The following is a 72,089-nucleotide window of genomic DNA, read 5'->3' as shown; positions in this document are numbered from 1 at the left end:
ATTTCTATTTCTTTCTGGTTTTACTGAACGATCCCTTGTAAGGAATCATATCACCAATGCAAGCTAGTAGACCACAGTTACTCTTCCAACTATCATCTTACACGATATGATTATGGTTGTGAATAGTAATCTTAAAGCTCCTGTTACAGCTCAGTGGAAAGTGCTAAACAAGATAATAAACCTTCTGGCCACTCAGAAGTTTAAATTAGTGCAGTGGATGCAGATAGCAATGTTTTGTGAGGGGCAGATTAGTTAGAATCTTTAACGCCTTTGCACTGCAGCAGCTAGCTCACCTTCATGTTAAGTTTCAGCCACCTTTAAGACATAAATCTCCCAAGTCTCATCAGTGGCTGCTTGTGTTTCTTCCTCACCATTCATTCATTCACGGACATTGATTTGTCTATTTTTCCTAAAAATTGAAGGTCAGGGGAGCCAGGGACAGGCCATGCTTTAGCTATGAATCTTAGAGTGGGAAAAGCAATTCAGTTTGCCCACATTTATAACTTGTATGATACACTATTTATTTATTTATTGTGGGCCTCCCTATAACTGCAAGCTCTGAAAATCTTCACAATTGTCCTTATAGTGTAGATTCCCTCCCTCCCTCCCTCCTTCCTTCCTTCCTTCCTTCCTTCCTCCCTCCCTCCCTCCCTCCCTCCCTCCCTCCCTTCCTTCCTTCCTTCCTTCCTTCCTTCCTTCCTTCCTTCCTTCCTTCCTTCCTTCCTTCCTTCCTTCCTTCCTTCGTACTTTTGTATTCTTTATGTACTACATTCTTAAAGTTACTTCATAGATACCTGATTTATTATTGGTTTTAAATAATAAACTTTATAGCTTGTGACGGTCTGATGATCTGAATCTCACTGGGTCAGTCTACACCACACTCTGGATATAGGTTCTATAGGGTGAAGATTGTGCTGCATCCCAGACCTGTCCCCTGTCTGTTCAGTGCACACACAGATCTCTGCTCTGTACTGAGCTGTCTTTCACCACTCTTTCATCACTGACTAGAAGTGAAGCTAATGGCAAATAAACTACTAATTTAGTACTTTTGTTAAGTGTCTGTAGTTAAGTATTTTTTTATTTTTTTTTTTATGGTAACAGGTTTATAGGAGTTTTTCTTGATTTGAGGCAACATAGTGCAAGATTTCACTTATTTTTGTACAATATTTTGAACTTTGCTTAGCCTGGCTGTTTTATGTTTACTCTCAGTTAGACAATGTATAGAACCAGGCTGAGAATGGGCTAACAATCCAGGATCCACCTGCAGGGTGCTCTTATCACAGTTACAGAGTCACATCCCAGATTATTTCTTTCTCATGCTGGCCCTGAATACCTCAGCTGTTGTGCTACACATAGTGCTCTCAGCCAGCAGCCCTCTAGTCCTCTGCTCAAGGACTATGATGGGAGAGATAAGTACTAAAAAAAAAGAATTTCAGTCTTAGAATATTTTGATGTCAGGTGCCTAATCTTAAAATATACAAATTATAATACTTCATGGAGATATTTCGGTGTCCCAGAGGGTGCCCCAGAACATCTGTCTACTGGGCTGTCTAGAGTGTGGGGGACTTTGGAACATTCTATGATTCTATGGTAAAGAGGCTGAAGGAGCCTCTTTAGGTATAACTTAAAACAATGTTAATGACTTTAAAGGCTATGTTTTTTTTTTGTTTGTTTGTTTGTTTTTTGTTTTTTGTTTTTTTTTTTGGTGTGTTTCCAAATAAATGTTAGTGAGATTTGAGCTGATCTCATTGATGACTTACTCAAGTAAGATCCTTTTCTTTGTTTATGCTGTCTACTTTTGTGCACTTAATCTACCCTTAGTGCAAATGTATACTCTCTAATTGTAAACTGTCCTCAGGGACAGAGTTCATTGTTGGCTCTCAAATTTAGCTATTTGGAAACTCGTAAGATTAATACAGATCAAAACCCAAGCAACCAAACAAAACTCACACACACAAAGAACTGGCCTCACAAAAAGTGAGAAAACTCTGAGATAAGACTACAAAACTATTCAAAGATCAGTTCCAACTAGGAACCAAACAATCATTACATCAGTGCTTTGAGAGAACGTCTCTATGGTTGAAGGACTTAACATTCATGTGGCAGCAAAGACAATTTCCCTATTACTTTATGAAAGAGTTTACAGTTATCTGGATACTTTACACAAGAAGTTATCTATGGGACATGTAAAGCTAAGATGTTATAATTGCTCTTTAAAGCTTGAAACTATTGCGTACTAACTTGATAGGATGAGTGTTAATGTCTGACAAGAACTGTAAGTTTTCTTACATCTCAGGAATCCATCCATGGGCAGTTATGATGAGAAGCCCAGAGATATTTTGGCAGCTAATATACAATCATTCTAGTCCTACCATTTAAGGAGAAAGAAAGGCTGGGTAAGTTTGTTTTGCACTTTAATTTTCCTTGGAGTGGAAAAATAAATAAATAAATAAATCAAAGCAGAAGCACATGGTTTGCTACAGAATAATTGAAAACATCTGCAAGTAATTCTGTTTTACTAGTTCTTCCAAGGGCATGTATCTGGTTAATTTAGTATGGCAGCCTCAATTAAACAATTCCTGGTAGCATGTTGTGGCTAATTGCTTACTGTTTACCAGAGCCTTTTTTTTTTCCTTTGAAAAAGGATCCTTCCTTTCTACAAAGCAAGCCTGTTTTAGATTGAGGCTAGTGTGTTGAATCTGATTATTTAAATTTAAGATGCCCAAAGCAATAAAAAAAAAAAGAAGTCAAATAAATGAATTTACACTGCTTGCCATCTGTTTAGCAGGTGACAGGGAACATATGCTATTTTCTTACTTTTATTAGAGAATTATAGTGTGTTAGTGATTTAAAGTGTGCTATAACGAAGTTAGCAATCATTATCAATAGCTAAGAGAGCTTCTATGCAGGATGGCAAAGAGAAATTTATCCACCTGGAGTGTTCATGGTAGACTTTGGGTTTGGTGTGCTTTATTGCTTTATGAAAAAAATTCATATTTTTTCTCTTGTTTTCTGCTGCCTTGAAAAAGCCAGATTATGTTGCATCCCTAATATATTTAATTCAACAACAAATGCCTCATATACATTTTTTTCCCTCCAAATTAGTTGGAGGATTAATGTAAAATACAAAATATTTTTGGAAAAAAAATGTTGTGAGAAACAAGAAACTGTACACTTACCTTATTTTTAAATACTTCTGGTATGCCTTCAAGGTATTTTTGAGAAGAGTAATGGAACCTAATAGGCCTATGGACTATCCTACAGCCTACTACATTTAGTGGAATCATTTTAAATCTTTCTTGCAATATTGAAATCTAAATTTGAAGTTTAACACACACAAACTTTGCCAACACTTCCAAGATCTATTCCACATCTGTAGAGAAAACCTCCCCTTTCAACATTTCCAGTCCATCGGGGACGCTGAAAACTAGTTGAATGGTTTGAGTTTGGGCACGCTTGAATTCTCTTCTTCACTGAAATGCCTTAAAGATTGCATGATAGTCTAAACCCTATTAATTTTCACAGATTAAAGAACATGAGAAAGTTGCAGCCCCATCTAACACTCCTTCCCACTACCATCAGCACATTCCTACTCTCTGCTTTGCAGCCTCCTCCATGCTGCTCAGTGTCTGGTTCCAATCTGCATACAACCCTCACGGCCAGCATTTCTAAATACCTGTTTTCTGCTGCTCTCCATGTTTGAGACCAGTCAGGCCTTATGCAGTTCCTGAACTGAGCTTTCATAGCTACTCTGAGCACAATAAATTTTTAGAAACTTCAGATCTGAGAAGAGTGGAAGCTGTGCCCAAAGGATGTGTGCAAAGAGATGATTCTGTGGTTCACAGCCCATGATCCTCACAAATCACACACACACACAAGTCTGTCTTGTGTTTACAGGGTTGTCAGATTTCTTTCTTTTTAAATAAATTTAAAAATTAATCACTATTTGAAACAAAGTTTCAATGTTTCCTTCTGAAAATACCCCAAATCAGGCTGTAGAACTGTGGACATTTTCACTATTTTTTCCTCTTTTTAAGATGATTTGAAGAATGTCAGAGAGGTTTACAGATTGTTTCTTACAAGTTGAAAATCTGTTTTTTTGAAAAGAAAAATTTTGCTTGTGAAAGTTTGCTAATCCTTCATGTAGAGAGAATAAAAATGAACTGAAAAAAAATCTCTCCAGCACAGTTGTAAGTTATTCTGTTCATTGTAAAGAAGCATTTATCCAGTGTCAAACTGATTGCCACTAGATTACCTCTAGGCATAGGTAAAGTTGGCAGCTACTTAGAGCAGCAAATCTCTAGCAAACCTTTATAGGAAATTGTCCATATGTCTAGTTCCTGTTCTGGGGATGCCAGAACATTAAACAAGCCAGGAGTGCTGCTGTGGCATGGCAATATGTGAGAGTAGCTATTACTAGGAGCATAGGTATTCCCAAAACCAGCAATCACTGTTCCTATTCTTCCTGAAGAGTCATCAAAGCTGATTTTCCAGGATTTCCCCCCAACTCCTCTATCTTGGCACCCTTTCCTATTTCCTCAGTGGGTTCTAACCCAGTGTCACTGAGCAGCAAAAATCATTTTGCTTACACTGCTGAAAACCTCGGAACTGGTCCAGCATTATTCTTTTGAAATCACTGGAGATTTGTTTTCATCATGTAAATACGGCAGAGCAGAGGTCCACAAGACTCATAGCAGTGCAGGTGTATGTGTAAGGTGCTGTGTCCCTTTTGACTAGCTTGCACTGGACTATGATGAAGTGTCAGGCTGGATCTATGCTAGGTCCACACCAACCATCATTGCACAACATGGTCAAACACTGCTGACTTTGCTGTTGCCCTCCGGTAAATTGGTGAGGAACTGCAGTGGTGAAATGTATTCCTGTGACTTGAGAACAACAACAACAACAACAACAACAACAAAAGGATGATGTATATGCCATATTTGTAATTTGTTGTAATTTGTCTTAAAAGCAAGCAAACAAGCAAACTTATATTCAGTATTCACATGGAAATATTCTCTTAGGTTAGTTCTAGACTGTAATGTGCTTGTACACTTAAAGACTCATAATTTTCCAACCCTTAGGCATTGACTTTCCCCAGCTGTACCAGACAGCACAGGGAGGCACCTGTGACCTCAACATCCAATCAAGTCCTGGTGTCCTACTCTCACTAAGGACCACTGTCATATCTCTGGAGGAAGGAAAAGCCTTTATATTGGATTTCCAGTGTCTGGCTCTTTCCAAAAGATGGTTTTGTCTTAGCAATAGGCTTCCAGTCCAGAGTTTAGACCTCAGCTGGGAGTGTTTTAGAGTTTTGCTAAATCACAGAATCACAGAATCACAGAATTTCTGGGTTGGAAGAGACCTCAAGATCACTGAGTCCAACCTCTGACCTAACACTAACAAGTCCTCCACTAAACCATATCCCTAAGCTCTACATCTAAACGTCTTTTAAAGACCTCCAGGGATGGTGACTCCACCACTTCCCTGGGCAGCCCGTTCCAATGCCTAACAACCCTTTCGGTAAAGAAGTTCTTCCTAACATCCAACCTAAAACTCCCCTGGTGCAACTTTAGCCCATTCCCCCTCATCCTGTCATGAGGCATGTGGGAGAACAGACCAACCCCCACCTCACTACAGCCTCATTTAAGGTACCTGTAGAGAGCAATAAGGTCGCCCCTGAGCCTCCTCTTCTCCAGGCTGAACGCAATGGCTGAAGACCATTAAGAGAATGAAATGAATACAGATGTTTGTGTAATACTGTATGGCAAGCCTTGCCCCTTTAAAATTTATGTGTCGGTGTTATTTATGCAATTTTATGTTATTTATGTTACTTATATGAACACACAAAGAAAGCAAGTGAATACCTTTACCATTTGCTACAGATTCAGGCTCCTTCTTGTATGGAGAGAGCCACATTTCCAGCAGAGGAAGCACCAGGACCTGAGTCCTGATGAATGACTCAGGAATACACAGAGCTGCAGTAGATCCTAGTATTGATATCAAATAATGTGAAGGCTTCATTCCATACCTACCTATTCTAGCAGGACAAAATATGAGTTTCTTTAGGCAGCTCAGGCACTCACCAAAGACAGTCACAACTCCAAGGTTGCCAAGCATTCTCTGAATATGAGTCTTGTTAACTCCTGGGCAAGATGCATTCATGTTTTCTTTCCTATCTGTAACCTGACTTGTGTTTTGGAAAGCAATTCAGAATAAAACACAAATAAGTTTAAGAAAGCTATATGACACCAGAAGGATGATGTTGGGAAAGAACATTGAGATGTGCTTACAAAAGCATTCCTCACTACCTATCTGATTGTGACCATGGAAACACACTGATGCAAAGCCCTGTGATTTTGCAGCATTCTCTTTCAAGCCATTCTTATTTGATCTACTTGTAGTGGAATCTGAAAGACTCTTCAGTTTATTTAAAACCCAAGGCCCCTGTCTAATCAATGATAGCAATGACAGAGAAACTGAGTGAATACTCTGCCATTATTATGAACAGAACCAAAGTTTCAAAGACCTATTATTTTTCCCAATTAAATCTTAGTAATAAAATACCACATACACTGTTCCACAGTGTTTCTCCTCCGTGTTGATCTAATGGATCTTTTTTTTTCTCCTTTCTACATCAGCTCTTGACAAAAGAAATCAAGCTGTACTTTGTCATACATTACAGGCTTTGAAATCATCATACAATTAAGGTGTTTTAGAGGTGGAGAATGAGTATATTCTGAGAAAAGCATATGCCAAAAATACTGCTACCTTCTATTTACCCTGTGAAGAACTGGGGATGGTAAGGGATGACATTTATCACATGTCCACAATGAAAGGAATCCATAAGCAAATCTGGCTTTATTAGCTCACCAGCTGTGCTTGCTGCCAAGCCAACCTCAGGTACTGCTTCACTGGCTCTATCACTCATGACTTCCTTCCTCTTTCTCAGGACAGAGCTTTCATTATCCTTCAAAGATTAAAAGCATACTTGAGAGATATAACAGAGGAAAAGGGCAGCAAATGCTGAGCAGTCACTGCTATAAACATTTCACAAACTACAAGCATTTCTGCCAAAACAGAGTAATTGACATATCTGATAAATTAAGAAACCAGTGATTCTTTACATTTGAGCTATAATAATGATAATAAAAAATACCCCATAGATATTTTTCAGACACCGACCCTCCTATTTCCTGATGGATTTGTTCTCTCTTAAAACTGGGTGACTGCACAAGTCACCTTGGCTTTCTGCCTTGCCACAGGTGCCCAGGTTTCTGGTGACTGTTTTCCCTATTTAATTTACACTGCTGCCAAATTGCAGTTATAGAGCCAGAGTCACGATCCTGCCAAAGCAGCTATTCCAGAACTTTCAGCAGCAGGAATGAACCAATCCCCTTGGTCTGCTGGTGTTAAGAAGCCCAACAGAAAGGGTGTTAAGAAGTCCTATAGAAAGGCTGATGCACTTTCTATCAAAAACACTTCTTGCTTTTGTGTCAAGTCATGCTGTAGAAAGATGAACATATTTCAAGTACGCTTTATCAGTATTTCTTTTTTCTTGCTTTTCCAGACCCATTTCTTCCTTTTTTTTTTTTTTTTTTTTTTTTTTTTTTTTTGAGGGAGGCTTGAAGTTAAGTTTTTAATTTAATTTAATTGGTTAAATTTTGCTTCTGTAGTTGATAATAAATAAGTTCTTTATAGCAAGACCCGACTGGACATCTGCCTTCTGTTTTGCCAAGAGAATTGTACTGAAAAGTTTCTATGTTATTTCACTCTGAATCTCATTGTGTTCCCAGGGAAGGATTCATATTTCACAATAAGTATTGTCAGCTTGAATTAGCCTTGGGATGAAAAGAAAATATAACAGAATGGAAGTATAGATAAACCGGAAGAATGACATGGAAAAATGAAAGAGAAAACTAGATATTATAACAGAGCTGAAAAAGTCTCTTACTTTCAACCCCGGCTTCTTTAGGGTCAAACAATGTGATTATTCCACTCTGCTCAGTGCTTTCTAGGCCTCACCTCTAATAGCATCTCTAGTTTTGGTCCTGTCAGTTCAGTTGGAGGGTCAAACAAGGGGCCACAAAGATTATTAGGGAGTTGGAGAAATCAGCATATGAAGAAAGGTTAAACAAATTGGAGTTGTTCAGCTTGGAGAAATGAGAGATTGGGGAGACTTAAACATAGTCTTGCAAAACCAAAATGTTAGTTACAGAGAAGATAGAATTCTGTACTCTCCCTACAGAGATGCATGGTGGCAGGACAAAGGGCAATGGGAGGAAGTTGTTTCAGGGGAAATTACATCTGGTGTCAAGAAAATATTTCACCAAGAAAACAAAAAACTTTGGAATAGGTTGTCCAGAGAACATAATAACTCTCAAGACCTGGTTAAACAGAGGCCTGGACAACCTAATGTAAGGCACTGTTTTTAACAGAAGGTTGGACTGGAAACTCCAGGGCCTGCTTCCAACCTAATTCTATTTCATACATTAGAAAATAGAGAAAGATAAAAACTCTGCACCTTGATTTCTAGGAAGAAAAAGACCAGAGATTTTTTTTTCATTTTTTTTTTTCCTGTGTTGGTTTCCGAAGCATTCTCTTAAACAACATTGGCAGGTTTACTCTAGCAGCAGTCATCAAAATCTGTTTCAATTCTTTAATATCTCTGTGTCTCCTTTCCCTGCTTTTGCATGTTATCAACAAGTGTTGATGCTTGTTTAGATGTCTGCTAGCCCAGACAAAGCTACAGCTTTGACTAGGCTGTGGGAAATCATGAAAACCCTAACAAATTACCTTAGGGCATGTACAGATCAGCTCTATGGCATGTGCATGACAGAACTATTCTGCGTACACAATGAAGCTCAGTCTAGTGTCAAGATACCAAAGCAAGCTCTTGTTAACCTAACATGGATGCTGGAAGCTATGCCCACGTATGCCTTCTCAGCTCAGCAGATGAGTGTAGGCAAAGACCCATTTTATATCAGTTAAGTTTCTGGTACCTGACCTTAGGTCACTCAAGGTGTACCTTGTTCAGGGTGGGAAGCAGAAACAGATTCAGACACTGTAAACATGTTGATTTCATTTTGACCAATATTTCAGTGGAGCAAAGCTAGAACTAGAGCCAAACATCACTGACACAGTCCTGTGACCTTTAGGACAAAATTAGTTTCTATCTGTTGTATAAAAATTTACCTGTCTACCAACCTATTAGGGCCACCGCAATATTTTAGTTTCAGAAATATCAATTCTCCTACCTCCAGTATAAACCCTATACCAAAATACTACTGCTGCCTCTGAGATGGAAGACAGAAACTGAAATCCACCTACTAAAAACACACACATACATAAGCTACACATCCTACTGCATGACTACCTACTACAAATATAATTTGAAACTGAGACAATTTGTTGCAGATGTATTTAGTTTTGCGAGTCCCAGTTTCATGTTCATTCAAGATATGACAGGTGAACTCTATTTTATACATTATAAGAAGCTCGGGGCTGTACAAGTTGTTCCAAAAAAAAAAAAAAAAAAGAGTAATTAAATATTAAATGTTTCATATCTGTAAGGTAGTCTCCCTTTTCTCGCTTCAAAATTTCTATGTTTAGATAGAGGTGAGAAATATTTCTGAGCCACCAATAGATATTCTTTTGCTGTTTTTGATGTGATATCATATACCTTCAAAGACAAGCTTTTTGCTGGAGTGCTCTCTCCTTGATGGTTTACCACTCTGGTGCCACTGAGAGGGAGTCATTAGACAAATATTATTATTGCTCCTGGTACTCTGACTGTTTCTTGTGATAAGTTGTTGAGGGGGGAAAGAAAGTGGTCTGACATTCAGGCAAGAGCAGAAATGAGAGGGTTTTCTAACCTAGATCAGATGTTGATATAAAACCTAGCAAAGTAAGAAATGAGTTGGCTGCTTTGTGAAAATGAAGGGGAAAACCCCAGGGGAAGTTAGTTAGGTCTAGGTCTCCAGTGACCCTGGTTACATACCCAGATGTGCATAGTCAGTACTCAAATCTGCCCTGTGAAGTTTTCATGTGGTTGTTAACAAAACAAGAATATGTTATTAAATCTTCAAAATACATTTAAAAGGGAGGAGGACTTATTTTTGTTGAATGGCAGCAATCTGTGAAAGATAAAAATGAGAATATCAATTTTTTTAATAATAAATTGACAAATATATTACAAAATTCAGTTCAAAGTGCACACCAAATTGGCAGTATTAAAGCAGATTTTTTGTGTCTTTTTTTTTTTTTTTTTTTTTTTTTTTTCTGGAATCAGAGCTCTTGGCAAGGAGAACAGAAGGAAATGCAAGACATTCATGCCTGGATGATGAATACTTGCGAGGATATAGCTACACAACAGTAGCTATGTCACCATTAGCAAGTGATTTGTATTAAGAGGATTGGTTTACTATAAAGAAACAGGTGACACTGAGACCTTTTACACCTTGTGTTATGTGGCTCAGGGGTTTACTTGGGGCTGGATTTTTTTCTTGTCTCTGGATCATGCACCTCCAGGACATGTGGCTCAAAACTGTATAAGAAATGGGTTTTGGCTTTGACCCTTTTTCCTTATTTAGGGCTTGAAGCAAATGGAAGGGCATGAATTTCACCTTCCCCAGGAAGACCATGGACAAGGTACACCAAAACCACTCTGGATCCAAACCACTGTGTGGTAAGTGTAGACATTCATGGAATTGTTTTCAACACTGTTCTAACACCCCAAAGTCAAAGAACCAGAATAGGCACAGAAATGTGTGTTAGTACAAGCCTAGCCTTGCCTTGGTACAGCATTCTAAACCTGAGGTGAAGCAACACCATGGCCCCTACACAAATCCAAAGAAACTGTCTTGTGCTCTCCTGTCCCCTGCAGACAAAGAGGAGAGAGATCTCTGCACACCTTTGAGGGTTTCATGGCCATTTCTTGGTTTCATGTGCTGCCACCACTTCTGCACTGACTTGGCAAAAAGGCAAGTTTGCAGGAAGACAGGATGTAGGTGAAGGAAGGGAGATGAGCCAAGGAGTGGATGTCTCACCAAAGCATCATCTAGAGGGAAGGAGGAAATTCTGCTGATAAGCCTATCCCTGCTGATTTTACTTCCCACTTTCCACCCCAGGGGACTGCAGGACCTGGAGAGGCTCTGTTCCTGTCATAGGAGAGGAAGAGAGTAAAAAATATTGAAGATGCTGAAGATGCCTCACGTTCCTAAGGATTTCCATTAGATCTAAATACCTCCTTTGCTGCTATTTCAGCCTCCGAAAGTCCTTTGCTCCTGCCACTGCCATGTGGAAGTGCTTCTAGATACTGTTTCACCTCCTGGGTCTTCAAAGCCGCAGGCGGCTGAGAGACAACAGCTGAGGGGAAGCGAGAAAAGAAATCGCTTTTCTAAAACCCTGTTAGGAACATTTCCGACCAGTGGATTCTGTAGCTGTGGGAAATGACTTGTCAAGGCAGCAAAACTTGCCTCTTTCTCTTGAAAGGATAACATTTTTTCTCAAAAGGATAATTACTGGTAGCTCTTAAATAAAAAAGAAAAAAAAAAAAAAAAAAAAGAAAAGGAAGTTTTGCAAGAGACATATGAAAGACATATCGACTACTGCCTGGAAGCTCAGAGAGAAAAAGTGCATTTTAGATTTAGGTGTCCTGAGCAGAGAGAGGCAAAATCTCAGTAAATCTCTCTCTCTCTCTCTCTCTCTCTCTAGATATATATATTTTGTGCAAACACATTTGATTTCTGGAGATTTTTTGAGTCTACAGCAAGATACATCTATGCTTAAAAGAACCAAAAGAACCAGAATTTTTATTTTATGAGTAAATACTACAACTTAAAAAAAATAATTTTGTACTGGTTGAAACACTTTTTTTTTTCTCTTACTACACATACTTACTGCTATTACTGTAACTCTTAGTGTTTTTTTTTTTTTTTTTTTTTGTTTGTTTGTTTGTTTGTTTTAATCACCATACAAAATCTAACATGTTCTAAAAACCTACTGTACCAAATGTCAGACAAAAATACAGTCTGTGCCTTAAAGCTGATGTTAAACATGCCCAGGCCAGATGCTGCTCTGACTGTGATGGAGTGTAGCGTTTCACTTGTTTTAAATTTTTCCCTGGATGGGGGTATGGGATATGGTGGGTTGAACAGCAGCAGTTCCCTTCATTTATGAAAACATGCCAAGGCAAGAAGGACAGAAACAGAGACAAAGTGGTACAAGGAAGCAATGAATGGATACATCTTTGCATAAAAAGAGTATGGTGAGGGGCTTGGTACCATGGCTTTATGGCCTGTTAAAGCCAACAGAAAACAGCAGCAATGCAAAGCGTCAGTCCTGCCCTGTCGTCTCCTCCTGCTGGTTATTCTTATTCCTTCATTCCTTGTGCCACGTCCCCGTACTGGCTACTCTAGCCCAGAACAAGTGTTGATGCAGAAAACAGCTAACCGAGCAAAATATTTTTACCCATGTCAGTTTCCTGACTCCTCACTGTGCTGCCACACAACTGCTTCTGCTGGCACAAGTCGGGGACTGAAAAGGGGCAAACGGAGTGATCTGTATGGGCGAGAGGGAAGCGCCCTTTTTACTGTCAGTGCTCTTTATTGCAGGCTCAAGATGGTGGTGAAATGGCACAAGTGTTGTAACATTTTTTTATAGGCAGAAAAGGGAAGTTTGAGGGTGGACAATGAATTTGCTTGGAAAAAGGATCCTTTAAAGGAGCTCCACCCTGTGGAACACAGTGGACAGAGGAAAAGTCATAAGTAGTTATTCAAAAATATTGCATGATATGTCCTGGTATTATGGTTTGACTATAGTAAGTAAAATGAAATAGGGATAAGAGCCATACAGGGCCAAAGAAGTGAAACAGAATGATTTTAGATGATAAAGAAAGAGGAGAACATGGAGGAATGTACCAAGAGGAATGACACAGATAAAGTGCTTCACTGCACTTAAAGTGGGGCACTGAATCTCATCCTTCCTCAAAGCTGAAAGTGTTCCTCTCTTTCTCAGTACAGGGGACAGCAAGACTAAAGTAATCTGCAGACATCCTATAAGATGAAGGTATACTCTGTGACTATTATCACTAGTTGAAGGAAATATAGGAGTGATCAGTAAAACCCTACAAACCCTTGTTTGTAGGCTTCACTTGTCAGTAGGACCATACTGCACAAAGTTGCACCTAACCACCAGTTTCTGCATATTGGGTAAAAATTTGTATAAAATGTTTGCCCGTTTGCCTAAACATTTGTATTTTCATCTAGGAGAATACAACTAAAATTTTTCTCCCTCTTGTGTTCCCCATGCCTTGAACACTGAAATACTCACTGGTTCTGCTAGAGATCTTTACAGTCACAGCAGAAAGAGAGGCTTTTCCTGAAACAAGGATTCAGGCTTCTTGAAACAAGGGTCCCTGGCATAAGGAAAGGGCTGCATTGCTGACAAAAACAAAAGAAGAAAGTTATACTGCAACATAAACCTTTTGGTAACTCAATGTCATTCATGCCCAGCATTTGCTTTTAATGCTAACCACTCCTCAGACAGAGACTTCCCATTACCATTCTCTAAGGTACATCCTAAGGCAGGTACACTTTAAAGGTTTTACAAGTTGCAGTAACAGGATTTTGTAGCATTAAGAAGCATTGTTCTGAGAAAGTTGTTCTCTTGCAGTACTAGCCAGGGATCTGATGCACAGATAGGAGAGCTAAATACACTGGAGTCAGCCAGGAACAGAATCCAGGTCTTCTGGATCCTGGTCTTATGCCTTATCTGGTAGATCACATTGCTTCTTACGTGTTTAATTTGTGATTCATTGTACATTTAGCCATGGCCTAGGATACAAATAATTAATGTAAATTGGGACCTGTCAAGTATCTCCATTATATGCAACAGTGGCTAGTCATTCTTAGGAGGTTAACTGAAACACTGTAAATTGTGTAGAATATTTCTGATTTCATTTGTTTTATTCTTTTATAATGACAGCTCAGATATTAAAGGCTCTGGGCTTGTTTGCCTCTGGAAGGCTTTTTTCACTGCAAATCCTCTTTTCAGCTCCTCTGCATGAAGCTCTGTGAGCAAGAATCATGCATGAAGAGAAAAGAACACGGGCTTTAGGTTAACATCTCTGTTTAGGCATGGGCCAATAATCAAACATTTGCTTGTGTGGCAGGGAGACTGCTATATAATTTTTAAATCCAATGCCTTTCGCCAAATGACCAAAAGACCCTGAGTAAATTTTAATCAAAAGAACCTGCAGACAAAAGAATAAAATGCCTGTGCAATTCTATCCTTGTACAGGGAGTTGATGCAGCTCATTAGAATCCATTGACTCGAGGGTGATTTTCAAAGGGAGATAGTGAGCTTTGGTCAGAATAGTGTTCATCCAATTTGAGGAGTTTGGGTGACTGAAGAAGACTTATTCTGGAAATGTTTTGGGTTATTTACCCAGTTCCTAATAAATAAATAAGTAAATAACCACTTTATAATAATATGTTATTTCTATCATAAACAGAGCTATTTTACTAATTTATATCTTCCCTTATGCTTATGCACTAGTATTTCTCATAGAAAACTGTACAAAATATTCAAATACTTTAATTATGAGGTAAAACACATTTTAAGGCCAGAAAGCCTTTTTCCTGTTTGGCTCAAACATCCTTGTTACGGTACATTTTATGAAAACGCTAGTTTTGTATAAGTTTGTTCATTTTTTTCAGCATAATTCCCCTAGTCCCAGCATAATTCTCCTTGTCTCCATGTGCTTTGCTGTTGCTGACAGAACCATTGTTTTTTCTCCCTGCTAAAGGCACAGTCCAGGCAGCAGGATGCTGTGCTACAGATATACTTCCATGTCAAAAATGGGTACACCGAGGCTTCAGTTGGGAAAAAATCGTGGTACAATTATAGTAGAGGCAAGGTTGATAAAAGACACAGAAATCAATGTGTGGGGTGTGAAACAGGCTGGTAATTTTCTCCAGAGGCTGTCAATGTAACTTCCACTAGCTGCAGCCAGAGTAACTCTGGCATAGGAATGAGTTAGGAGAAAGCATTCTGGAAAAATGTAACATGGAAATTGCAGTTATTTCCTAATGATTTTCTTCCCAAAGACTTGAAAATAAAATAAGAGCCTGAATGTGCTAGTGCATGTGTTTGTCTACCCAAAACTGTTTGGTTGCTCTGGCTCCACAAATAGCAAAAGCGTCAAACTTGTATGACTTTGTCACTGATGATAACAGAAACTCTCTTTCATCACGAGATTATTAACAGTGGGCCCTGTGGTTGGCTGGGCCTAGTTTACTTCAGGGTAGAAAACTACAATATAGATCATGCTTTGAGATAGCCAAACATTTGCTGTCATGTGGTAGCCACCTACAAGCATGGATTTCCTTAGCACTGAAAGCAAAGGCAAAGGTTTCACATCCAAACACAAAAGCAAGTCGTTTGAGTCCTGAGAGAAGATATGAACAGCAGTTAGCACCACAGTGTGTGTTGGACCTCAAGAGCAAAACTGCCCTGGCATACTAAGCTTTATTCCTATTTTAGATATCAATAAAATTAGGATGCAAGTCAATAAAACCATTAAATCTCAGTATAGGTACATTTCAGTTGTAAATTAGCTCTGACTGAACAAATACTTAATACTGTATATGTAACTGGTGTTACTATAATGCCAACGGCCTGATACTGTTTCCATGATAGAGGAGTTTTTAAGGTGTGAAGAAGATCTCCTGGGTAGAGCTGGGGAGAGTAAACAAGAGTCTGTTTCACCCAAGTGAAGAAAAAGGAAGAGAAATGTCTTGTTGGGGTTGAACTGAAGAATGCATTCAGATGTGAACATGTACATAGATACTACTCAAAAGGCAAGTGATGCCCTGCCATACACCACATTCCCTGAAGCTGATCTGCCTCTCCTGGCATATGCAGTGGGTGGCCTCCTGCTTGTTGAAGGCAACTCGGGCAGGAGGAGCCTGCCTCTGAGAAATGTTTCTCCATCTGTGGAATGGCACCTTCTTGTGTTAGTCACACTCCCTGAGCATAGACCTGGGTGCTGGTTTCAAAAAAAAGTTCAAAACACTTTACAACAACTATTCTTTCTTATGTCTTTAAGTAGGTCAGTGGATCTACATTCTCTCCCTACCCCCCCCCCCCCCCCCCAAAAAAAAAAAAAAAAAAGTAACATAAAGTACTTCAGGCTGGAGCCTTACATTAAAGAAATAAAAATAAATTAATTCAGTTTGACTGCCTGTAGATTACAATGGCAAAATTATCATGGTTCCTATTCATAATGCACTTGGAATATAATTTGGGCAATTTCTCGTGTTGGGAAAATCTCTTTCTGTTAAGAATTACAGCTTTCCAGAACTGTAAGACTAACATTTGCATACTGATAGAGAGCAGAAAAAAAGGTGCTTTTAAAATAGCTAGTTAGCTTCCCATTGAGCATGAGTTACAGTTACAATAACTTTTAGGTTTTTGGCCTTTTAGTGTATTTTTCTTAAATTGTGATTGCTGCTTCAGGACACGCAGCCAGCAAAAGGATTTTGAACATAATTTTGACAAAGGCTGAAAGTTTAGCTGTTAACCTCAAATGTGGTGTTCCCTCCTGCCTCCTCAAATTACCCCACAGATGTCCATCTCTTAGACTTTCTGAACAGCTAATGTGATTTGAATTGATACATTTTATTGTCTCCTAAGTGACCTTTACTTGTTTTGAGAAATACTGTTAAGATAAGTAACAAACCCACAGAAGAACAATTTATCTTAGGTACAGATCATAGGAGAAGAGTGCTGTAAGAGTGAAATAAACAGAGGTAACTTAAACCACTTGCTAGCTCACATTCAAATCCACCCCCACATTTTTTTTTTAATTTTTTTTTTGTGTGTGATGTAGGCAAGTGCCATCTCCCAGTGAAGTTAGCCTCTGAAAAGGCTTTTACTCCTCGTTTGTTGAGCTATTCTGTGAAGTGAGATCTTTGTGCTATTGCAAGTGCAGATGTGCTTGTATACAAGTTGATTGTACACACCCATTACTTCATGTGAAGCTGAGAGTTTGTTGCAGGGTTTACCTTCTTTGATGTGTAGGATCTCCATCCCAGTGGCTTGTATTAATCTTGTGAGAAAGACAGGCAGCTTTTTGACCTGGATGACAAGGTTAGTACCAAATTATGGCAAAGAAGGAAATGTATTAGTTTTGCAGGGTGACTTGTAACATATATGTAGAATCCCTTGTATATGGAGTACAAAGGGTTTCACTTTTCGGAACTGGAAGGTGGGATAGAGAGTAGCAAGATACAGCAAGTACTAGATCAGCTGCAATACATGCATAACCCAAAATACCAGTGTTGCAGGACTGACTTTGAAAGAGTGTTTGCTGTTCAGTATTGCCTGATCCTGAGCCGCACCCTTAGTCCTGCAGTGTCCCTGCTTCCGTACGGTATCTCCATCAAAGATGGGGAGATCGGGTTGTGCTGCCCAGAATGCCACTTTACTCTTTTCCACTTTTTTTGAAACTGAACCAATGAAAACAAACAAACAAACAAAAAAAAAATCACTTTTTGTCTAACAGAACGAATAAACAGAGCAAAGTTGTTGCATGTACAATATATGGAGACTCTGTGGGACTCAGAAGGATCACAGATGAAGCAGCACAGGGGATCTTGAGAGTCATGAAAGGGGACCTGCCAGTGGCATTATTCTGTAGAAGCCCTCCTTATAGGATGAAGTAGCCCTCTTGTCATAGGATCTGGTATGCACCCAGGCTAAGCTGCAAATGACTATTCAGGAGACAGATCTCTTAGCTTCCCTGAGTCTTGCTGAGATGTAATGTCACTGCAAGAATTGTTCTTATAGGCATTAGCAGTGTCATGAAAGATTTAAACAGCACAGAGTAAATAATGCTGCACATCAATAGTATGGCATAAGCACAAAAATTCACCACAGAGTTTAATAAAACAAGTTTCATGCAGCCAGCTCCTCTGGTGGTCAGTATTAGATCTTTCAGGTTTGTATGAATCTTGCCCAGTGCACTTCCTTAAAGAAGAAAAAGTCTAAAAACTAGGTAACAAGGTGATTTTGCATCAGAATCTGCACAAGCTTATATGTATTTTTATTTCTTATTAAAAAAAAAAAAAAGTAATAGAAGAGTACATAAGAATATTCCAGAGTATATACAAGTATACAAAACTATTGCTGTAAAACTGATAGTTTGACCTAAAAGCTTCTTTAGTATTTTTTTTCTGCCTCAAGGCAAGATTTACTTCATTTTTCAAGATTGCCACACTTCACATTTCACATCCAACCAAACAAATAATATCCGGTTAAAAAAAAAAAAAAAAAAAAAAAGGAAGATCACACAACACTCTCAAGCCCAAGTACATGATCTGCTTTTTATCCTTTGCCATGTGTTTCCTCCACACTGCAGGATAAGTTTATAGCAAGCCTTTAAACCCCAGATAAAAAATCTCAAGATAGACAATTAGAGGCCTCTACCATTGGTGGTACTGTATAATAAAATTAATCCTTATATACCACAACAAAAAGGTTATACTCAGAAATGAAAGTCTCAACCCTCTAATGGCCCCATCACTAACAATGATAAGTCATAAATATATCAAATGTGTGCATTTAAAAAACAACATTCTCATAAATGTTTGAGATCAGGTTGGACTTTTTTTGGGGAAAAAATTGTTATTTTAGACACTCGGGATGCTGGAAACACCTGTCTAAAAACTGCTATAAGAATTTACTTTTTTTTTTTTTTTTTTTTTTTTTTTCCCCAAACCAGCCTAATCTTAAGGTCATTGGGTCTATGGGATCTGTTGTTGTCACTAAATCTATTTGGGCTTAAGGCACGAGTGGATTCATAAAAGCCTGTCCATTTGTAATATGCAAAATATAAGACTTCTAGGCTTAAAATACACCAATCCATCTTCAAAACATCATCTTCACAACAGCATATGCTTGCATTCCTAACTATTTTGTTTTTACACGTATTTTTCAATTTCACGTATTTTGAGTCTTGTAAAACTACGTTTTAAAAGGAACATTTATAATGTATGTGTTTCCTTTTTGTCTCCACTTTCAGTCCCCAGGAGTCAGTAAGGCCAGACTTTTCTCCTTGCTTTACATATGGTTGGCAGAAAATGAAGCATTTTTCACTGTGATGAAAAATCTCTGTATATAACCTGTCACCCTAAGGAAGAGGCACATCCTGTTTAATAAGAATTTCCTCCAAGTGATCCAAGAAGAGTCCATTCAGAATCTGCATGTGACCAAAAAAAAAGAGTAGGGGAATGATTTGATTATGTTATGTTGTAATAACAATGAAAAAAAAAAAAACAACAAATACAGCATGTGTGTAAGCTTACAAAGCTTGTAGATTTTGCTTCTCCGTACCGCTTAACAAAGACAATGCAGATACAAAAGAATTCTTTATTTATTATAGGAAAAATGAAATGTAATGAATTTTACTGGCACTAAATTTTTGTCCTGGATTTGCAGGGTGACATAAGATGTTTATTAACAGTAATATGAAAAAGTGTCACAACTTTTAAATTCAGGAAACTACTAAAGATTATCTAAGATTATCAGATTATTCATCAGACTTTCTTGGCACTTGTGGATACACTGGGGGCATTAGAAACCTATGTGAATTCAAGAAATGATTGGATACATCCACTTCATGAGCCAGAAAAATCTACATTTAGTAACAAACCGGTCTTGTTGGATTTTTATTTAATGAAGTCTCTGCACAGTAGATTTCCTCAGGTTAGGAAAGTATTGTGGGGTAATACCTCTGCACACAAGTCATTTGTTCTTATATTCTCAACTGCACATACACTATGGGCCATTGATGGGAACCAGTTACTTGTCTTTCAATCAGTACCATTGTGACCTGATGTCACAGTGCTCTTCATTCCTATAAAAGCATTAGTCAAACCCAGTTCTCAAAACCCAACTGAACAAACCAACCTATCATATTTGCCATGGTCTGAAGACACAAGGGAACAAAATGCCTAAAAAAGGAATCATTTAAAAATTTCCCAGATCATGGAAGCTGGTGAACCATGCTACATAAAAAGGCAAATTAATTTACTTTTCCCTTAAAGATCCAAATAACCTCAAACGTGAAGAACTCATTTCCCAACTCTGAATTTGGGGGGCTGTGTTTGCCAGCTGAACACCTGAAAAAAATAATTATTTCCCCTACTCATTTTACATCCAGTCTCAGAAGCCTGTTGGAAGGAGAAAATTCTTTCCCACCATTGGAAGGATTGCATGTGAGTGGAAATGTATTCAAAGCCACATGAAAATGTTCATCCTCTGCTTGCCCAGGCTGAAGATTCCATGCAGAAGGAACATCTGTTTGATCCTGTTAAATCATCTTTTCAAAACACAGCAAAGTTTCACATAGCAACTGGCAAATAAATGGGAAAATATAGAAAAACAGAGCTGATGCCTTTTATAAACATTCACAGAACAGCAAAGTTAAGGGAGCTGTTGTTAGTCCAGGAAGCAGACAACACCACTGAGTTTACCCTTTATTCTTTAAAATACATTTTAAACTCCTGTTTAAGAAGGCATACAGCAAGTAACTCCTCAAAGCTAAGTGGACTTGGTTCTCTGGCAAATAGAGAGATTTACTCTGCCTTTTCTTTCTTTTGTTTTCTCATATCCAGAGCTATGGTTTCTGAGATTTCTGCCAACTCAGCAAAGATGCAGTGAGTTGCTGATTCTGTTCCATCTTAGTTCTCATCTGCAACATGAGTGTGAGTCATCAGATGGTGCCCTTACAGACAGACTTTGGAGACCTACTGGACTGATTTTATAAGCATTTAGATTGCAAGGAAAATATATAGTGACCAATGCCTTTTTCTGGAGGTAATGACTGTTTGGAATGAGATTTTTCTGTTGGGGTAGGTATACCATTAAACAGAATGTGGAAGAAACTTTCTGGTGTGCACCTGACAGAGATGGTAGATTTGGAACTGAGGAGAAAAAGTCTTCATTATATTTGCAGGGACACATTGCCTTGTTGCTATTTTGTTCTGAGTTACCTTTCAGAAATATGCGAAGAGCTGCAAGAAAAGGTTGGGTCACTGTGATCTGATACATCGCAAAATATAATCTCAACATTTGTTAACATTTGTTCTGAAAGTTTATCAGAGATACTGAAAACAAAGCCAAAATAAGAATTGGGCCTGGCAAGAACATAAACTTTTGCATTCAGAAAGGTTACACAGTATAATACATTTTGTAATTTCCAGGTGACATATTCTTTATTTATTTATTTATTAATTTATTCCCCTCTGCCCTCTGAAAGCTTCTCAGCCATTTGAAATGTTTCTTCTATTCATTTTTTTCTGCTTTCAGAAACTAATGCTGTGCATATTGCTCAAACACACTCAATGGGACAAGTACCACATTAATAGAAGACAAGCACTTTGCAAGAAATGGCTTTCCAGTGCTCTTTGCAGTCTGCACCCATTTCTCTAATTCAATGACCCACTAATTAAAAAAAATTAAGCAGAAATGGAAGGATACAAAACAGTATATTTAGATTCATTTATAAGTAGCAAGATGGCCCTTGGGATTCTGATTCATGACTGAGTTCCTATGTGTAATGGTGTTGCAAAAAATAAATAATCTTTGGCCTGTCTGAGTCTGCTAAGGGGAGTCTTATTTTTATTTAGGCAGAGGATGTTTTGCAATTAAAAACAATTACTCTAGGATGGGGAAAGTACTTCTCCCTCGAGGACAGTCAGGCTGCAGGCTAACGTATGCCTCTATTGAGAGACTCCTTGCTGCCTGCTGCTGAGAGTACTTAGGTATAGATGAAGAGAGAAAAAGAGAGAAGAGTCTGGTATGTGGCTAAAACCTGAATATGTTGCATGGAATTGATTTTATGGGCCACTGGAACAGCAGTTCTGCAGTTAATATAGTTACTCATATAGTATTTGTCTAGAGCTGTGTGGAAAAAGTTAAAGTCATTGCACAAACAATTTCAGCACTTTGACTCTTGGTTCTTATCTGCTGTGGAATGGGGACTACAAAGTGCCAAAATCATTTCTGATGGCAAGAGGAGCTCCAGTCCCATAACAGACTGGTGGATCTTGGGAGCTTTTTGCTGCCAAGGAGCTGCGAGACTGGAAGGAGTAGAAAACCATACACATTCTTGATGGAAACCTATGTGTTTTGAAATCCATCTCTGTTCTGTTCCAAACTTTGATGAAACTGGACATACTCTACAGAACATTTCGGTTTAACAGAAGCTGCTAATGTTGACAAATTGTGGCATCTTTTGGATCAGCAGAAGATCTATTTGAAATAGAAATAAAGATATTGAATTTAATTATTACAGCTATGGAATCAGATTACTTTGCTTTCAAGTCACTGTACAACAATTTGACTCATTTTTTGAATAACCTGGTAAGATACAAGTGACTACTTGGCTAAATTTTTGGTCACCGATTTTTCATCAGATATAGGTCTAGCTGTATTTCCCTTCCCACCCTTCTCCCTATACCCACAGGCTGTATCCCATTATGCCATGTCATGTTGGGTTACCTCCCATTTTAACAATACATGCCATGATGTGACACCCCATAATTCACAGAGACAGAAACAAAGTACTCTAAACAGTAGAGTGATTGTGCTGCCGTAATATCTGGGGCATCTGTGGAGTGCTTGATGATGGCACAAGTTTTTAGGTTTCTGAATAAAAGTTGGATAGCTCAGCAGATTTGCAATGTTTAATAGACTATAATGCAAGGGTAATCAGTACATTAAAGAACCTGTTGCCTGGAATCTCAGCAGCCCATGAAGCAGAAAGTAATCAGCTCAGCCTTCTCCAGTAAGTGTCACTGCAGCTTCTACATGTGGCTTCACAGTGCCTGAATGGGTTCAAAGTGGAAGAGAGAAGTAGAGAAGAAATGTCATTCAACCCATAACATCCTGGTTCTTATAGGAGTTGTTAATGCACGTATTTGGAAATGTCTTGTTGAACAGCTCATTGATGACTGAGCTATTTGTGCTTTAAGTGGGCTAGTGTATGAAACGTGCTCATTCTGTAGATTCATATGAGTGATTATTCACCCTCTTTGTTGTGGTCAGGCTTCCAAGGAGGATATGACTCCCCCTGTGCTGTCCAGACTTATAATCCTAAAACAACATCTGTTCCACAAGATTCGCAAACTGAGGTTTAGATAGCATGCAACAAATTAATAACAAGTTACTCAGTGCAGTACAAAGTAACAGGTTAGTGTGGTTTCTATAGCCAGTAGTCCACACCAGCACAATCCTATTAAAAACTGATTTCTTGTAGATGAGTTTGATGTTTCTAAGACTCAACTTTATGCTGTATATTGAAAGCAGAGATTTTCTTCCACATGAGTTGTGTACACAGCCTAAGTTGCTTCAGAAAGGACAAGAGCAGCCCTTTGTGAAGAAGAAAATAACTGAATATGTTTCAGTTACGACAGGCTCCTTCCAACTTGTGTAAAAATCCAGATTTGCATGAATTTAACTTGTCTGCAACTCCTCCTCAGCCATCCATGTTACAAAGAACACAAAGCCTGAACAGACAGAGTAGGGCACTGCTGGGATTTCAGGAAGGTGAAAAAAGGCAAGTAAATATGAAGCAGAAAAAGACATGGTGATGGCAGAGGTCACTGCACTGGCCAAACACTACCTGCCAAACAGAGTTAGTGAAATCATAGGCTGTAGGTTTGGTCCCTAGTGCTGATGCAGGCAAATGCTCCTTTGACTCATTTCCTCATCTGAAAAATTAAGATAATCATAACATTTAAAATTATTTCTCATCTATAGTTCTGAGGTCTTTTAGGAGGACCTAAACCTTGTCCAGACAAGACAAGAAGCTGGACTGCCTACCCCAGGCAATCCAGACTCACTTAAGGTTCTGCACTGAACAACAGAGATGATTATTTTGTTTATATTGATGATAATAATTGTCTTAGTGTTAAGTAACACTGAGAGTTGATTGTGTCTCCACTGTTTCCATTGTTCTGCCCTGAGCACAGACAGCACATTAGCATTAAAACTCCTTGATTAGGTAGGTATGTAAAAACAGTACAACAAAACAAATTTAGGTTAATATTTATCTTACAAATATTGTTTAATAATGAAGAAGTCATAATCCATCCTCTAATTGTTGTTCTGTAGCCAACTATGTAGAGAAGTGGCCAGGTTGGATGCAAGTATTGGACAGAAAAGGAGTTATTGTTTTTACTGGAATGTTAATTTATCACTATGAATAACACAATATTATTACTGAATTAAACATATAACTAGATATGGCGTGCATCAGAATCTTCCTCTGAGTTTTGGACAAGCACTTAATGATCAAGCATAATAGATTTTAATGGCTGTAATGATAGAGTATGATGAGTTGTCTACTTGAGCAACCAGAGTGCAGAGAAATTTATAGAAAGTATGTCAAGTTATAGATCTTTAGTCCAAATGAGTCTAGCAGAATCCCATGTCATGTGTAAAGTGAAAATGAAACATTTACAGCACTAGCATGCATATTTCATTTATTTGGTAGAAATTTGACTCAAAACTTGTAAGAACAGAGAAACAAAGTACCACAACAGAAAAAAATATTTCAGGTTTTGGGGTGTTTTATCCTTTTCTGCATTTTCCAGACACTCCAGAAAATTTATCATTTAGTGGAAAATTTACTTTTCCTTAAAAATAATTCTCAGCAATATACGAGTAAATCCATAACTTGGTAGTACCCTGTCTGCAAATGTACTTTTCTTTCATGCAAACTCCTAAGATAGCTAACTGGAAAATTGACCATATGGTGTCCTGAACATGGTAAATTTTTAAAATTAAAACACTTCGGAACTTAAATGACAACAGAAAATGACAAACAAACAAACAAACAGAAAAAAAAAAAACACCAACAAACAAAAACAAAGCAAAACAAACAAACAAAAAAAGAAAAAAGTGGGAAATATAACTGCTTTTCTGGTGCAATATCTTATATACATCAAAAGTAAAGAAACAAAAATTCAAAGAAAATAATTTTATTTTCCTTGAAAATCTGTTTAAAAAGAAGAAAAACCATTTAACAGCTATTTTTAAAGTAATGCCATTACCAAGGCTTTCAAAATACAGCAGAGTGTTTCAAAACATTATTCTTTAACAAGATTATGTACCTTTTCATAAGGGTGTCCTTTGATGAGCTATGAAAGAGAACAATAATGGAAGATAAACTGAAGCTCCTTCTGTAAGAACAAAAATTAAAAAAAAAAAAAGGCAAAGCAGAAAAATAAAATCATCTGCCAACTTCAAAAGAATTTCAAAGCATGAAATTCCTTAAGCTTGAAACATAATTTAATGACTTATGTTTAGGGATACAGTGCAGAGCTTTGAAATCTTGAAAAAACAGGAAAAAATGACTTCTCTTTTTATGACTAATGAAAATATGTCCACAAAGAGTTTCTAATTGTGATACCCCAGATGTCTGGGATGTACAAACATGTCACACCCAGCAATATTTTTAACTTTCAGTTCCTTTTTTCCTGTGGATTTACATGAAATAAAACAATGTTTAAGGCCAGCTTTCTCAACTGGAACTTGTTCAGCTCAGAAGTCTATTTAGAAATGAGGAAAAAAAATATTTTCTCCTCCCAAAATGAGGAGTAGGCACCCATGCTGCATAATCATTTTCTTCACAAGTGTGTCTGTACTCTAGATTTTGTTAGTTGTGTCAGTTGCAATGAGCTGTGTATTTATTGATATTTACTTATGCTGATCTTGTTATTCCACTATAGGCAGAAATTACCTGTTACCAGAAGACTAAACAATCTTCTATGCAGTGTCACACAGTGTTTTCGTTTCATGTAAACTTATTCTGTCTCTCCCCTCTACGTGTGTGTGTGCATGTGTGTGTGTAATAAAATGGTTAGTTTAGACTAAGTGCCTTCCTTTTATTTGTATAAAGTTGGATGAGGCCAATCCAATATTCTATGATTTTACAGAAATCAAACAAATGTTATTGCCCAATCTGCAGCTCTGGCCAGATCTTAATATTTCATAGCTCCTTAAAAACACACAGGTCAAATGTTCTTCCTTGGTCTGTGATTTTCTGTATTTTTTTTTCCCTGTCCACTGCTGAAATTAGCAAAAAAATAATAATAATAAAAAATAAAATTAAAAAATAAAAAATGCTGATAACAAAAGACTGAATCCTGGTGCTTCAGGTTTTATGAGGCTAGAAGGAGCTGACAGCCTTCCTCAAGGAGTCCAGGTGAATGTTAAAATGGGAATGTTGTTAAAGTAGCATGAATGTAAAAGGAGCTGAAGTCTTGCTTGTCAGTACAAGCCTCCTCTTATGGATGGATGAAGTCAGAAAATTTCTGGGGTATACTCTGGGTCAAACAAAATGTTGCAGCCATTTGCTACTGATATTGCTGTCTGGCTCTCTGTACAGCACCCTGTACACATACAGGTAACACTGTTTCTTTAAAAATAATGGTAAAGCTTGAAATAGGAACTCTTTAGCTTAACGTGTTTGCTGAACAAACACTGAAAGGCACTGGGGAGGTAAAGCATTGTTGCATGCTGAAGGGAAGTACGGCATTACTTATGAATGACTGCATGCATGGCTGCCTGACTCAATGAATGAATCATCCAGAATAAGGCTGTGAAGCTCTAACTAGCACAGAAACCTCTCAGATACTAATTTATAAAGCTTATTCATAAATATTGTATATTCTACAAGGCAAGGAAGGAAGCACAGTCAGACCTGGTTAATGTATTTTATTATTATTATTATTATTATTATTTTATTATTATTATTTTTTTTCCCCAGGGCTGAGTGCTTTGCCTCATTGCAGTGCCCTGTGAGATCACTTGTGGGCACACAGTCCTTCCAGCAGCGCAAGCATTTCAAGCCAGGCTAGGATTTGCTGACCTGATGGGCTGCTTCACATACACATTTATCAGAAATAGCAGTGCCATTGAGGAAATACTATACTACAAACTCTCTCTTATAGTACAACCTTTTGAAATCCAGGGATATTTCTAATCATTTAAATATTTCTATGTTGGCTTCCATTTTTAAACAAAACTCAGCAGACCCTAACAGGCCAACATTTGTAAGGTTTTTCTAGCATGGCAAACATCTCATGTCAGACTATCTGAAACATTGCCAATATTGACAATATCAGTTGATGTTCCACTTGGAGTCTTGGAAAATTTCCTAGGAAAGCTTTCAAATGATGAAATATTTTCTGCTCTGAGGGACAGTGTCTATGCCCTGACTAGTTTAACTCCATAAATGCAAATTCCATTTTGCAGAACCAAAATTTTCACAATTTGATTTTGATTTTGGAAAAGTATCAACAAACATCATACTTTGCACTCTTTAGTCTCTGCTTGAAAAGTGGTTTTGCTGCTTTTTCAAATTGGCACAGCTTACTACACCATGATGATCAAAAGTCATCCTATTTCTCCAGTAAAAAGAAGCTTGCATTAGCAGCACACTATGCTGAAAATCCATTCAAATACTTTGAAAATTCTAAATGCTCCAAAATCTTTTAGGATTTTCAGTTTGATTTCCAGCTTTGTGAGTGGAAATTGATTCGTACTGATGAGCTTTGATGTACAGAGAAATGAAGATATTTTATTTCAGGATACCACTGTAAAAACAAACATAGAAATCAAATTAAAAGAGACTACAAAAATATCACTGCTGTGTAAGTCAGATGATAGTTAACTAAGAAACACTATAGTTCTTTGGGCTTTGAGCCCAACAAGAGAGTTAGATATAATACAGCTGTGTTTTGTGAAGCATGTCACACACAGACTGTATTCTGAAATCGAATGATAGAACAGTACAAAACATATAACATGAATTGCAGGAAACAGTGTACAGATTCTGGCAAACAAAATTAGAATGAACTTTTAAGGTTAATAGTGAAAGTTACATTCACAAAAACAATCCAGCTAACATTTTATTTTATTTTATTATTTTATTTTATTTTTCAGTGAGTGTTTAAGATGGAAGTATTCTGCTCCAAACAAAATAAACAGAGGCTTAAGGTGAGATGAAAGAATGTATGGGTAACAGGGAAAGCAGGCAGGCAGGCAGGCATACTGTAGATCCCCTTGTGCAACTACTCAGCATGCTCTGAAAAATTGCCATTAAAGAACTTTGTAGTGGGATCAGCAGTAGCTCAGTTATTTTTCAAGCCCAGGGACATCTAAATTCATGTGGACAGACTTTGCAGGAGATCACTGCTGAGGCCACAAGCAGTGCTGCCACACACCAATGATGCACAGATGGACACCAAATTGGTCACAGCCTTACAAATTCTTGCAGAAGACCTTGTGTAGTGCTGCTACGAACAGGACTCGGACAGGTCAGAGGCAGCATTCAGGTCAAAGAAGTCCCTCCCCTTGAGTGCCACCTCTGCTTATACTGACCCTCTCTGTCGACCAGCTAGGGTTTGTGTTGCAGGATGGGTCTGGTTATACATCTTCCTTCCAGAGATAAGTTACTCCCATGCTAGGACACCTTCTGCATGATCCTGTTTACCTGTAGGACAGAGGGATCAGTCACTAAATACACAGGTATTCACCACAGTATTTTCTATACAGCCATGGCCAAGGCTCCTCATTAGTCCTCTAGGCACACAGCTGCTAACATCTAGCATGGATTTTGAGTATCTTGTTAGTAATACAGGTTGGCATTTCCCTGGACACAACATCTGACATTTGCTTCTTGTAATCAGGCAGGACTGCTTTTGCAGAACAGGAGAGGTTGTGAGCCACATGCTGCTTATTTCAGAACCCCAGAGGACAGAGAAATGCTCACAGATGGGAGGCAGCAACAGCTTCTCAGTGTGCCTTTGCAGATGCATTTCACAGAATATGCTGGCCTTGGTAGTTCTTGATAATTAACTTCTCCCACAGATGGGGGACCACAGTGCCAGTGGCAACACTATTGTGTCACTGCCAGATGTGCAGTGCAGCCCCATCACAGGGCTTGTTATAGTGCAACAATTCAAGAGTTAAATGCTAAAAAGCTGCAGAGATCCCTTTGTTGTTGTCCATTCTCTCTTTCTCTGTTAGCTCTGGATGTAGAAATTTCATTCTATTGCAACCCTCCCTTCTGCAGCTGGTCACGCTTTTCTCTAGGGACAAGGCTAGAGACCTGCACAGGGTTTCAGAATATCCTTCAGCTCATGAACACTGAACTACCTTAAAAGATCTGTGGAAATGCAAGCACAAAATGTAATGGTAGCATCTAGTGCAGATGCTTAAAGACAGCTCTGCAAAGGAGGCCTCCAGTGCATGAACTCCTTGCACAGATATGACTTGATGGTTGGCTGCACTTGCAAAACCTCCTGTTGGGGCAACATCTGAACTGCCAGCACCTCCTGTTTCCCTGACCCCTTTGCAAGTTGCATTGCTTTCCTGACCCGCCTTCCCTTCACAGCAGCTGCTTCAGCCCACATGCAGCTTTTAGGACTCTGCTGAATTATGTCCCCTCTGATGGCAAGATGTTCATCCTCCTCCTCCTATTCTCTTGGGGTTGTAGTGCCTGCCAATGGGGTGCAGAAGGGTGACAATGTCCTGCTCACTTGCAGAACTGGGTGCCTGTAAGGAGAGAGCTGCAGTAGGGATCTGAGATCAAGCACCCTGAAATGCATCAGAAAAGTTGTTGCTGTAATGTAACCTGCTGTGTTATTCAGATCTAAAGGTAATCTCACTCTCCTGTTCTTCCCTCAGGTTAAAAACCTGTACAAAATGCAAATGAGAAATCCAGATCTACACACTTCCACATTCCTGTGCGCTTCTAGGGTCTGGGCTTTAGGTCTGATCCACTTCCCAAACTGGGGTAACATTGGGAAACACGACTCTGCATCACCAGGCTGACCTTCACCCCCTTTCCCTTCAAACCAACACAGCAGAGTGACAGGCAGCTTCTGCACAGATGCTCCTGATTCTCAGTGTGGAGATGTTTCTGGCCTTGATTATTTTAGAAACCAAGTTTCCAGGTCAGGTCTTGAATGTTGTTTGAGCGTATGGTTTTGAATTTGCTGCTTTTCCTCTTGCTTTCTCTGACAGATCACATAGAGCGAAACTGAATGCCTAAAAATAATACAGGAATCAGGTTTTGTATTTTCATTTTTGTTTAATTCCCTCAATTCAATTTCTTGGTTCTGTTTTTCTCTGACAGTAACTAAGTGAAGAGTTCTTTCAGAGGAAGTCAGTCCTTTTAAAAAAATATCCACTTCTAAATAACTGAGTAGGGTGAGTCATGTAGCAGGAAAAAGTTAAGAATCATAAACACTGACTCTCGTAATACATTGCTTCTATTAGTAGCAATTTCTTTATGACCTTAAGACTTCCGTAGCAGCATAAATATTTTAAATGGTTGAAGCAATTCGAATAATCTTAGTTTGCTCAGGCATTAAAAATGCAGCAGTGAAGGAAGCAAAGCTTGCTAACAACATTCAGGCTTAGAGTTATAGTCACAGCCGTGACCGTGTCACTACACGGTCATAACTTTCTAAGTGAATTTACAACACAGCAGTCACCTGTTGGCCAAACCACACAGAACAGAAGCTGAGACCTCCAGAACCAAAATCATAAGCCATCAAAACCTACAGCCTTAAAGAGCTGTAGATACTGGAAGTGCATCTTACCTCTGTGGATTAAGTGTTTCATGCAAGGGTTGCAGCAGCACACAGCCATTCCTCAAAGACGAGTTGCAAGACTGTTATAAATCCATGGCAGGGGAGTTGGAACTAGATGATCTTTAAGATCCCTTTCAACCCAAGCTATTCTTTGAAATCCTTCAGAGGTAATACTTATTGCTGCCATAGTGACTGTTTGGTAAGCACTTTGTGCCAAAATAAGGGGGTAGAGAAATGTTGTCTATGCTTGCAATGCTTAAAATAAAATAAAATAACTAAAATAAAATAAAATAAAATATGGCTGCACTAGTAGAACCCCTGTGGGGCAAATTAAGTCAAAATAATTTCAAGTAAAAATAATTGGAACTCAAAATAATTGTTTTGTTGGGGGTAGGGGTTAGTTCAAAGGCTTTAAAATAGTGTGTGGACTGGCCTGCAGACTATCAGAGTGGTGTTTTCATAACATGAAACTAAAACTATATGTTACATGTGGGTGTAAGAGACAGAAGGGTTTGAGGCTTTCATGTACCAAACTTTAAAATCCAAAAATAAACATGGCCCTACTTAAGAACATGCAAGTTTTCTTCCTGATTGCCTTGCTTTCTGTTTAATGTTTCTTTTATATCTTATTTGAATGTGATGCTTTGAGGGTAGGAACACCTGGCAGCTGTGGTTATTATTGCAAATTGACTAACAAACAGTGCTAAAAGTGATGATCTTGTTTGCAGGTTATACATGGAAGAAACTCTTTAAATCTAGATCTATTGTGGATTGGCCACATGACCTAGACCTTGCTTGTGTAGCTCATCTCATATTTTCTCCTGAGCACTGACCAGGATGGGGACACTCAGAGGAAGGTGAAAACACCCATTTTGAATGTCCTGTATGCCACATCTTTGTGACTTGCATGCCATGGTTTTGTGAGGAATGACACAATGTCTGCTGTGGTGATTGTGCAGGCCCATACTCAATATTTTCTGAGAAAAACTCATTAATTTAGGCACTATGGATATAATATTCCACAAAGATCTTTTAGCACAAGCAATAGTGGCAGGTCAAAGAACATTTTCATTAACAAAAGTGCATTTCACAATACATATGCTACTTGATATTTTCTTGTCCAAAAGAGAAATGATGCTCAAGCAACAAAGAAGCTGCCATTGCTCAGACTCACTGCAGACCTAGTCTAATGTTATTAAATTTATTCTAGTTTTCTAAATATTAAGAAAATTATTTTAATAACTCACCTACCCTTTTCTTCAAGGTGTTGCTATGCAAAATTCTGCTAGGGGTATCATGAAGCATTTTATTTTCAACAGGAAGAACCCCCATTGTCTTTATTCTTTCTCATCTTATTTTAATACAATCTAATTGTTTTTTCTTTTGGTTAATGTTACATTATTTCCAATGTAAAACCATAATATCCTGGATTATTTCAGTTATATTCCCAGTCAATGTCATTGCTAGTCTCAGGACTGCCCTGAATAGAGGTTAACACATAAACTGTTTCTTCTTTTCTTTCACACATATCATGATCTGAACATTTTGTAGAACTGTTCACATGAATAAATAGTTGGCAAGGTGAATCACGGTTGAAAAATCTATCCCTAAAGCTTAACCAAGAGACATATCAGATCTGTTCTCTAAAGATAAATGAAAAATGTTATTATTTTATTAAGACAAATACTACTTTCGTCTATAGAATAAACAAGCTTCCCTTCAGTCCTGTCATATGATATTCACGCTGGAGTTCACTTGAACAAGAGTGCATTCATTTCATAATAAATAAACTTGTGGTTATACAACACCTTTGACCACTAAGTACTCTAAGGGCTGTGTTGGGCTCATTCCACAGTTAAGGGGAAAAAAATCACAAAAAAAATAGGTATGTGGTTAATAGTATAAGTAAACTGCAAACAGATCACAGATAGTCCTAGTCTACTAGCAAAAAGCCAGCTTTATCACATTTTTCCCCCTGTCATTTGCATGAAGCAAATACACACTATCATTACATTGACATGGAAGCTGAATTGCAACACATAACTGACCAAGTCACAGAAACCATCATTGCTAGAGCTGGCTTTTAAACTCAGGAGCTCTTGTCCTCCAGTACTTTGTTTAAAAACTTCCTTTCCTATGGTGACTGCATGAAAACAAACAATAGTTTTACTCAACTTTTGCTGCTGGAGACAGAAAAGGGAGGAATGTATTTATCAGGGTTTGAAAACGATTAAATTCCCATCAGCATATTGAAAATGGCTTAGAGCTCAGGGATCTCTTGGCCTGAATTTGTTTCTAAGAATCTACAGAACAAGTTTGTTCTTCTGCTTATTAAATTTATTGTTTGGGTGACTATAAACATGTTCATGGAAAACATAAGTAAGTTTTGAATGTCTTATGGTAGTACCATGAATAGTCATTCATCTGAAACTTCATCTGGGAAGCAAGTTCATCATTCATTGCTTCAGCATTGCAGTTGCACAACCAGATAGCACAAACAAAACCATAGAACCTAAATTCCATGTTACTTACCACTAACAGTACATAGTGAATAACACTGAAACGCTCCTCTGGCGGACAATCTGCAGAGTGGAATGTGTCCATCTGAACCATGCAAGTGAACCCCTATGACTACAGACAGACAGGGAGAGCTCATGAATGACTGTCAAACAGGCAAAAAATCCCTGACAGTCATTGAGAGAATGATTATTGATAAATTATGTGGTATTTTCAGCTTCTTCCTCTGCACATTTATTTTCTAGATGTAAGAAAACTCAGCCCTCATTCCTCATAAAATAGTTACGTTTTTGAAGCATTAAGGTTGTCAGGATAATTCAGGTCTAACAGCTCTGCAGCAGACTACAGATACAGTTGGATCAAACAGAATTTTAAAAGAGATTGCATTTAACATGTTTGAAGCTGAATCTTTCAAGGTACATTTAAAGTTATCTAGAAAGCCATAGACACCATTAAAATCTGTATTTGTAGGCTGGGTTTTATGTATGTGTACCTTTGAAGGTTAGACCATGGATGATAACACATTCAGCTCACTACATTCAAAATAAATTCCCTATACAGGTGGTTTTCTCATATGTCTGCTCAGGCTTAACTCACCTTAGCCACGTTTGCCACCACTTTAGACATCTTATAGTCATTTACACTATGATTGTGTGATTGAAAAGTATGATTGAAATATCACCTTATCATGTCCTAACCATTCCATATATTATCATTGCTCCAAAAATGAGGACTTAAAGGCCTAATCTCAGTGATATGTTCTTGTTCTGCATGTAAAACATGTTGATCTTGGGGGATTGAGTGCTGGGGCATTTATAAACCTAGAAGATTCAGAGTATGTCTGAATATATCTAATCCAAAATTCTACCTTCTAATTGAAGAGATTTCTAAAAATGTGTTTTCTTTTCTCTGGCACCAATATTTTACAAGCTTCTATTTTTTTGCATTTGTCAGCAGTATAATTCCTACACTGATTTGCAAATCTATAGTAACAATATTTCAAATGAAAGAAATATACCATTTTATTTCACTGTATTCAAAACCAAAGGGATCTGTGCTGATGTTAGCACTGGTGACTGTTTCAGGCATATCTGCAGAGGAAAACTTCCAAGCTTGACTTGTACTTTCTTTTCTACAATAGAAATTTTTGCTATAATGTTCCAAAACTTGTTCCTTCCTCTCTTTACCTCTGCAACTGCAGTTTTGGTACTTTCTAAGTACCCTTAAACAATTAACAGGAAGAACCTTCTCTTTATTTGGATCTTTTTGTAGAGGTCTCTACCACTGGTAGTTCCTTGTGAAAAGATCTTAGAAATGGATGTCTCTTAGAACACACATTGTTATCACTAATAATCCTGATATTTCAGAGTCAGTTTTAACACAGTAATTAACCAAGATTCAGCCATCTGAATAAATGGTGCTGGTGAGCTTGTCTCTTGAACTAACGCTGCTCTGCTGTGTCCACACAAGGAAAAATAAAAAAAAAAAAAAAACAAAACTAGACTGTTTAATTTCTCTTTTGGCTCTGGAGATTTTCTAAATTTCTATTCTAATTAAGACAACCTCACTTTTTCTTTTCTAAAAATGGATCTTGTTCTGAACTTTTAGTTTGATCAAGTACTTCTTAGTCAATGGAAAACTTGTCATTTACTACAGTGCGATTTGATTTAGTCTTCATATCTCTTCACCTCCTGTACCACTGGAGTTCCTCAATTTTATCCTTTAAGCTCTTTTATTTATTATTGTTATTCTTCTTATTATTTTGAGAATATAGATTTGTTTTTATGCCAGTCAGCTCACTCATAATGAACCTCTTTTTCTCCCACTGGAAAAAAAGACAACTCAGCCTAGATCCTTGACTAGCTACTCAAAATCAATACCAGATTATACCTTACAACGTAGAACATGTGGACTTTGTGACATTGAGCTTGGGGGAGGAGGTACAATGAACAGTGCTTAAAAACAGGTGTGTTTGTGTTTTGGCAAGAAGTGTGTTGTTGTTCACCCTGAGGTGAAAGGGAAGGTATCAGAGAAGGAGGGGAAGTTTGGTCCCATATGGGAGGGAAAGGGGAAGTGGGAGAACTGAATTAAATGCAATCAGTAGCATTGTACAGCAGTTTATAACCTGAATCTAAGAAACACTGCAAGCATTCAGTTACTTGATTTGGCTGAGAGTCAGTAAAAGGGATGTTACTTAGAATTTTGAAGAATTTGGCAACAGAACAGCTACATGTGAATAATGTTGCAAGGGAGGATGTAGTGCTCAGACAAAGATTCATACAGATAATATTTGGCTCCAGACTTGCAAGATTTGAATATCTCCAATGCAAACACCAAAACACTAACAGGAAAGATTAAACACACCCAATGAATCTTTATTACATTATAAACATCGAGAAAAGCCTTCTAGCCAGCTGTGCTGCTCATCTGCTCCTAGGTACATGAGAAGGTGGAAATAAAACTGCTTTTCTTCCTCTCAAAAGATTCCACCTAAAATACTTCTTCTCTGAAAAAGTACTATTTACGCTATTTCTTTCCAGTTTCCAGTTTGGAGCTACTGCAAATTATTTACCACATCCCCATACAGTGCTGCAGACTCATTAGCCACTGACCCTGTTTTCCCATTGACCTATAGCTAGGCTCTCCCTCCAGGGCCCTGCTTCTGCAGCACTTGTGGACATGTGGTCTTACTGGGGCTCTGTAATATAAGGGAAATCAGTCTGCTGCAGTTTTAAGCTCCAAAAGTAGGGCTTTGGTGGTAGAATCCCCAAGGCATCTTAATGCCTTCTACAACCTCAACAAAGTGCACAGTGCATATGTCAAACTAATGTATCCTGTCTATGCAACAATAGTGAAACCACTGTGTTTCTCTCACTACTTAAGAAAAATATGGTAGAGCTTCAACTCCATGTTGGCTAAGTCAATTTTATCATGCCTCAATTCCCCAGAAAAAAATGGGGCCTGCTCTCTTTCTCTTATACATTGATATCTCTGTCAATTTATATTTTAAATGCTGAATTTATATGCTAGCAGTAGACAACATTGTGGTGCCCTGCTTCACAGAAGGGCATTGGAAACCTCCAAAGCAAATAGTAAGTGTCAGTAATGATACAGATCACATTTTCAAAGAAAATCACCATATTAACCTCAGAAAAGATGTAAACACCTTTGTAGATTCACAAAAGCAGATATTATATGTTGGTTTTCTGCAAATTGATGAAGGCAGGAGGATAAGAAAAACAATATGTTATGGTTAAGAAATCTTGAAATTTAGGTTTTGAGAAAGTATTTTTAGCATTTGTCTGTAATGATCCTGACGTGCTCAGTTATGGTAAATATGGTGAAGGTGTTGTACGTATCAGACCGACAATGACATCACAGTGAGATATGATACAGTGGCTGCCACCATTGCCTCAGGCTCTTGTCTGAGCCTGACTTTGCCTCCAAAACTCCTACACTTTTTTTCCTTCAGCCTTCCACAGATAGAGCAAGAAGGTGGGGGTTGGGGGCAGAATCTTAAACACAGTGTTTTGTAAATAATGATTAGATAGAGATAAGAGACTGGAAGAAGATGATTAGGAAGTCATGTTGTCCATGCTCTGCAAGCTAACAAAGATGAAAGAAAAAATGTCAGAATAGCTTAAAGAATAGTTTGTAAAACAGAAATATATGGCACCCCTCAAAAAAAAATACATTACAATACCAGTATTCCATTCCTGTATACTCACATTGTGGGTACTTCTTTTGCTTTCCTATGAGCAGGAAGAAGCTGGAGCCCCTTAGCAGTGCTACATTACCATGCTTTCTTGGGTAACCCATTAATTTATTTTTAATTTACACACTGGTGTTTTGGTGACATTTCCTTCATAGTTCCAGGTGAGGTGAAAGCAGGTATAGCACAGAGAGATCAGCCCCTTGGGATGAATGCTCTGAAGTCTGCTTTCATTCAGAAACAAGAGACAGGCTGAAGTCAGCTGAGAGGAAATACATATCAGCACAGCTGTGCCAAATATCTAATGTATAACATTAACATTGGCAAAAGAGGAAAGGAAATTTAAATGTGGGGAGAGGAGGCATCTCTAGGGAAAAGGCACATTAAAAAGTCTAAGAGGAACCCAAGAGGAGTCTGTTCTTGATTTGAAGGCCCATAGCACAACAGCCTGCTGAGAGGAACTGAAAGAAGCTCTTTTGTAACAACAGTGGCTTTAAGTGTTGCAAAACTGGCTGAAAAGTGTCCTGGGACATCCACGAGACTTCTGTGGGTAAATATAGAGGAGGAGGAGGGTGTTGAAGACTATCTCATGGTTTACAGAAAGAAGGCAAGCAGAAAGAAGACAAAGGTAGCAATGCATGTTTTTGTGCTTAGACTAACCTGATGAAAACAATAATATTCTCTGGAGTCTGGGAACAGATGTTATGAGAGTGCTGGATACAGGGAACTGAGCCTTTTTCTGCTCCTGAGTTTTATTCTGCCAGCATCTCTCTTCCTCCCGTTATCTCCCAGGCCTGGGAAAAAGCAGTGATTTGGATCTGGATTTGCAGTTAGGATTCCTGTGTGGGCATCTTGCTTGCTCTGGGAATTTCTGTCTCTGTGAAGACAGACATGAAATTTTCCCTCATTTTGCTAGGTCACATTTATCATAGTCCAAAAGTTACCTTGTTCCATATGCTTTGTCCTCATGTTTTATTTGTGTAAATGATATGCATTAGGAAAAATAAAATAAAATAGGGAAGTAGAAAACCAGAACATCTGAAATGAATAATCCATATATGCACATAAAATTTACGTTATTTTCTTTATAATGGAATGTCTTCCCAAATATTCAGAAGATTGGTATAGCATAAATTTGACTGAAGACCTACTTTCAACATACATTAAGCAGAGAAGGCTTACACTGACTAGTATAGGAGCTATGATAACTTAACACTTCTGAAAACCAGGCCCAGAATCCATAAAGTATTGTATAATTCCCTATTAATTTTAGAAGAATAAAAATTGTGATTATCAGGGTTTGGACTTTTCCAGAATTTTGTTCTACTCGGCTAATAGTCAAGAAGTGGTAAAAGTCAAAAACAACACATTACAGAGTTCAAAATATATTTGCTTTTGTAAGTTGTTACATGAAGACATCTCTATCACCTTAGCAATAATTGTAATTGCTTTGTTCCTTAGTGGTTGGATGTCTTGAATGAGGATAGCAATATTAATAGTACTGGTCGTAATTGGAGCTTCTTCTTCAGCTTAGGGGATAGAATTACAAGGCCATGTTCTGCCCTTATTTAATTTCATAAAGCCTGATTGTATAGGTTCAGTGGCACTGTGGTCTAACTGAGAAATTAATGTCACTGATGCCTTGCAGTACAGATAATACACAGCATCATATAAGACAGGTTTATTATTCTATACTTCTTAGGCCACAAACTTTGCAAAGACTCATGTTAGGGGTTAGGTCCTTCATTCCCAGAGTGCTTACTAGGAGCACAGCCCAGGAGGAATTTTGAGGTGACTTTTCCTAACTGTTTCCTAACTCCAGTGGAGTTATGTGGGTTCCTGACTATACATGGAACTGGTGTTATGGCCCCTAACAAATAGGTTTATGTTGATAATAAAGCATTGGTTTTCTATCCTGAGGCTTGAGAAAGTGTCAGTTATTCTCAGCAGAAAAAAACTGTATACCATCTAACACTAGCATACTCACTGGTGCAAAAGCATATTTTAATTTACTGGAATACTACAAGTTGAGATTTAGGAGGGATGTCAGCAAGTTATTTATGCTGTCTTGTGACAGTAAGGAATTGTTGATGTCCATGGGAGCAGAGCAAAAATCAGAAATAGTAAAAGCTTTTGGGTCGAGCACAGCCCTAGAGTGTTCAGTCAACAAAGCTCATTGATTGGATTCAGTTCATATTGAAAAAGAACAAATTACTGCTTGATGATGTTTTTCTATTTTGAGAAGAAGAGATGGCTCTATAACCTTTCAGGCTATGTCTAATAGGCCTCAGGGTTGATTCCTGGCCCTGAGACCAAGTCACATGGACTGGCTCATGTCCTTCCCCTTCTATAGCAGATTTGTCTTGAAGAAAACTAGCTACTGCAAGTGAACAAAAAAACAGTGTGGACAATCAGGGCTCCACTGTTCAAGCTTCCTCCCTGACTCTCTGTTTCTTAGCACTGAAGACATAGGCTCAAAGACCATTACAACCCTCTTTTCCATGATCCTATGAAAGTGATCATTTGTTGTACTTAGTAGCTAAAAGTAGCTGGATAGGCTTGTTAGAATAAATATCCTCTTTCAATGAATATGTGCTAAGGAGAGCGGGGTGGGAAGTGGGGGGTGTCAAGCATTTCATTAAGGGACCTCCATTGTCGGAGATAAAAATAATTCCAAACTTTTGGTTGACAAGATTTTAAGGGTTTTAAGCTCCTCTGTTCTACTGGCTTGGTTCAATACAATGACAAAAATGAAAGAAGGATTTAAATCAATCTAGGTACAACAATACTTGTTGTCTATATAATAGGCTGGACTCTACCGTAGAGTCCAGAAGGACAATCTCAGAAGATCACAAATATAGCTTTTCTTACATGTGAAGGAGTGCAAAATTAGTGTCCCAAAGATACTAAAAAGTGTTTATCAAAAAATGATGTTATGGCAACTTACAATATTGATGCCTACATATCTCCCTGGTGTATATCACAAGAGCTACATTCCATATCTGACAACGAGAGTGAAGCCAAATAGTTCAACTGAAAATCATCACCCAAGTTCTTCATAATATTGGCAAAAAGGCATAGTGGAAAAGTAAAAAACACACATGTAAATAATGTACACATTTTCTTTACACAGAAAAACTTTTGTCTACAAATTACAAACAAGATACAATAATTGAGCAATAGAGGAAAGAAACAGAGTCTAGTTGCATAAATGCTGGAGATTTCTTGATTAAGTACTTAATCTCTAGATTAAGCACTGTGGAACATTGGGATCATTTAAAAGAAATAAAGAAGAATGGGAAAGAGAGTACTGGGGAGCTCCCAATACTTATGCATGCCAGATTGATCTTAACAAAAAGAAATAGAAAGAAAATTAAAAACAGTTCATTAAATATAAATTATTTTATGTAGCATTTTTCGCTGCTCTAGAGTTAAATAAACAACCAGGTTTCTGTTCATCTTTTGGAAGATTTACTGTAGAGCATATTGCCTTCTGTAAAGGTAAATATTTGAATTGCTGTACAAAGGCATAGATACACTTTTATTAAATTGTAGATTCAATCCTTCCTCATGCTACAACCCCTTCATTTTGATGTAACAGAACTGCTTGCTTATATGGTATATGAAATCTTAGTACCAGGAAGATATCTGAAGTAATTAGATAACATGTTAACACTCTGCCAATTCTCTCCTCACCCACAGACAACCTTGCTTTTTAAACTCACTATCTACAGGGGGCATGCTGCTACTGAGGTCCTTATACCTTTGCTTCCAGAGCAGTGTTAATTTGCTTTTTAAAATGGTTCCCCACTTAGCCTGCAAAAAACAAATTCATTGATGATCACTTATTACTCATTGACTATTAACTCATGAGGTATTACTCACGAGAGAATGCTTTTGATCTAATCATCTCCTGTAATTTGATGAACTGAATACAGACACATGCAGTTTCTGAGAGAAATAACACAAGAGCAGTTTAATGTTTGCATCAAGGTGTCTGAGACTACACAGACTCTATGAGGAGTGCTAAGTCAGGCCCCCTGTACCAGACCATGCTTGCTTTAGGTCTCCAATGACAACAGATTATTCTGGTGAATATGGAGCCTATCACGAAGGCAGTCCTTGACTTCTTCCCTGGGAAGGTTTACTCTTTATTGCTATGAGATGAAGACAAAAAGGGGTGAAAGATGTAGTAAAGCTTTTTCATCTATACACATGCATAATTATATGATTTGAAAAGTTGTTAAATTCACCAATTATTCTGAAGTTTTATGAATCTTACTCAGCAAATGAATTGAGAGATCAGAATTAGAAATAATTTTAAAAGCCATATCAAAGGACAAAATGAAGGTTCTCTGTACAGTAAGGTCTTTGAAAACATGTGGGTGTTACACATTTCACCTCTGAATATTTTTTATCTCCTTACAGACCAAAACGTTTTTTATGTATTTGGCAACTAAAGTGATGGGGTTGCAAAATAGCACTGATAATGTACTTTGAGAAGGTCAGTAGAGAAATTTTTTATGAGGAAAGGAGGAAAGAAAGAGAAGGGAGATCTGATAAGACTGCAGTGCATACCAGTGACAACGAGAGCTGCTCTGTATCAAGATGAGAGAGAAATAGCTGCACTGATAAAAAAGAAATATTTGGTCACCATCAGTTTCCCCAGAGCATCTACTAGCACAACAAACCTAATGAGTAAATCCACATCGGCAGTATGAGTCATTTCACTCAATTGCATGAACAGAACTTAAAGACTATGTGCTAGGCACCCCATCCTCTCTTATTTCAAAACTGTAGAGAATATTTTAAAGGAGCTGAAAGGAGTAATTATCTGATTTTGAAACAATACCTAAGGGGTTAATGTTGAGTGGGGTGAATTATAAATTGATGGCAGATAACGCATGGAGAGAGGCTGTTTGACTTTGCATAAGAGCAATGCAACCTTTGCAGAACAAGCTAGGAGATCATCTTGCCTATATTCAGTGTACAGCTTGGCTGCCAAAATGTCTTGTGCAATTGCAACAGTCACTGTGTCTGCAAGACCTTTGCTGGAACCCATATGAAAAACAACCCTTAATTGTAATGACAAGGGGCAGTTTCTCTGGCCAAGGAAAACTTAGTAGACTTTTAACAAAATACAAACTTTACATAAGTGGTTACTCAGATTTAAGCAGAGTAGTCATATAGAACTAAGGTATCTTTTGGTTGATTTATGAGGAAGGCACTAGCAAGATAAACACAATCTGTTTCTTTTTCCCATACTCATTTAACTTGTTTCAGAGCTAGTGTCTGATGGCCTGGTTGAATAAACTGGCAAAACCATCTCCCCAGCACTGTGGACCATAGCTCAACATCTTTCAGAAAGACGGATATGTTGAAAAAGTCCTGGAACAAGAATTGGAGTAGTATGTTTTCATGGGATCCTGAGTCTGGTTTGACCATGCTTGAAAACTACAATGAAGCTTCCATTCTATGTTTGTTTATGTGTTTGCTTGTTTAAGTAAATACAGTATTTAGAGTGACTTGCAAGGAATCTATAAAACTCTAGTATTAAATCATACAGAAAATGTCTCTGAGAAAAGAGCATTTTACTCTGAGGCAGACTTCATGTAACTGAAAGCAGAGAACTTGAGATTGTTCACATTTTTCAGGCATTTGCTGAAGCTTGTTATACCTCATGCAGGGTATTTTAAGTAAATGGGTCTTGCACTTAGTGTCTGAGTCATTGTTTTCATATCTTACCTAATATTAACATTACAGGAGCTGGTCTGTGTACAACGTGCAGCCTGCAGCAAACTGTTTTGTCCCAATGGAAGCTGGTCTTTTTGAGCTTTCCAACTATCTTTACACTTCTGCATATTTTTACAATGTCCCACTCCTACCCTTCATTGTTATGAAACTGATTAAAAGTAGAAGCGTCCCGAAAACAAGGTGATTGCTTCATTTTGTCTACCAGCAAGAAATCTATGATATAAGATATAAAAAGAGACTTCTGGAGGTCAGGTTTTAAATTTAAGCTGTCTTTTTTTAAGCTTAGTTTGTGATGTGAACACTTTTGTTCTGCTCAGTTGTATACTAACACCCATCCAGACCAGAGTCTTGTGCATGCCTGGGGATCTTCGTTAACTTCATGAAAGTACAAATTTGGCCTGACATGAACATTTACAAAATTTTGCTAAAGAGATTTGTGTGGAAAATACTAGTTTCACTTTAATAACCCATAAGGCGAGGGCCATAGCCTTTTCTCTAACAGTTTCTTTACTACTGTATAAACTCATTCAGGAACTTAAATTACTTTGAGTGACAATGATTAAAGAACATTGTACAAAAGGCCCATGTGGCACACACTAGCCTTCTATAAAATAATGCAAAAATAATTAGCAGGAAGCAACTGAATACTTAAGAGAATTGTAGAAAATAGATCAGTAAAGTTATGAGGCTAAATTCAACCCTGGTGTAATTCTGCTGTCTTCATTCTTTGTGGAGATTTAGAATAAGCACCTCAGTGCAGTGTGCACACACTGGGAAGTGACACTTTTAAGCTGACCTGCTCTGCCATCGCCCACTCCTGAGCTCTGTGCTGAGCTTGATTCTACTGTCATTTCTGCAAATTTCATTAAGATCAGTTCAGTTTAGGGTGTGCATTCTTCCCCAGTAAAATAAAGAGGTGCTATTGTCCAGTTGTCAGAAAATGGAGAAAATTTTACCAGGGTGTTTTGCAGTCTCATTGGGTTTCTTGGAACCTCTGCTAAGAAACAGCCGTGTGTGCACGTGTTTGTACATGCATATGAAGTCATATATAGACACCAACTGTGAAAGTACTTCCTTCCATCAATTAATTTATTGACTCTAGTGCTCTACTCCATTATATTTGAATATTTGCTCTAGTTTAATAAAACGGACTGAATAGAAACAAAATAGTTTGTTGAAAAAAAAAAAAAGCTGAATTTAAAACAAATATCTAAAAACTTAAATTCATATTTTTTAGTCAGTCTTGAGGGAGAAGTAACAATTTACTTTTTTTTGCATCATTCTATTAGGACACATTAGGGCTGAATATTGCTCAGAACACCATGGAGTTTGTGATCAAGTTGTGAAATACCCCATTATAAAATGGGTGCTTGACGAACCTGATTTCCTTCTATGACAAAGTGATGCACTTGGTGGATGAGGGAAAGGCTGTGGATGTGGTCTACCTTGACTTCAGTAAGGCTTTTGACACCATTTCCCACAGCATTCTCCTCAAGAAACTGGCTGCTCTTGGCTTGGACTGGCGCACGCTTCGTTGGGTTAGAAACTGGCTGGATAGCCGGGCCCAAAGAGTCATGGTGAATGGAGTCAAATCCAGTTGGAGGCCGGTCACTAGTGGCATTCCCCAGGGCTCGGTGCTGGGGCTGGTCCTCTTTAATATCTTTATCGATGATCTAGATGAGGGGATCGAGTGCACCCTCAGTAAGTTTGCAGATGACACGAACTTAGGTGCGTGTGTCGATCTGCTTGAGGGTAGGAAGGCTCTGCAGGAGGATCTGGATAGGCTGCACCGATGGGCTGAGGTCAACTGTATGAAGTTCAACAAGGCCAAGTGCCGGGTCCTGCACCTGGGGTGCAATAACCCCAAGCAGAGCTACAGGCTGGGAGATGGGTGGTTGGAAAGCTGTCAGTAAGAGAAAGACGTGGAAGTATTGGTGGATAGTCGACTGAATATGAGCTGGCAGTGTGCTCAGGTGGCCAAGAAAGCCAACAGCATCCTGGCTTGCATAAGAAGCAGTGTGGCCAGCAGGTCTAGGGAAATGATCGTCCCCCTGTACTTGGCTCTGCTGAGGCTGCACCTCGAGTACTGTGTTCAGTTTTGGGCCCCTCACTAGAAGAGGGACATGGAGGTGCTCAAAAGAGTCCAGAGAAGGGCGATGAAGCTGGTGAAGGGTCTGGAGAACAAGTCCTGTGAGGAGTGGCTGAGGGAGCTGGGTTAGTTCAGCCTGGAGAAAAGGAGGCTCAGGGGTGACCTTATCGCTCTTTATAAGTACATTAAAGGAGGCTGTAGCAAGGTAGAGGTTGGTCTATTCTCCCACGTGCCTGGTGACAGGATGAGGGGGAATGGGCTAAAGTTGCGCCAGGGGTGTTTTAGGTTGGATATTAGGAAGAGGTTCTTTACTGAGAGGGTTGTGAGGCATTGGAATGGGCTGCCCAGGGAAGTGGTGGAGTCACCATCCCTGGAGGTCTTTAAAAGACGTTTAGATGTTGAACTCAGTGATATGGTTTAGTGGAGGACTTGTTGGTATTAGGTCAGAGGTTGGACTCGATGATCTTGAGGTCTCTTCCAACCTAGACCAATCTGTGTGATTTCTGTGTGAAAAGAGACACAAGAAATGTGATTGAGAGCCTGAGAGGAGGTGAGGGAGATGCCAGGCTATGGGAAAAGTACAAATTGATAGAAATAGAAAGGCAGTAAACCTTTTTTTTTTTTTTTTTTTTTTTTTTTTAATAACTACATTGCAACCCAAGGATTTAATTGAATCAAGTTTTTCTCTGAGTTACCATGCCTGGCAGTTAGCAGTAGTAAGCCACAAGCTTGAATCATCACCAGGGGCTGATGAGAAATAGATCAGCTGCCAGTCCTCCTGACCCTTTTCTATCTGACCTTCCATGATTCAATCCATGCCAATCTTTGAGATTTCTACTGACTATTAATGTCAGTTCATACTTGTTGCTGATAATTGAGTGGAGAAAAAAAAAAACAACAGAGGGGCGGGGGGAGTGGGGGGGAGGAGAATGGCTATGTCAATGCTTTTACCAATTTGAGATTCTCATCCTTGGCTTCCACCCTCATTTCCAGCCTCCACAGCCCCCTGACATCATCCTTCCTGCTCTGCCTCTGCACTTCCAGCCAACCTGTCACCATGCACTGCAGACACCATGGTTCAGCCCCAACCTGGGGCTGGAATATTGAATCATAAAGATATTTTACTTATTTATACATATATTGTGAATAAGTGTAATATGTCCCAAAATGCGTCCTAACTAGTATATTCATTATGCATATCAACATCACCCCAAATATTTCCATGTTTGTTTATGAATTTACTTGCAAATCATTATGGTAATGCTTTAGTATTTTTACACATATTTTGAACATGCTGTATACTGTGGATGTGAGAGTACTTTGATGCAGGTAGGTAATTGTGTTTCAAGATTACAAGTACCCTCAGGACACTCTAATTGGGTTTGGCCACATGAATTTTTGGAAGGACAGAGATCCTTCTTTTTTAATCTACTTTATTCAACTCTTCTTTATCCCCTCCCCTACAGAAATCAAAACCAAAAAATTTCCTCTCACACTGTACAAGTACAACCAATAGAACTAGATGAGGAAAAAAATTAAAATAAAAAGGTATGTGTTGCATGTGAAGATCTGTGTATACATGCTTGAGAAGGAAAAAAGGATGTCTTTCACAAGCAGACATAGCTGTGTCTCTGACATTTGATAAGAGAGAGTTCTGTTTGTGTGCTGAATTCTAAAGCCATTTAATGATCAAAGAGCAATCCTGATTTTATCTTCCAGGGCTTCCTCAGTGGTGATAAGATTAATTCTTTTAATGTTATGTTAGACTGCTCTAACCATAAATAGATATGTAAAAATGTAAACATACAAGACTTAAGAAGAAACAAGGAGAATTACTTCTGTGGCAGAGCACATTTAAAATGTATTTAAATTTACTTATTTTTTTCTTTCCTTCAATTTAAAATCTTTTAGGCTCTTCATTTAAAATTTTTATGGAACTATAAAACTACAAGATTAATGTTTGCATGTATTGAAAGGGTAAGAAGTTCTACCAGCCAAGAGTTTATTATAATGTTTTATTTTCTTCTTTTCATACCTTGCTTCTCTTTCATCACTAGAATGCCATGCTGATTTCAAGATTTTCTTATGTATCTTCTCTACCCTACTGATAATTCTGTTTTCTGGGTGATAGTTGGAAGTGGGCCCTTCCCTGCAGGACCTCAGCTGGCACTTGCAAAGGTGGCTGTCCCCAGCAGACGTCAGTCTGGAATGTGGCAGGGGATCCCCTTCCACAAGTCAAGAGTGACACCGGAAATGCTCATAGCTATTAATACTGGCTGTATTTTTATGATGAAAATTTGGCAAGTGTAATGCTTTAAGGTCCATTCCTATCCAAAGAGTTATTGTGGATGCTGGCATTAGATCAAGTGAGTGAACTGAAAGTAACCTTATTCTCTCTCTCTCTTTATATATATATATATATATATATACACACACATATATATCCAATAAAATAACTAAGACATTTCCGTAACTTACAAACAAATACAAACAAACAAACAATAAAAAAAAACCCTTGCTCTGAGAGTCCAATGACATATTAAGACATGAAGCTCAACTCTGATAAATTATATTCCCAAGGAAAATTATTTTCTCATAGTGTATGGTGAGAAGTAGCAAACCTGTATTCTGTGTCTCACTAGGAAAAGTTAAAATCAGTACCCTGTGTAATCTTCCTGCAGGGTTGCATGGTTGGATTATTTAAAAAGTCACTTTAAGTGTATTTTTTTGGAAATAAATTTTACATGTATAAGAATATGTCTGCATAAGTGATGAAGAATTTACAAATGCATTGGTACGTACAGTGTAAGATCTGAAAATCTGGAAATTGATATGCTAGTCTGCTTTTCAGCAGAGCTATTTCAGCAGCTGCATGAAGTGCCTGTTCTAGAAAGCACAGCAGTTAACTTACATTCTAATGATTCTTGCATTCCTGCCATTTTTTGTCCCCACAGTAGCACATCAAAGAAGCTGGTGGCACTTTGGATGTCAGGGTGAACACAATATTTACTAACTAGAGCTATTCCCAAGGATGTGTAGCTGGAAAGAAGGCAATTATGGGTCTGTCCTATACTTGAATGTGAGACCATGAGGAAATCTGTGTATTGGATGAGATATTAGCCACAGGAATTAAGCAGAAACATTGCACCTAATTTCATTGTCACTGCTAATCTAGGAGAACAGGAAAAAGGTGAAAGTAATGCCTGGAGATTATAAGTGACTCTAGGGTTCTCTATTAAAATATGTTGTGTTAACTCTAAATCCTGACTTTAGAGTTAGATAAAAGAGGGGAAAAGGGATATTGGGGAAACTGAAGTACATTGATTTACTTTTGGAAAAGAACTGGCAGGGCTGGAATTGTAGTCAAAATTTTCACATGCCTGTGTGAACAATGGTTTCATTAGCCTGTGCTGCCACTTCATCAGGTACAGCAAATACACTTCATCAGCTAACTCACTGTTAGAAGCCCTAGTATGAGGCTCTGTAAACCTCCTTGTTTTTTATTTTAAAACCAGAGGAACAAGGAGGGAGAGCATTATCAGAAAATATTCAGTTCAGACAAAACTTAAGTTACTGTCAGTTCCTAGACAGCCCAGCTGGGCTATCTGCTTGCCTTTGCTGCAACCCCTCAATGTCCACCATTGCCAACTCTTGCCATCTGTAGCAGGGGGTTTCTCCCTCCTTTTTCTTTTCTTTTCTTTTCTACCATTTTAGGCACAGGATCAGAAATCTCCACTCCTGGGCAAGGGAACAGGCACTGGAGAGTCAAAACAGAGAGCAACAAACTACTGCAAATGTACAACTCTCTGGCCAAAGGAGCTAGCATAAGATATATAAATGTGCTGTCATGATTTAAAGTTTTCATACACCCTTGGTGTATGAAAGCAGGTGGTATATGAGAGCAGATGCAGGTCTGATGATGACAGTTTAAAAACGAGTTAATAACACTGGTAGAGGATGCAGAGACCACTCAGGCTGATTTTCAGTGAGCATTGAAAAGGGACAAATCAGTTTATTAAAAAAAAAAAAAAAACAAACACATTAAGAGATGTCTTAGTTACTGGCTATTAGAAGCAGCATGGAAATATTTGTTGCTAAAAGATAATTGAATCTACTAGAGAAAGACATAACAAGAACTGATGTTTTGAAGCCCACGCTGGATGAATTCAAATAAAAAAAGAGAGAGCACATATTTCCTAACAATGATTACGATGTTAAACAGAGAAGGAAGCTTCCAGGCGAAGCAATAAGTTATCTACCCTGGATATCTTTCTGAAAGGTTAAGTTTTAATCAAGCCCAAATTATTGGCCCTAGTAGAGGTGAAATATAGTGGGTGGTGATATATGCGGAGTTTAATTGTATGACCCTGAGTTTCTGTCTAGCAGTAAAATACACGAATAAAAACTGTGTGAGTCCATGATTACATGAAGTGTTCACAGCACCAATGAATGAATAACTGGGACAGGAACTTGGCTGTGTAACCTTCTGTTTGGGACCTCTAGCTGCCTTTGGGAGACAGACCTGTCTCCGTTCTTGTCTGTGTGTTTTACGTTAAGAAGTCCCGAGGAGAGGAATGCAGGAGACAGATTCTACCTTGTTGTAGGCCCTAGTTGCTAGACCTCACAGACAGGTTCCTTTTTACACACTTTCCAACTATTTCCCCAAGTTTTGCTTTTCTAGCTGCACAGGGCTCTTCAACATAAAGAAAGGGAAACGTCATTCATGCCCTGGGGTAGTGCATACTGCAGTAATCTCGATGTGTTCTTAAGATAGAACATGAGTCCAACTCCCAAGTTTGGCAAAGCTTCAAACCAAGACTTCTTTTTCCTGAATGACTGTGTTGACCACTACAAAATTATGCAGAAGTGCAGAAGTATATATTGCCATCAGCAGTTGTATTTGTTAAAGATAAATTTGTAGTTGGTTATAATTTCAGATTACGACACCTATGTCCATGGTCCCATTACAATCAGAGGAGATCAAATCAGTACAGTACTACTGGAACTTAGAGACATATTCAGCTAGTTAGTCATTAGAGTTGTAATTGAGTTGCCTGCACATAGGCATCTAAAGCCGTTTAGGATCCTCTGAGCATCTAAAATGTCTGCAGAGTGCTGGTAAGAAAGACCTTTGACATACAGGAGAGTCTCATCTCTTAGAGTGGCAGCTGGAGGCCTGGGAGGATGTTCCAAAATGGTAATAGACCTCTACACTTGGTTAGCTCAGTCCCTCCTTCTGTGTCAAATTTTGGTTTCATTACTCCCACCTATATGGTTAGGTGTCTGCTAAGTATGATGGGAGTTTAGATACCTTGCACACATGCAGACACCCACATTTAAGAGTCTTAATGTGAAGCTGACACCTACGCAGGCTAATCGTAACTCTGGTGCTCTGTGTGATCACCTAAGTTTAAGCCTATCTACATTGTACCTCCTCATGAATCACAGATCTTACCTAAATACGAGACTGAGTGCCAGACTCATCATGTGTAGGTAATTACACCCAAGCAGCTAAATCTTAGGGTCCCAAGAGCTCCAAGGCTAAGCCTGGTCTTCCCCTATGAGTTGTAAACATGACTGATGTAAAACAGTACCAGAAGCAAGACTTTCCAGATATGTTATTTAGGATAAATATGCCTAACCTGTGCTTCAGTCCCAGCTTGGATGTTCTGAATTTGCACCTAAATGCCTTATTTATCAATTCAATGTTACATCAAATTTATGTTTGCTTTAGCTTAGATAGAAATATAAGTACAATAGAGAAGAAAACAATATTTAAACCATCATTTCTGCTGTGAAGAAATCCATTCCTAACTTTAATAAGGAAAAGAAATTTTTAAAAGCCTGTTAGGTGAAGCAAAGGTTCTTAATCACCATCCTATTCTTAAAAATGGTTAAAAGTATCTCTAATGAGATCTACTTCTGGATGGCTGTAGAAGTTAGAGTCTTTGTCAGCACATGATACTAAGGTGAAGGAAAAGAATTGAAAGTTTATAACAAAAGTTTTCACTTCAGTCAAGGAAAGATCACTGAGGCAGATAAACTGTGTAATGAACCATTACTGACACTAACTTCCTCACAACAATAAAAACAGAAAAGTCTGGGTCTTCCACTGAGGATGGTTTTATTTGATATAATACCTACTACACAGTGACTGATGGGATGAGTAGAAAAAGCAATTATCACAGAGCCAGCTGGGAAGAGAGTTAGCAGTAAGAAAGGGAAAAATACAACCAACCAAACAAACAAAAACCCACCAAACCAGCAACAATGGCCACCATTTTAAGCCAGAAAATCCACATTTCTTACGTCTTATTTTATTCCTTTCTTTTCTGCCTGCACTGGCACGGATGATCCTGCTCTGCTAATATGCTATCTACAATGTGTATCCCAGTCCTATTTCTTTTACCAACATTCTCCAGACATCTTTAAAAGACACTGAAGCACAGCATTCTTTAAAAAACATGTAACAAAAGTAGAATTGTTTGCTCCACATTACAATATGGAAGACGAACCCTTGGTCTGCTGCCTTGACCCTATTGCCATGGGTGCCCAGGGAATGCTGTCACTGGGTAACTGTGTACCGGCGGGTGTGCCTCCCACATCACCCTATTCTCTCAGAGCTGCAAGGCCTGCCCTGGAGGCGTGGATAACAAAGGATGATCTATGCCCACTTTGGCTTCCTCCCTGCTATGCTCCTCCAATCAGGACAGTTTTGCTGGGGCTTTGCCAGGTTTGTATTAGGTGAGGAATGCAGAAGGAACTGCATTCTTTCTTATCTGTGATGATATTCTTACCTCTTGCCAGGAAAAACATCTTCCCAGGGAGGCAAGGGCTCAGCCTCAGGAGTGGATACTGTTAAGCAGTTTTCTGCTCTCATACATCCCATGTCTGGAGGGGTTCCTCCTTTTCTTTCTGGGGTGTTTGTGGGAGAAGTACCTGCCAGGCAATGTCCCTTCTTACTTCCATGATGTGGTTGTGAGAAAGGTATATCAGAGTACTACAGTAGAGAGCTGGACAACGTGCTCTTTATTTCTGGAACAATGCAGCCTTTTTCTGAGTTGAACAAACACTTTACCCAGCAACACTATCTTTGGCGGTACTACGGTGTTCCCAGCTTCTGTGACCTAAGTATGTAGATTAAGTTTCTCATCTGATTAATCACTCCAGTGGCCCTCAACCTGTACGTCTCCGAAGAATAAAATATCATCCCTTACTGCAGTCACTGATAATCTTTGATGCTGTAAAGTTTTTGAGAGTTTTGATTAAATCCTTTTTTTTGCTGGGTTCTCCCTTCCCAGTCACTGCTGAACCACTTATTTTAATCTGTTTGATTTTGACAGTCTCACTGCTGCAGATCTCAGCATCCAAACCAAGCTTGCTGTGCTTCAGAACTGTCTCCTCTGGCTTTCATTTGTTGCAGTTCACCCTCTCACTGTCCTACCAACTAGCCTGGAATTACCTCACCCATTGCCCTCTCTTGGTTTTGGGCTGACAATTGTTCTCTCCAATGACACAGTTGCTACAGTACAATTGATTTGGTCCACCTATGTTTTATGCTTTCCATCATGAGTGAACAGAGAATGTCTGTTAGATATTTTCATCAGATGTGGCTCAGCCTGGTGGGAACTCTGCAAAGCAGTACCTGCCTGTCCTGAAATAGTGACTCTGCTTTAAAAAGTCAGAAGAGAAAATATTGTTTAAGATTCATATAACAGCAAGGAATGATTTAACCATTAGATATCAAAGAAGAAATTAGCTCACTGAAAAACAGGGCTTGAGCAGAAGAACAAGCTTTCAGTAATCTTCAGGAAACTAGCTGTTCCAAGCTTTCTGTGTGTTCTGATTTTCATGTTTCAGCAAATTGTCCCTGGATAGGCAGCTTTTACTCTGTTGGTAACCTTAAACCTGAAGTCATTTGCTTATAACACTTGAGAGCTGGAAAGTGTTAGGGGTGCCAGGTATGAAACACCCCTCTGTAAGCATTTCTCCTTCCTACAGACGTGTAAGGAATTTTTTCAGACTCCTGCTCCCTCCTGCATCTTTAATCTTAAAGTGGAGCCCACTCACTCCCCCTTCTCCCAGCAACAGAGGTAACACCAGGTCTCCTTTTCAATATTCATGGAGGCAGCTCTAGAGAAGGTGTGCCCCAGGCAGGGCTGCAGAGAGAAGCTACTTTTCCATTTCTTGGCTAGGGCTAAGTGGCAGAGGTCAAAGCAGTGCCATTAATCACATTGACATGTGATGGATGGTGATATTCACTCCTTCCAGTGATTACTGTTGCATTTCCTTCCTTATATCAAATCAAGAGCAGCCAAAACATAATGTTATCCAGTAATTTATTTAGAGCTTCAAGCTAATTCACCCTATTAATAAAGCACATTGGTTGACACAATGGGGATGAGGCCATGGTAAATAAAAGGAGACTGCCGAAGATGAATGGATAGGACTAGTCCCACTGGATATCTATCAGCAATTCTCTTCTTGAACCTTGCTTGCCACCTCATCACAGGGTGCCTTCCTCCTCCCAGGAGATTTCCTTCCAGGGCAGCCTGTGTGCTGCTGCAGTGAATCCTCATTTCAAGCCTGCTGCTCTGGTCTTTCTTAGTGCCACTGGTGGGGTGGGCAGTGGTACTTCTGCCACTATAAATGGGCAGTCAGGAGCCTTCCCAAGCTCTTAGCAAACACAGATATTGCATGCGCCTGTGTTCTGTTTCAGCATCTTCTGTTTCTCCTGCAGGACGGGGAAAAAAGGCTGGCTCTGACATACAGCAGTGGGATGAAAGGAACAAGTGTGGAATCTCCCATTCGTTTCATGGCATATGACATTTATTTCATTATTCTACTCTTTGGCTAAAGCAGTCCGTTGTAAAAACAAACATTGAGGCTTTGAGAGAGCCTGCCCCCAGCTGCAGCGGGGTGCTCGATGGCACCCTCTCGGCATGCTGTGCTGGATCCAGGAAAGAAATGGCTGCTGTGGGAAGCCTTATCTGGGAAGTGATGTTTCTTAGCGTGACTATAAAGAGGAACTTGTGCAAACCGGAAGACACGGGCTCTCTCCCCACCATCCCGCCACTTGCTGAAGAGGCTGTGTGAAAGTGATCCTTATCTGCAACCTGGCAACTGCCTGTAGAGCTTTGTAAACCCCACAGCCCGCTGGCTTGTAGATATTGCAGCAGGCCTTTACTCTGAGTAAGGCATTGGCCAGTCCCAAAAGTGTTTTGCCTAATGTTACTTTGAACCAATCTTACTATGTGACAAAATTGAGTAGAAAATTACATGCTTGCTTAAAAATGTATATTTTGAAGAATGGAGCAATACTTCAGAAAGAACCTCCATTAGCAGCAGTTCTTTCTGGTCACATTCTGTCATAAAACTGTCATTAGAAACTGGCAAGAGAACATGAGGGAGGAGGTCACTGGTAGATAGATAATATCAAAGTTGGATAGCTTATCTGCCTTGAAATATATCCTGTAGTTGTACTAAAATGTTATACAATCCATTGGTTTTTAGTAACCAAAACAGTCCTCTCCCCATCAAATTTATCTGGCAGAAAAGCAGAAATAGTTGCTAGCTGCTCTGCCAAAATGCTAATTACTCCCTAGGGAATCATCCAGTTATGCACAAACATGTGTCTGTTTATGTCTTCTGCATAATGCATATAACTTAACTAGCGCATTTCTTTTTCTTGCACAAGAGGGTTGTGTATATGAGTTAATATTATTTCAATTGCACTTCCAGAACTTGCAGAAGAAAGAAACAAATGAGTGTTCATTACACAAATGCACAGAAGTCGGCCATGGATTTCAAATTACAAATAAAATAAAATATATATATAAAAAAATGATCCCTTCTCTGTATAACAGCCACATATATATTCCTGTCTTTTAACGATTTTCAGGTTCTTGGGGGACTGCAATGTGAGTCCAACATGGCTCACTACCAGCTCAGGAAACAGGCAGAATGGATGATGAAGTGAAGAGATGCTCATCTTTCACTCCTCGCTAAAGGTAATTTGAGGGAACCAGAGTTTCTGTGTGGGAGAGTATGTGATGCAAGAACAATCTAAAAATATTCCTTCTTGCTTCCATAGCAACTCCCATGCCAGCATCTCTTTGAATTCATTAATTCATTCTTTCAGCCCTCCTTGTGAGCTTTGTCCAGTTTGCAGAGGTGTAAAGTGATGTTTATAGATGTGTGCCTGCAGTCTGTTCTGGCAGCAGGGTACATCCTCTTCCCTGCTGGCAGCCACACTTGCTCAGGGAAGGGTGATGGCCTTATCCTTATGTGCAGAGCCAAAGAACAGCAATTACCATCTGCAAAGTGCTTTATCCTTTACACTCTGGCTCACGCTCCAGTTGACCTCAAAACATCAGAAATCAGGCCCTGGTAGCCCTAACCTCATGCTTCAGTGTTCTAGAAGAAGTCTCACTCACGTTATCTCTATTTCTTCTGTGACATAGTAGTTCAGTTCTGAAATTTATGCTTGCAAATGTTTGCTTCAGTACAGCACCCTCACTTAGATCCTCTTGAAGGGAAGGAGACAGGAAAGGGATGCAAGGCTATCTGAACAGACTTTGTTGTTGTTGTTGTTTAAATGGTCTTGAAGGGAAATGGTTTGAGTTATTCACTGGCCAGTGGGTAGGACTGGGCTCTGTGTGAGTCTGCTCCTCATCATGCCTCCAGTTCCTTGCAACTGTGTCTTTCTGCCTTGTGTCTGATGGCAGCAGTGATACCATAGAGCTCTTTCTTTGTAAGTTAGTAACAGGGTGTTAACTGAAAAGTGTTGTATAAAGAAAGGCTTTATTGCTTTCTAAATTACTTTTTTTTCCAGAAAAAAAAAAAAAAAGATATTATTTTAGAACTTGTGTTGGTATTCCTGGAAAATAATCAAGCATTAATACTGATCTCATCCCTGATAGGATACCCATAAAACTTCTGTGTTTACAGGTAAACAGTCATAAACAATGTTGTGGGAGGAATTAGTCACATTACCATGCTTCTCTGGGATATGAAGACAGCCACATCCATCTATTCTAAGGACAAGCCACAGTGGAATTGTGCCTTAGGCTTGATATGGATTTGTGCAAGGAGCAATTATTCTGCAAGGTGATAACCATGAGGTTAAACCCAGCCTGTTGGCAGAGATGATGGTGGGAAGGTGTTGCAAGCAAAATCTCCACAGAAGCCAATGCAAGTAGCTCTGAGACGAGGGCCCAACAGGGTTCACAGGCCTCCTTGCAATAGATGTGACCAAAAAAATATCCTCCATGGACATGTGTGGGCGCATGTCTGAAGCTGGTCCCTGGAAACAGGAGGAACTTCTTCCAGCATCTCACAGACCAGACCCAGCGCTGCTCATTTATAATCCAAGAGTTTTTACATGCTTCTGTAGTGCTTTGAACTTTCTCTCAGAGCCCTGTCCAAAATATTCCACTTCCTCAATTCAACAGTTTCTCTTAGACCCAAGATTTTTATATCCTCCTTTGTCAAAAGAACAGAGATTCAGCTGGTGTGGCCACATGTCTGATGGAGGGTCCTTTCTGTTCTTCTTTCTTAGTCTTCTGTCACCCTTGGACTAGATTAAGAAATTCTTTTTTATCCTTTTAAACTTTTGTCTTTCATTCTTTTTAAATGACCCAAGAAATTCATTAAAATCAAAAGCAAGCATAGATGTGCAAGTCGATATCATTTCAAACTGTAATGTTATAAAACAGAATGACAGCAAACCGCTCCAGAAGATGCCATTTTAACTAATTCAAAACACAGCTGCTCTGCCATCTAGTGTTATTGAATAATGCATGCCTGAAACCCAACTTCCATGATCAAGGCTGAAACACCTCTGCAATGTGCTTTTCTTTCTAGCAGGTCTTTAAGGTCTGGTATGTGCCTGTCAGTGGGTGATAGGGAGTAGTATAAGTCAAGATTAGACTCCATTTGGAAGCTTTCCCATGGCAATTCAGTGAATATACATTACCCCTGACATAAAAGAACTATTATTTACCTGGTAATGCAAGCTGCAAAGCTAGGCACATCAGAAGAACTACTAAGATTCTCCAAATATTAGTTCCCATTTGTTCTGTGGGGACCATGTAACAGATTCTTTATTTTACACAGGAGTGTTTCGATCTTGCTAGGTGAATTCAGTCTTTCAAGTCTATCATTCAGGATGCTTGTTTTGCCATGGGTATTTTCTGCTTCATAATGAGCACTTGGCTACAGAAGCTAAATATTGCCTAAATTAGACCATAGAGGTCTGAACACTAGTGGTCTCCAGTAGATGTAGGGGACAGACTGGAATCTGTGATTCTGTTTTATTGTTTTTGTGTTTCCCTTTCTTTGTTTTGTTTTTAATTCTTCCTTTGTGTGTTTGATATCCTTCCAGAAATGAACATCCTGTCATCAAGCTCAGGGAACAGTTTTGTTTCTTTATTACTAGTACTAGTTCTACTACTACTACTACTATTATTATTATTATTATTAATTATTATTAATGTTAAAAGTACATAAAATAGTAATATATTTTTCTATTTTACTGCCATATATAGATAGGTACATAGGTACTTAGAAATAATTTAGATTTTTTTTTTCCAGGACCAAATGCTATTCTTTCCAGGGAATCAAATACATGGTAAAGAGGAGTTATTCACTTATTCTGCATGTTTCTTACCAAAGAAAATCTCCTTAGTTAGAAGTAGCACCAATAAATCTTTCGAAATTGTATAATTTGCCAGAATAACTCCAAATTTGGATCAGTGCTCACAACTTCAATTGACAACAGATGTTTGGCTCCTATTAAAGGATTTAAATCTTAACTATGACTTTACACATCTCCTTCTGAAATGTCACAGCTCTTTGTTCTCATATCTAGAAGCCATGCCAGAGCAAACCAATACAGTCAGTAACAGAGCTGAGAGAAAACACACAAAGTACAAGGTACAACTTTCCAGAAACTATACCAAAGTAGTTTGGAAAAACTCAAATTTAAGGCTACTAAATCTGTAATATAAATACTGCAGTGCAACAACGGTCTGCTTATTTTAGTAGGTGTTGAGAAGTCTGCCTTAAATCTCCTTCTTTTTCAAGCCAGCCCATCAGAGTGCTACTTTATGGAGACTGAAGTGCAATGAGGCATATCTCAGCTACTCTAATTGAAAGATTTTCTTGGATTTTTGAATTGAATACTTAGCCCAAATAAATATTCATCCTAAAACAGGGAGAAAGAAAGGAGTCTTTTTAGGGCTGTAGAAACTGGTTTTATTTTATCTAATATCTCTAAAAGGGACATTTCTTCTTATGGCTTGTCTTGTTGACAAGACTTCTAAATACATTGTTCCCAATTCATCCTAGTCTGAAGTGCTGTAGAGGTCTCTGGAGCCTCCTGAGGTGGCCCTGTTGAACAAGCAGATCCTTATTGTGATGTAGGTGATATGAAGAACTCCGGGTGTTCCCCTTCCTGCCAAAGTTGATCAAAAAACAACTAGGCTTTCAAGCGTCAAATGGCAGACAGTAATCAGGAAGCTTGTTGAGTAGGTGCAGTTTTCTTTGATATGCTCTAGGTCTCAAAATAAATAAATGACCCCCTCCTTTCATCAAAACTGAGTCATGTTTTGTTTTTATCACAATGGGCCCAGCTGTTACAAATAGCTAGCACTAATAATCTGTGGTTTAGACTGATTAGCATCCTATATCCCTTCATTCTTCATTTCTAAAATGGAATTTTAATCAGATTGTAATTCCTTGAAATCTCCACCTCAGTGAGTACTTCCTTAGCCATTAATCAATTGAATTTTGCCCTCTATTAAGCTGCTTAAATCCACTTCACATTACTGATTGATAACTTCCATTGCTTCTAGCACATTGCTGACATGCTGTTTTTTTTTTTTTTTTTTTTTTTTTTTTTTCCAACATCAGGGCCATGACACTATTATAAGACTGAGAAAAAGAGCAGACGTTTTCATTGCCACTGTTGTGGCTTTTCAGCTTTCCCATTTTAAATCCCTGTTTTCTTCAGGGATTTGAAAGTGGGTCATAAATTCATTCCAAAGTGAAATCACTTTCATTGGCCTAATCATGCAAGTACTCAATGTCTCTTCTGGGAGGCCAGACTCTTAGTGTGGAAGTAGCTTAGCCCCTTTTGCTCATTCCCCCTGCATTCATATTTTCTGGCCTCTATGATTTTTCTCTTCTCTTTCCTCTTTTATTTGTTTGTTTGTTTTTGTTGTTACTGTGTGGAAGCACACATTTGTTTGTAATAAGGAAGTCTGTGAGTTGTGACTCTTCAGTGCAGAAGGACAATAACAGTTGTTTTAGCTAAGAAGACAAATTAAGTTATTTGACTTGAGGTCAAATGCTTACTGTATTAATACTTCGCAAAAAGGTTCACTGGAAATGTGAAAAAGCTGCATTAGCACCTCTGTCATAAACAGCTGTTATGATTTGTTACGTCAACAGCATGCAACCCAAGGGAACAATTCTGCACTCCTAAACCAAGGGAATTTAAGTCGCTGTGACTAGGCCACATATCTGGCAATAAATGAGAAAGCATAAAACTTACATCTCAGGGCTGAGTTTATTTGGGTTGATTAAGAGTTCATGACTGAGGGCCTGATTCAGACATGTCCTGTTTCTTTTATATTCATTTTCCCTGAAGTAAAGTGGATGTTTTACATGCTAATTTACAGCAGTGCATGTGTTGTGCTTCAGTTTTAAACTGGTGATATTCTCCAGCTATGACATACCCATGCACTTAAGTAATTATCTGAAAGGCAGAGCCATGGACTGTGGTAATATTTACAGTGTGGAAATTGGCCACCAGGAGAGACCAGAAAAGGATAAATCCTCAGAGCACCAAGCTAGCACAGGGAGAAAATCACCTTGAAAGAGCAAGCTGAGTTCTCCTCAGGTCTTGATAATGACGTAAAAAGAGAAAAACAAAACCCACAAAACCAAGCATTCTCATTATGCTTACTACTGCTAAACCTAATTAACTCTCAGTATGTGCCAGACATAGCAGACCTGATTAAAGTCTCCTGTTCTGGTGTTAAAATATAATCCAAGACCTTTAAGCTTTTATTCAGATGCTTATGATTTCACTAGAGCACCTGCTGTACAGCATATGCCAATTAGAATTTTTGAATGAAAATGGTCAACATTGCCCATTTATAGGGCAGGAAATAAAGAAGGAAGGACATTTTACCATTAGCAGACTGCCAATGGCAGTGGAGTACTGCTGTTGTTTGCAAGTGCTAGAGTATGTCTTAGCCACCACTACTGGAGCTTAGCTTCACCTTTGTTTCACGTCTACCTTATTGAAATTATGTTCCTTACCTTGCTATGTGTTGCTCAGGCTGGTGGAAAATTGCTGTTTTTGTCTAAAAGTATATTCTGGTTCCAACCGAGCACGATTTTTGTTGCTGCAGTGGAGTTCTTCCAAGTTCACAACAAATTTTTTTAAGTCCATAATTTTTTCGGAGACATTGCACTTTTCACCAGAACAGACTCAGAACAACTGTGATGACCTTGGTGGTATCATAGATTGTTTTTGTTTGTTTGTTTGTTTGTTTGTTTTTGACAGGAGAACTAGGGACACAAGTCTGTGTGTAGTAGGAAGCAACTGAATTTTAAGTTCATCAAGGACTTCAATATAGCGCATAAGCTGGATTTGATTTTAGTTCATTCTCTTGAAGACTTTAATGTTGCAAAGCAAATGGGCAGTTTGCCTGCTTTCATTTTGAGTCAGTTCTATACATTCTGGTAGGTTCCTAGCTTAGTTATTTAAAAAAGACACACAGTTCTCTTTGATACTTTGTTGTTAAACCTCATGAAGTCTCTCAGAGTGTGGTTATAGACATTTACCTAACATAGTCTTTTGACAGATAGCACAAGTCCTCTTTTTTTTTTTTTTTTTTTTTTTTTTTTTTTTTTTTTTCCCCAGAGAAGTCCTCTCTGTTTCTACTGGCATTCTAGCCTCCCATGAAACACTGAGCAAGGAGGTGAAGAATCAGAGGTCCCACGTACAGCCTTCTAAATCAATAGAAATAATCCCAGAGGAATTTTGAAAGAGAGCTTTAATTACTTAACACTGACCCTGAAAAATAATCTGTCCAGGCTAGCTGCTCAATGGGACAGCTAATCACCTGATGATTTGTTATGCTTCTCAAAGAGGCAACAAAATACCTGGATATATTTGTTATTGTCAAGAATAATTTTTAAAGTATTAATTTGGGTTATGACTTAGAAGCTTTTTGGGACAGTGAAGGTGTCAGGATTTTTTATAACATAAAATTCCTACATCTGGTGGTTTCTGAAGAAATTCAGTATGATTTTTCATTCAGCACTGTTAATATTTCAGATTGACACTGTAGTAGAAAAATACAGAAACGTATTTTTCTTGTCTGTTAGGTTATACTATCTGAAATGTATTCCAAAGGCTACTAGAAGCATTGGATTGGTGAAAACTTCAAAATTTTCTAGAAAGAAATCATGCTGTACTACATCTTGACCTTAGTCCAGCCTTTCTGAGCCGGAAGTATACTTTAAAGGAGTGAGTTTTCTTGCTTTTCTTAGTCAGTCACTAACATACAAGTATTTGTATGTTTGAAAAGCTGATACAGTTAATACAGTGATAACTAAGCAATGTTATAGTATTTTCGCCCTTCCAAATATCCAAAGTTCATAAAAAATCACCTTATCTTTTCCTGCTTTTTTATTTTATTTTTATTTTTTTATTTTTAATTTACTACAGAGATTTTGACCCTTTGTCATTTGCATCTTTGGAATTATTTTTCCTGCAACTGTGAAAGACAAACAATGTAAAAAGAAAAGTCTATGATTTTATAATTATAGATTTTGCAAAGCTATTAATTAAAGCAGGTTTTAATTTCCATTCTGTCTTTGAGTTGTGAAATTATTGTTACAATTTCTTTCTTCAGAAGTTAAAAAAAAAAATCTCCACAAAGATTTATAGGATAACCTTTCTTTTAGTCACTAATTTTTGCTTATGTATTTGCCTTTCTTTCTGCCCATTGCTCATTCTGTGCCTGTTTGCCTTTATCTGTTGCTTCCTTTTCTGTGTTTGCCATTTTCTGTCCTTCCTATTTTCTCAATGTTTGCCTTTCTCATGCATGTTTTTAATGTACCTTTGCTTTTCTTAAAGCTTTCTCTGTGTTCATATTCTCTGAAGGTGCAGGGTTATGTTTAGCAATCAGTAATTCAGTGACTGAGTCACTGATCGCACTGAATTAATGCATCCCTGGTATCCTCCTGTCACCTTTCTCAGCCTGCTTCTTTCTGACACTCTGAAGATTTGTTGAACTACTGTGTCAGGGTAGGAAAACAGCTTAAGCTTGCTCTGAGATAAGTTCATTCCCTGAGATCTCATTTGCTCCTTCTTGGCCTTGCATAGTTCATTGCTTTGCCAGAAACCCTAATATCCTCTCTGCTTTATCTGCAAATGAGCCTATACATTTTGGGTGAAGCACTGTCCTCTTACTTCAACAGAATGAACCCAAGGGAATATGCTAATCGTGGTTCTGCCTCAGGATGTTGTGCTTATTCCACAGGACTGACATAAATTTGAAAGGCAACCATAAACTTTTGTTGTGATCCAGCATCTCAGCCCTATTATTATGGTTTTCCATACCATCCTGTGAGGCTCAGTTCCTCATGCAGGTATTGTTTAAAAAGCTGAGTGTTTTCTCCCATGCATTTATTGACTTTGTATTAGCCTTTCTCAGGATAAAACTTGGACATTCAGCTGATATTAGTAGGAAAGATGTGATGTTGTGATGCTGTGTCTGGGAGGCTGAGTGGCATATGGTAAAATGAACTGAACACCCTTGCCCATTTCCGATTGATATGTTTTTCACAAATAGTGCCTTGGTTGCCTGCAGGAAGTGAATGGGCATGTAGCTGAGCTGTCAGCTTGAATCAGAGAATGGAAATAGAAAAATAAAAGCGTTATAAGTGCTTCGCACCTTGAAAAAATAAGTGGTGTGGTCTCCCCTTGAAAAGAGTGTTAATTTCTGTTTTCCCCATTACAAAAGCAAAACTTAAAGTCTGAAAATGAGCAATACAAAATATTTATGATTCTGGAAATGCTTTCTAAAATGATGATTCCATTTAAAGGCTTTCTATATATATAAATAAGAAGAAAAACAACACAAACACCCCCACAGAACTATTTTAGGAAGGCAATGGATACACGGTGGTGGAACAAAAACTGAAGGTCATTGATGGAATGACCTCAAGTCAGATAGCATTCCTACTCACAGCAGTATAAGAACTGTAACATTAAAGGTAACAAGTTTAAAGTTGGTATAGAGATACAGTGTGAAAACAAACAAACAAAAAACAACTGTGAAACTTCACTGCACTGGAGATTTTTATCAAGAATAAATTGAGCATGGCTAGTATAACCCTTGCTTAAAACAAACAAACAAACAAACAAACAAACAAACAAAAAGACCTTTCAGGCAACATGGTCTATACAAATTTAAAGATCAATTAAGAACATCCTCCTTGTGTTAGAATTACCTTAGACATGTCTAAATGCTTGCTGTTGTATATTTGTTGATTTTGCACTCATCTCTGAGACTTTTACTATTGATTACTGTTGGATGGTCTATCAGACTTTATGTACCACAGCTGAAGTAATTGGGTAATTGATGTGTCCATGGGTCAGTGGGTAAAAGCTCTGGGCTTACCCAGGCCAGAGCAGCTGCAGCTGCAATGTGAATGTGGCTGGACAAGGGTAAATGTTGTTTGAGGTAGTCACTGGGGACTTTGGGCTGGAAAACACATGCTGCACCAAATGGCATTTAGGACTGGGAGAAGGATGGGATGTAACATCCCATTAGGGCTTAATCCCAGTAGGTGAACATAAGGTTCATGGGGAACTGTCAACTTGACTTCTTTCACAAATGCAAATTTCATCCCAGATCATTAACTTTTTCTTTTTAAATCTTGTTCTTTGTACTGACATTAGTACTCATCAGCTGGGAGAACATAAAAGGCTTTTTTTGAAAGTGGCTCATATGAAAATATTCTCTAATAAAGAAGAACGTGTATAGGCTTAGTACTGTAGATAATTCTTGCTAGGATAAAAGTAATTTTTGTGTTAAAAGGAAAAAAAAGTATTTTTAATAGAACTGTCTTTAACAAAAAAAGGAACGTTTTCTTCAGTATTGTTTTGTGATGGTTGAACTTTGCACACTTCTTGCATCCCCAGGGGAAAAAAGAAAAAAAAAAAGTACTTCTCACTTTCATTCCTGTTAATTTGCTGTCCTGACAAGACTCCTTATTGTTTCTATCACATATTCTAAAAAAATGTTAATGGAAGAGCAGTTTTTAGAACTATGACAAGTAAATGTGAGCTCCAGTATATAAGAGCTGCGATGTTTTACAGGCAAACAGACAATAAGAGGATTTGAAAGGATGTCAGGTGTGAGACTTTGGCATGCGGATGCATTGCATCATTATTTCCAATTTCACAAATCTTAGCTGTTGTGAAAATTAAGAACTGTTATTAACAGCTAATTGCTCCACACATGAAGTTCCTGCTGTGGCTTCAGGCCTGAAGAGGGTCCTACAAGCATGAAAGCCAGTTCATTTTTCTGGTTATGACAGCTGCCCTATGAAAGACGTTGCTTCTCCCTTTAGACCAGCACAGATGTTGGCCTTTAGGCACCAGCTCACTGTAAGTGTCCAGTATACCAAACCTGATGTCACATACCCCTTTTTGAATTGCCTCTTGGTCACATTTAGAGAGTGTTGTGGAACACTGCCTATTTCTAGAAGATGTGAAGAATCCAGAGAGGACCTGCTGGGAGGTCTGCTGAATGCACAGAGGGGATGGACAGGCTGTACACACACAGTAAATTTCAGGCTCCAGGTTTTCATCCCATATTGCAGGCATGAGTAAATGTTTCCAAAGGAGATTAATAGGCAAATATGACTGCTGATTGCTGTAACCAACTCACAGTACCAAGCACAGCTTCACTTCTTCCCTCCTTCTCTAGCCAGCCTTCCTGGCTCCTTCCTGCAAGTCAGCATTTGCACAACAAATCCAGGTTTTTGCTGCTTGGCAAGGCAATTTTGGAAGTTCATATGCAATGGGTCCTGGAAAACCCTGGTGGATCAGACACTGCACAGTTTGCACTTGTGGTTTTCCAGTACAATCCTCAGAACGGATATACTGGGAAGGATCCTTAGGACAGTGAAGTGAGCTCTGATGTGCTAACCAAGGATCTGGCAAGCCCTGGATAGTGTTGGAACAGCTGAAAAACTGAGAGTGAAGTGGTGGACAGTTGTAGGGGCATTGTGGTGATTTTTAAAACCATCCATGTTGTCAGATGTAATATTTTCAGACTCAGTTCCTGCAGATACCTTGCTACCTGCAGAATATCACCAATGAAAGTTTAATCTAATGAGGCAGACAGTTGCAGTCAGTGTCTGTGCTCACAGAAGGGGCTGAGTGATTCAGACAGACGGATATGAGCAAAGCAGCGCCCAACATGTCACGAACAGAACAAAAAGGTTGGGGACGTCTGAATGAGGGAGCTCAGCTGTCACAGTCACTCCTGCCGCCAGGTCTCATTCTGAAAATTGCAGGGAAGCTGTCATCCTCTTCCCCTGAGATTTGCATAGGACATTTACTGCTTCAAGGATTCCTTCTGACATTTCTAACGGAAACAGCTAGAAGAAAGGAGGGAATCAGATAGCAGAGTGTCTCTGTGTGCTGTGCTGTTGCCAAGCAGATTACATGCCGCACTGAACTGTGTTCGAATGATGAGGAACCTCTCTCTTGCTTTTGTTTTAGCCCCCTGGGAGAGGCAATGTTTCCGGACTGCTAATGTCACAGCATGACCTGTTAATAACCTGAGAGAGACTTCCTCCAATCCACCGCCTCCCGCTCCCCCAGGAGCCAGCAGCTGCAGTCACATGGATCGAATGCCTGCCTTGTGTGTGGTTCATTGAGAAAAATCCAAGCATGTGGCCTGAGGTTCCCCTGATGACTGTCTGGGGATGATGATTTCTACCATCTGTTCTGGCTGCCTGCAGCTCCCGGAAACACCGAGGTGTATGTTGCTTCTGGCCATACGTGGGATTCCTAATGAAACCTCAGCTGCTGTCCAACTGTCTACGAATATCAGATGTGTTTGAATTATCTTTCCGCCAAGAGGGGAGGGAGAAGCACTTTGTTTAACTCTTTAATCCAAACCACTACACAGCGCATGCATAATCACAGGGTATAAAGCTGCAGAATTATTAGCATCTGCATCCCGGTGGCAGCTGTAGCGCTCGCACATGTGTCGGGTCTGTCGGATTCAGACTATCTGAGCTGGCTGTTTTCAGGCTAAATATACAGCCTTGAGTCAAATCCGTCTTATTGTAGCTCACTTGGAAGCCCTGTAATTATAGTAGAGATCTGTTTGATCTCTTCACTTCTGACTTGTATTAAGGCACATTTCAGCTGCATAAATTGTATATTGGTATATAACAAAAGGCTTCTTATCAAGTGGTTTAAATGCAGTTGAGGAATAGCAGCAGTTTCAAAGCCATTTATTGAGACAGAGGAAGTCACATGCAATTGATATTAATCTTGGTATATGAAAGAGACATGCAATTGATATTAATCTTGGTATATGAAAGAGGCTTTCATGTAAAAAACCTTGATAACTAATACGTAGAAATAATTTGTCTTTCATGATTTGACATCCTGCCTGTTATTTTTCATATTTTTTGAATACAAAAATATTTTTATATTTGTCATACATATAAAAATATTTCTCTAATTTATCATTTAAAAACTTTTTCTTGCCATTTGCTGAGTATCAGATTTCAGTGGACATTTAAGGGCACAAAACTACTTAGAGGACCAGTAGAAAGGATTTGACTTTCCTTCTTGTTAGAATTACATAGACTTCATCCACTGAGATTCATTCTCCATTGATACTCATACTATTTTCTTTGAATGAATAGATGATCTCATTAACAAATCCATTGAGTTTTATGTGGTTGGAAAATATTGTTTACATGGTTAGTGCTGGAGGACTGAAGATATTGAATGGATCGGGATCAACTGCTTATATTTCTTGCAGTTGTAGTTCAGGGAGGGAAAAATATGAGATTTTTCTGTGACTTTGAAGCAGAAAAGGAAAGGAGAAGGAAGCAGTTACCCAGCAGCAGGCAGCAGTAATAGCCTTGGGCTTTTGGTAAGGGAAGAATATCAACGCATGGTACTGTATGTTTCATGTTTTCAGATTCAAATTAAATATTTTGGTAGCATGACCTCATCCACCTATTTTTAGAGGCTGTTTTTCTACTAATATTTTTGATGCTAATCAAAGAATGCAAAAAAATAATCTTAGCAGTGGCTTGTTGAGGATGTTTTTTTGTTTGTTTGTTTGTTTGTTTTGTTTTTTTTTTTTAGCTTATCATGTTATGTTATGAGATCCAACAGAAATCTGCAAATGCATTCATCAGCTATTGCATAGGAATGGGGGTGGGAGTTGGGGATCCCACCATTTCTGGCAATCCTTTATCCGGTCAATTAACTCTTTTCAGATATGTGCATATATCTCTTACATATGCATACTGTCAGAAATCAACATCAGAGCAGAATGCTTAAAAGCAGATATAAGGAGAAAATTTAATAATGCTGAGAAAAAATATGCCTAGTTCTGAATTTTTGATTTATTGATCTTAAAACACACACACACACACAAACGCACGCACAAACAAAACAAAACAAAACAAACAAAGAAACAAAAAAATTATGTATGGAAAACATTTATCATCTCCAACCTGGAATGACCCCAGTAATCACCTCTGCCATCATTTTTATTTTTATTTTTTTTATAGCAACAAAGAACTGCTGATTTTTTGAAAACATAAGGTAGTTAGGCAAGGCAAGCAAACACAGGTGGTTTGTTTATAATATAAAGATTTTCTAGGACTTTTTTCTTTCTGTATTACATATTCAGGAAAATGTAACTGTGCTAACAGTGGTTAGCAGAAAAATAAAATAAAATAAAATAAAATAAAATAAAATAAAATAAAATAAAATAAAATAAAATAAAATAAAATAAAATAAAATAAAATAAAATAAAATAAAATAAAATAAAATAAAATAAAATAAAAATAAAAATGAGATAAGGAGAGGAGAGGAGAGGAGAGGAGAGGAGAGGAGAGGAGAGGAGAGGAGAGGAGAGGAGAGGAGAGGAGAGGAGAGGAGAGGAGAGGAGAGGAGAGGAGAGGAGAGGAGAGGAGAGGAGAGGAGAGGAGAGGAGAGGAGAGGAGAGGAGAGGAAAGGAAAGGAAAGGAAAGGAAAGGAAAGGAAAGGAAAGGAAAGGAAAGGAAAGGAAAGGAAAGGAAAGGAAAGGAAAGGAAAGGAAAGGAAAGGAAAGGAAAGGAAAGGAAAGGAAAGGAAAGGAAAGGAAAGGAAAGGAAAGGAAAGGAAAGGACTTTATTTTTTTTTAATAGCTTTCAACCTAGAGGGATTTTTTATTTTTTTTTTTAAATCTGGTATTTGTTTCTTCTCTCTGCATAGATTTCTGTATTACTTAAGAAAGCCCATAGCTGGTTTGACAGATGGAGACAGCTTGTAACAATGTACTTGAAGCTCTGAAAGACTAAGATGAGTAATCCAAATCATTCCAAAAATGGCTTTTTCATGAATCTGTCTAAAAATATGTCACAGAGAATCTCTTTTCCCTCCTCTCTACTCCTTTTGTTCAAAGTAAGGTGGGTATTTATACTTACTTATCTGTATCTCATTATGCGTGATTTCCCTTCTCTGTTAGTCACATCACGTCTTGGCTTGCAGTCACAAGTGAGGTAAGATGTTGCAAAATGTCACTAAAAAAATATCTTAAGTGACTGTGAACTAGAAACAACACATGGAGTTCCCAAAATGAATCTCATCATCAAATTCTTCTGCCATAGTACACTTCTGACAAAATTTATATTATGATGAAACATCTGAAATAATTATTTTGAAATGGGAAAGTATACTCTGCAATTTCCAGGCCTCAAACAACAACTGTAATCACCCTCCAAGGAACAAAACAGGAATGCTTCCCTCCTTCTGTCACTTGAAGTACTCCCTTTAGGCCTATAGGGCTATTAGAGGGGTTTGAACATACATACCTGTGGCCTGAAGGGATTCTTGGTTGCTATTGAGACTTAACTATTGCACTAAATTTGCAAAAAATAAAATAAAATAAAATAAATCGGAAATGATGGAGGAAGAAATGGTTGCCAGAGCAATTTTGTTGCTAGCACAACAGAAGCAAGTCTGCATTTTCAAGTGTATCCATGCATATTCCCTGCCTCACTTTGTGAACTTCCAACCTTTTCAGTTGTGGTTTCGATAATGTGTAATTCCAAAAATCAAAACCATGTTTTCTATTACAGGCATCTATTTAGGGTTGCATTAAAAATAGTTGGATGGATGGCTTTAGCATACCTGAGCTGGATTTGTGCATAATTGTTAGCAAAGGAGTGCTATCTATCTATAAATGAAGTAAATTTCAATGTTAAGGATTTATTTTTTTTTTTAATAAAAACCACAGAAGTGTCCATGTTAGCTATGTCATTCAGACCACAAAGGGAATCCCAAAATGTTGGAGTCTCCTAAGCAGTCTTGTTAGACAGAGAGGGGGATTAAATTGTACACAGTGATGAATAAAGGTGACTTCTCTAATAATGAAAACCCATCAGGTGGTAGGATACCTTCCTACAGAATATATACAGGTGCCATAACTTAATTACAGAATGCTTATAACACTGACTAAAACACTAGAAATATACAAGTAGGATTAAGTCTGTGTTAAAATAAAAGACTTTTATGTGACCCTCCATTGCTAACAGCTGTGGTGTCATTCCTTTGCAGTGGCAAACTCAGAGAGTGCTAAGAGATTAATTTGCCAAATCAGTGTCCCATCTTCAATTAGAGCAATCCTCTGACTGCTCAATCTTGTCTTGCCTGTCTGCTGCTGCAAGGAATTGATACAGCAGCTGGCAGCCCGCAAGGTTTCTTGTGACAGCAAGAGCATACACAAATAGTAGAAATCAGAAGCAGCTGGACTTCCTAGAAGGAAATTTTAAATTACCTTACAAGAGTTTAGGTAAATCATTCTAACTGGCCAGCAAAAAGATAAGGCCCTGATATTTGCAAGTACAAAAACTGTCAAGCTCAAAGTTATAAAGTAATTACATAAAATAACACTCTTTATAACACGATTGTTGGTTGCTTCATCCTTGATAAACAACAAGGACCAGTCAATACAGAGCAGTCTTCCACTATTTTATCTTTATCTTATTTTAATCTGGAGATCAATTTAGACCAAATTCTGATATGCTTTTAAGATTTAAGTCCTCAGATATGAGTCCAGTGGGACTACACACAAACACACAAATACTGGCAATAAAAAGAAGGCTAATAAGTGATATGAAGAATGACTTTAGGAATATTCTTTATATGATCATTTTTGTGATCATTTTTGTGATGGAGACCTCTTATGGTTGGAATTAAGAACAGAGAGTATAGATTTACACCTTGTGTGCCTTGTTTCTAGGAGCACAAAAATGATTTCGGAAAGTTTCAGAGTAATGTGGTTGAGGAGGAAGGAATGACATCCCCAAAAGCTGGATCATTTTATCCCACCAGGCTCTCCTCAGAGACACTTGCCCATTAAGGGAAAGCACAGTTTCAGTTTCAATGGATGCTGTTCTTATTTATTCTTGGTACAGTTGATAGGATGACTCACTGCTCTGCTAATGAAAGCCTGGCGTTTTTCCTTAACAAAAATACATTTTGAATTCATTCAAACAAAACAGATTTTACTTACTGCCTTTGTTCTGCTATTTTCAGGGTAGGATTAGAGAGGACAATGTTAATAGGTAGAATTAAAGAGACATGTTTGTCCCTGCATAAGCATAAAATGAAAAGAACACAATTAAAAACCCAGTGAACTAGAAAGGAAGGTGTACAGTGAGTAATAGCAGGTGTATGGGTCTGCTTGTCTTGAACAAAGCGTAATGTGATCACAATCTCAGCCTTCACGTGGACCGTGAATAAGAACATGCAACAAAGACGAAAACGGGGCCACATTCTCCCTTCGTTGAAATGTCATAGCTCTGCTGAAGTAAATAGAACTAATCACCTTAGGTAAGGATTTCATCTCCTTTATGCTCTCCCCAGTGGGACTGTTGCCAGCCTGCCACGTAGGTGTCACCTCACCCTACCTGCATGATCTTCACCATGCTTAGGTAGGGAGAAGCAGCTTTCTTTCCTGTAACCTGGAGGTGGGGATTCACTTCTGAGGGAGGACACCCCCACTGCTTTGCACCCCACAAGCCTACCCCACGGGGGCTTAAGAGCATGGGTATCGCTTCTCAGAAGCATGCCCATATGTAAAGTGCACAAACGCACACATTTTATGTTAGATTAAACATTATTTTTTAAAATTATTATTAATTTTAATTTTGCCAGCATGGAAGGCATGCAGATGTAGAGGGAAAAAATAACATGCTAAATCCCAGAATTTTTTTTTTTTTTTTTTTTTTTTTTTCCACAGAATTTTGGCTCTTCAGCTTCTTTGTCCAAGTTCCTTATCTTTCTACCACACCATGGAGCATCACTCTTTCTGCTGCCTACTGTCTTGTTTGTACATTTCTGATAGCCAAACTGAACCTTCTATGCTATAAAAACATGTTCTTCTATCACCTTGAGATGCTTATTGAGTATCTCTGTGACATCTCCCCCCCCCTTTTTTTTTGTTGTTGCAGCTTTAGCTAACCCATTCTGCAGTGCATTTTCACCAACAAGTTGGTCTTTCAGGTGTGACAAAAAATTGCAATTCTACATTTTTCAGAGTTACTACTCAGATATTGTCAGTAAACATGTCCACGTAAATGAGATTCTATAATCCTGGTACTTCTGTTAATGATTTAATGATTTCCATGTTTTTCATGAATTTTATCTATGCAGTCACAGGCTGTTTGACTTGTTAAGTCCTGAACATATTTTTATTGCTTAAAGAGCTAAGAGATAATTGTTTGTAGTTAGGTATAGGTTATGTTTTTCTGAAAGTTGTAAATAACTGGAAGATTATGATATTTCAGAAAGATATGAAATCTGATCCAGAACCTGAATCCAATGACTGCTTTAGAAAACTTTTTTCCTGAGTACTTTACATCTTAAGCTTCAGCAAATGGAATAAGACAGCTGCTATTATAATCTGCCCAAACAAAGGGAATTAATGGACAGCTTATTTCTAACTTCATTACAATAAAATGGAGACTAGATAACTGCCAAAGCCAAGCATTTTAG

General features: G+C 38.4%; 2 long non-coding RNA genes across 5 annotated transcripts; one reads left to right on the top strand and one right to left on the bottom strand.

Annotated features, from left to right (window-relative positions):
- Window positions 1–18,659: 18,659 nt before the first annotated feature.
- Window positions 18,660–37,154, bottom strand: LOC137848588 (uncharacterized). 3 transcript variants are annotated; one of them, XR_011091439.1, is made up of 7 exons: window positions 36,923–37,154; window positions 33,210–33,308; window positions 28,459–28,570; window positions 25,185–27,671; window positions 22,797–22,895; window positions 22,172–22,320; window positions 18,660–19,264 (listed from the first exon to the last, which is right to left on the bottom strand). It is a non-coding gene; the product is annotated as an uncharacterized lncRNA (long non-coding RNA). The 3 variants fall into 3 exon arrangements; XR_011091431.1 differs by lacking the exon at window positions 18,660–19,264 and having other exon boundaries at window positions 20,531–22,320; window positions 22,787–22,895; XR_011091430.1 differs by lacking the exon at window positions 18,660–19,264 and having other exon boundaries at window positions 20,531–22,320.
- An 11-nt stretch (window positions 37,155–37,165) lies between these two features.
- On the top strand, window positions 37,166–67,784 carry LOC137848598 (uncharacterized). 2 transcript variants are annotated; one of them, XR_011091445.1, is made up of 3 exons: window positions 37,166–37,534; window positions 54,651–54,759; window positions 55,700–56,413. It is a non-coding gene; the product is annotated as an uncharacterized lncRNA (long non-coding RNA). The 2 variants fall into 2 exon arrangements; XR_011091444.1 differs by lacking the exon at window positions 55,700–56,413 and adding an exon at window positions 65,571–67,784 and having other exon boundaries at window positions 37,171–37,534.
- Window positions 67,785–72,089: the final 4,305 nt, after the last annotated feature.

The sequence above is a fragment of the Anas acuta genome, chromosome 1 (assembly GCF_963932015.1).
Source record: "Anas acuta chromosome 1, bAnaAcu1.1, whole genome shotgun sequence".
Classification (NCBI taxonomy): domain Eukaryota; kingdom Metazoa; phylum Chordata; class Aves; order Anseriformes; family Anatidae; genus Anas; species Anas acuta.
This window is presented reverse-complemented; position numbering and strand designations above follow the sequence as displayed.